The sequence below is a fragment of the Sinohyriopsis cumingii genome, chromosome 5, assembly GCF_028554795.1.
Source record: "Sinohyriopsis cumingii isolate HCF-2022 chromosome 5, ASM2855479v2, whole genome shotgun sequence".
Taxonomy (NCBI): Eukaryota; Metazoa; Mollusca; class Bivalvia; order Unionida; family Unionidae; genus Sinohyriopsis; species Sinohyriopsis cumingii.
In genome coordinates this window covers 138,425,027-138,497,115 of record NC_142965.1, presented here as the reverse complement: position 1 = coordinate 138,497,115, position 72,089 = coordinate 138,425,027, and the positions used below count along the sequence as shown (strand labels likewise).

Below are 72,089 nucleotides of genomic sequence, written 5' to 3'. Positions count from 1 at the left end.
ATTCTTAGAAACTAAAAGATTGCCATAGCAAACAAAAAAACAGCCCTTTTCAGGGCTACCCCATACTCTGGAAAAGAAATAACAATCGATTTGCCAATGTGTTTAGGTAGAGTAGTGTGAATATAAACACTGACTCTTTTTTATAGTGTGAGTGTACGTGTTTGTAAGTGATCACGTACGTTTGTGTGAATAGTAGATTAAGATCATGTTTTTTGCTGTTTGAGGTGTGGAGAGAGTAGATTTGGGGTTTGATTGGATTGCTTTTCGTATGTGAATAGTATATTATTTGTTCAATAAATTTTTTTAGAATAGTGATGGGTAGTATAAAAAAGTGAGTGAGTGTTTCTTTTAGGTCCGCGCGTTTGTTAGGTTATTATCTAGGTAAGATCAATTTTGTTTTAGGGGGATGTTTTCCATCACGTACGCGCTTTTAGTATAAATTGAAACTCGTTCGGCAGTCTAGCTACCCTTGTTGATTGATCAAGAGAATGAACACCAGACTAGCAAAACTGCTTGAACTTCATGTGCACCTGGAATATGCCAGGCGTATAGTGAATGAGCTGGCTGCAGAGGCCCTAGTAGAAGAGGGAAGGATGAAAGAGCAGGAGAGAAGAAACAATGAAGAGGAGGAGAGAAGAAACAAAGAAGAGGAGGAGAGAAGAAACAAAGAAGAGGAGAGAGGAAATTTCAGAATCCCAGAGACAGAAAATTGTGATTCTGAAGCCACTTATCCCGCCTCTGCTCTTCCCCCCAAAAAAGTGAAAAGAGACTGGGGAAGAAGATGTGTGTGTGGTGCCAGGCCTGGAAGGTGCCATCATTAACCAGGTGTCATGGAGTTAAAAAAAAAAACCAAACAAACAGCCCTTTTCAGGGCTACCCAAACCTTTAGAAAAAAAATAACAATCGATTTGCCAATGTGTGTAAGTAGAGTAGTGTGAATATAAACACTGACTCTTTTTTAATAGTGTTTGTGTTTGTGTTTGTAAACGCTGACGTAGGTTTGTGTGGATAGTAGATTTGGGTTTCATTTTAATGCTTTGCGTGTGTAAATAGTAGATTAGGGGTTAGTTTATTGATGCTTCACGTATGTGGATAGTAGATCATATGAAATGAGAAAAAAGTAGGGATGTTTTCCATCACGTCCGCGCTTTCACTATAAGAACCCACAGTATTCGTCGTTCAAACCATTCTACAAAGAATGAAAAAGAAGATGGCTTCGAACCAGCTTAATAAAATGAAAGCATTGCAAGACGTCCTGGAAACTTTGGGTATGATGGAGCAAATGTTAGTGAGGTTAAACCAGGATCACTATTCTTATAGCCCCCATCGAGTGAAGATGGAGATTAACAACTTAAGAAAAGTAAAGGAAATGATAAGTGCTGTGATGAAAGAAATAAAGGAGGAGAAGGAGGATGAAGAGGAAAGGATATGGATAAGAGCATGGAATGAAAAAATTGAAAAAGAAGAAGAAAATGAGAAGAGGAAGAAAGAAGAGGAGGAGAAGAAGAAAGAAGAGAAGAAAAAAGGAAGAAAAGAAAGAAAAGAAGAGAAAGAGTGTAGGACAGAAAATAAGAAGTTGGTGAAGAAATAGAAGAAATTAGAAGCAGAAGAATCCCAAAGGCCCTTTTCAGGGCCACTCATAGGTCTCGAAAAGAGATTGACTTTCCACTGCCTACCCCTTTTTATTTTTTATTTTTTTAATTTTAAAAAAAATCCCATGTTCAATTGCCTTCGTCCCTAGAATGGATATTTTTTCTCCCATTGTTCAATTGCCTTTGTCCCTATAATGGATATTTCCTTTCTCCCATGTTAAATTCCCTTGTCCCCAGAGTGGATGCCTTTTTTTTCCATGTTAAATTTATATAGTCCCCAGAGTGGATATTGCTTCCCATGTTAAATTTACGTAGTCCCCAGAGTGGATATTGCCTTTTTAACATGGAACTCCCCTAGTCCCTAGACCGTCCCACCTTACTACTATTATTATTTCATTGGAAAATGGGTAAGGGCAAATAACATAATCTAAAAATAATACTCCATCATAGTCAGATATCCTCAAGTGACTAAAGTTGACTCAGGATTGACTCGGCTACTATTATATTCACATATGTCATCACCCAACTGGGCAATGACTATTTATTACTCTGAAAATGCTACAAATTAGTTGAAACAAATAAGTTAAGCAATAGTAGTAATATGAGAGAATTGAGACCCAGAATGAGAGTATAACATGGGACAGGCACTTGAGCCTCAAAAGGAGAATTTACCATGGGACAGAGACTGGGGTGTATAGGGAGAAAAGGGGTTGATGGGATCAAAGGGGAATGAGTAAAGGTTTAAGGTTGAGTTGAAATTATACATAGAGAAAAGCACACGAAAGCACACAGAGACACTAGAGCGTCACAAGTAACATGGGAGCGGCACTTAGGGACAAAGCTTACACTTGATGATAGGACAAAAAAAGATCGTGGAAAAGCATTTGGCAATCAGACAGAGCTAAACAACCAAGAGAAGCATAATTCCGTTTTGATAAAGCCGGCATTTTTATACAGACTGTTTGGAATTCCTGAAGTACAAAATCTTCAAGATTTTCTGTTGCTTAGTTATACTTTGAAAGTGCTTGCGGAGCTCTTGTGATGTCCCAGATAAAAGATATTCACGTTTAATATCATAAAGATAACGTTTTACAAGTATATCAAGATTGCGCTAAATGCGACGAAGAATTTAGCCATTCTGAAGAGCGATATCGTGGGTGTTTAGCCTCGAGACAGTGGATGTCTTCTAATCCGAAAAAAGCGAACTGTGACGTCACATTCCCTATAGAGATGCGCTAGCGTCCGTGCGCAATCAATCCATGCGACAGTTTTCAAAGATGACGGAAACTAAGAAGATAATGATTCGGGGTGCACTGGATGTGGAGACGAGAAGCGATGGTATAGCAGTGGCTACAAAAGTCAAGACAGGCTTACTTCCGGAAGAGGTTGATTTTAATTGGGATTTAATCGATTTTCTTTCTTCGCAAGAACTTGTTCCGGTATCAGTACCTTCGCCACCTTCTCCTTCTTTTCCACGCGTCGAGGATTTTAAACAGAGACAGAAAGAAGAATTGGAGAAAGTTTTACAACAGCAGAAGGAAGCAGAACAAGCTTTTCTTATTCAACAACAACAGCGAGAAGAAGAAGAACCAAGAAGGAAACGACGCAGAAGCAGCAGAGAAGAAACAAGGTCTAGGAGAGAACAAGAATAGTGAAAGCCAAGCGGTAACGGTACTTTTAGACATTTTAGCAGAGTTAAGGAGTCTGAAACAATTGCATCTGACTTCTTTAGTACGACCAAAGAGAAACAGACCTTCACGACATAAACAACAAAGCCCTGCTACAATGCCTACGATACCACCCTTAGTGATTTCTACCAAATCATCATCGACTGGAGCCAGTCCAGAAGTAGGGCTTCGCCGTGGCAAAGGTTTAAGGCAGTTAAAGATGAATACGTCCCGTTCCTGAGTTTTTTTTTAAACAAACAAATACCCAACGGTTCTTTTCAGGGCCACCCACTTCTCTCGAAAAGAGATATAATTTCAGTTGCCAAATTCAATTAAAACTCAACAGCCCTTTATAACCCATGATATACGTGTGTGAGTGCGAGAGTGTAGGTTCGTATTCTAAAAATCAAAACCAAGAGACACTTATTTTCTGTCTGGTCTATTCTGGTACAAATTTTACAATCCAATTCACAACATAACACAACACTTTAAAACAGTTTATATACTTGCTCTGTGTCTGTGTTCACTCTCTCTGTTTTTTGTTTAAATTTCTTCACTTTTACATGAGTTTCTCCTCTTCTTTCTCACTTTCTCATCTTCTTCGTTTCTTCTCATTTTTCTCTTTCTGCACGTGTCTGGGTTCTTCCTCTGGGGAGGGTACGTCTTCTTCTTCCTGTCCCGAGCCCCTCTCTTCTTCTTGCTCCAATTGTTTCTTAGGGCATTCTGAAGACCAATGTCCTTTTTCTTGACAATGATAACAGTTAGCTTGACTTTGGTCTCTTCTAGCACCTGGTTTTCTTTTTTGAAGGCTGGACACATAACAGTTATCTTGACTTTGCTCTCTTCTAGCACCTGGTTTTCTTTTTTGAAGGCTGGCCACTCTGAAGACCAATGTCCTTTCCTCTTACAGATATAACAAGTATCTTGACTTTAATCTGGAAAGGAGGGTGAGTAGTCTGTCGGCTTCTTTGAAGAAAATTTTCTTATGACACATCGCAAAGCTCTCATCAGAAGTTCGATATGTGTGGGCTCCTCCTTCGTTCTGCTCGGTTTGAGAGTGAAATTAATATTGGACGGGAAGACGCACACCCTTTATATATACGTTGGTCTGACATGGATATAAAGTGACCCATAGCGTTTTTAAAAAATGTAGTCTTTGACTTTTTGCAGTCAAGATGAAACAATCTCATCATATCGCAGATAAAAGAGAACAAAAGAGCCAAAACATGATTTATTCCCTCGTACAGTAGCTGAATTATTGGCACAAAGTAATGCCAGTGATTTTGACGATGACATAAGTGAACCAAAATCCAGACCCGGAGATTCTGCACGCAACCAAGGTCCACGACAATTAATAACCCCTGAAAACTACTATCACATTCGAGAGACGGAAAAGTGCTTCTCTAGAGCATTTAGAACGACAGCTTACACGTGCACAGTGATATTTAAAGATTTCAAGTCCAATGTACTACTGAAGAAAGCAGAGGGCGTCATCACTGATGTGTGGGATTCTTTGTCAGCCACACTGAAACGACAATGTAAATCCAAAAAGGACGATCGCTTGAGACTTTCCATTCATCACAACAGTTTGAAGTCCCCCGTTTGGTTCGAGTTTAGCAGTCCCGCAGAACTGACACCTTCCAACGTCATCGACGAGATTCAACTCGTGCAACAATCCAGCGACGTAAGAATGGAAAATAGCCTGGAAAACTATTCAACGATCGGACCGAGCCAAACAACGAAGAGAAGCAGAACTCCTGTTACAGCAAGCGGGGCTATTCAAAAACACACCCTGTCGCATTCCTGAAATACAAAAATTGCAAGAAGTCTTCGCTCCACGCTACACGTTGAAAGTGCATTCTCAAGAAGTGCGCGGACCTCTGTTGTTTCGAGGCAAATATTTCAAAGACGGAAATACATTCACATTTATCATCACGATGAACATCTCGATGCCATCACTAATATCACTCCATTCCTAGGATACAGTTATTACTGTGAGAAATGTGACTATGGCTATAACAGCCGAGAGCAACACAAGCATTATGGATCGACATGTGAGGGATGTTTGGCCTGTAAGTCCTGTCTGGACGAAGGACAAGAACGAGTGCATTACCCTTCTTGTCAGCGAACTTGTGTCAGTCCAACCTGTTACCAACAACATCTAAAGACGCAAGGTTCACAGCAGAAAAGTGTTTGTAAACTCCTGAGATTGTGCCTTACATGTGGGCAAGGCATACGTACCAATAGTGCCAAGTTACATGTATGTCGAGGAAAGAAACAATGTCACATTTGTTGTCAAATCGTGGACTTGGAACACCAATGTTACATTAGAAAAATACCATTGCAAACAAGAGAAGAAAAATGACCAGAAGAAAGGGAATTTCATCTTTTTCGATTTCGAATGCATGCAAGAGACCGGCACTCACAATCCTATTTTCTGCGTGGCTCATCGAGCATGTTAGAAGTGCATCCAAGAGCGTATCTTAAGTCATTGCCTTCACTGCAGCAAGATTCATGGAGGACGTGAAAAAATCTTTCGGGGACCTGACACGCTGGCCAATTTCGCCCAATGAATCTTAGACACTATTGACGAGACATGGAGACAAGAGGACATCGAACGTTACGGAGGTCGTCATCGCCATGCCATGGTGATTGCTGACAATTTCTCGGGATACGAACGGAGCCAAAATCTTGTTCATGTAAGTGGGATAAGTGCAGTTTAAAGATACGATGAGTTACTTGGCCATGCCTTTGAGTCGAATGACTAAAATGTTAGGAATGACAGAAATGACCAAATGTTTTTCCCGCACTTTTTCAGTACCAAAGCCAATCAACACGCCGTTCCACCTCATTTGCCTTCGACTCGCGACCAAGACCCGACAACATGCACACCGAACAACGAGAAGCTTTCTATGCTTGGTACCAGACTCACGCCTCGGACTTCATCGATTGTCAGGAAGAAATGTTAAAGTATTGTCGTTCCGACGTGGACATTTTAAGGCGTTCCTGTGGAAATTTCGAGAACACGGAGGGATCGATCCTTTGAAAGAAGCCTACAATATTACCAAAGCGTGTTCCTTAGTTTTACCACCAACGTTTCATGCCCGAAAACACCCTGGTTGTCATTAGCCCTCAAACGACCAACCTTATCAAAACCGCCAATATTCGGTGAAAGCCCTACGTTCGCTATGTTACTTTACGATAAGGAAGAAAAATGGATTCAACATGCCCGCAACGGAGGAGGCGAAAAAAAACATTGGAACGTATTCGGTGGATGGTTGGGACTTAGAAAATCCCAAGATCATGTACGAGTTTAGCGGTTGCTTATTTCACGGATGTCCCCTCTGCTACCCTGAACGTGACACTACAAATCAATTTTTGCAACAGACCATGGAAGACTTGCAGTAGGCCACTTGTCAGTGGCATTTTGAAGTTAGAACAGCAAGGATACCAAGTTGTGGAAATGTGGGAACACGAGTACGATCACCGTTTGAAAACATATCCCGAGTTTAAACGTATCGTGGAAAGTTAAAAGTTGGTGGACCCACTGAACCCGCGGAGGACGGACAAATGCCACCTGTTTGCTGTACCAAGCCGAGGAGAAAGGAGAAGAAATCAAATATTTGGACGTGTGTTCCCTGTATCAGTACGTGTGCAAATATTGTCACTTTCCTGCCTTGCACCCGCAATTGCTAACGGAAAACATCGACCGGGAAACATTCGACAATACGAAGGGTTGATCAAGTGCAAAGTCTTGCCTCCCACGGATTTGTACCATCCCGTGCTACCTCACCATTGCCAAGGAAAACGGATGTTTTCCTTGTGTCGCACTTGTGCCAAAACGTGCAACCAAGACCGACCTTGTCAGCACACCCAGGAAGAACATTCCTTGACGGGAACATGGGTTAGCATGAAATTGTTCAGAGCTTTGGTCATGGAATACCTACTGTTAGAAGTGTACGAAATTTACCAGTTTCCCAAGACAAAAAATTACCACAAGAGTGACGAGACTCAGAAAGGCATTTTCGCAGACTACATGAATGCCTTTTTGAAAAAAACAGAAATAAGAAGTCAGCGGCTATCCTTCCTGACGACCGACTCCCGAAGACCAAAATAAATTCAAAGATAAATACTGGTAGCAGGAAGGCATCACTTTAGATTACATCGTGGAAAATGAAGACAGGCGATCGTTTGCCAAAGTGATGTTAAATTGCTCGTGGGGCAAAATGGCACAACGACATCCTAACCTTCCAGGTACTTCCAAATGATTCACGACAAAACCATATACATGAAATACGTTGACTTCCTTCGTGAGGATTTGATCATAGTCAATTATGAAGAAGATCTGGACCTTGTACAAGCCGACGAATTTGGAAATATCATCATTGCGGCTTACGTGACAGCCAATGCTCGCTTAAAATTGTACGAAGTTTTAGAACTGTTACATGATCGCGTCCTGTACTTTGACACGGACAGTTGCATCTACATCGAACGCCCGGGTCAACATCACCCTGGCTTCGAATGAGACCGTTTAGGAGCCTGGACGGACGAGCACCCCGACGACAAGATTCTAAGTTTCGGTAGCGGCGGTCCTAAACATTACGGCTACGAATACCGTGACCAGCAAGGAGAAGTGCACACGGAGTGTAAAGTGAAAGGATTGACTCTCAATTATCGCACCAGTCGAGTGGTGAACTTAAGCGCATTGAGAAAAGCTTTGGTGTCTGGACAGGATGGAATATTTAAAGTGACCACCTACGAACCGCACACTATTGTACGCTTGCCCACTCACCAAATCGTCAGTAGACCCTTGGAAAAGCTGTATCAAATCGTGTACCATAAGCGAATGCGGCTTCCCAGTTACTTCACTGTGCCGTAGGGTCACATCGATATTGGTCAGCATATTAAAGGACAACGTCCAAGATCTATAGTTCATTGTCACTACCAAAACCAAGCGAGAAAGACGAATCCTTTTAAATAGATATAATTCAAGTTCGGTGATCTTCAAGTGGAGTGCGATGCTGTGCCTTGCGATGAGAGCGATGCAGTAAAGCATCATGGAAACTTTGTTCTCACTACTACTACCACTACACCTACCATGGAAAGTGATGATGTGCGTGTCAAACCTGACGAATGCGAAAGCCATGCCACTCTCGTTATCGTGGACACTTTACTGGTTTTCATTGTCAATGTCAACCTTCACGCTAGGCCATGCATCTACCACACTACGGATGTCATCCAAAACTGAGCAAACTCCTGTCGATTTCACCCTGCCCTCATCGAAACGAACCTGTATAAGACGAATATTCTTTTATTGTGCGTTTGCCTGTATACTGCGACCTTGAAAATCGTTTTCACTCGTTCCAAGGAAAATGGCCTTAATATCTGGGAGGACCTACCCCTGTAGAATTAGCCACAGTCGGATTTTTGTACTTGGGTGAAGGAGATAAAGTCAAGTGCTTCAGTTGTGGTGTGTCACTACACCAGTGGGAACAGCAAGATTCGGCATACCTGGAACATGCTCAATAGTCCCAGAATTGTCACTACTTACTTTTAGTGGGACGATATCAGTAATCCCTGAATGGATACTTTACAAGCGACCATTCGTGTTTTTCATGTGGAGTTGAGAGAACGCCTTTACCGAGAGTTGGTCAAAATACAAGTGAAACGCAAACTCAAAATCATTTCCCTATTTTTAAATTATGCTCTTCTCCAAAGTAAATGAAGACTGATTATGGGAGGACACTACTTCAGTCACAAATATAAACGAGGCTTTTGGCCACAACCCAGTGATTCCAAAGGAGGACATGATCATGGATACTTTACAAGAGAATATTCGTGGCTTGCCTGTGGAGTTGAGAGAACGCATTTACCGAGAGTTGGTCAAAATACAAGTGAAACGCAAACAACAATTGCATCCTTTACATCACCGGTGTTTAAATCTCTGGTATCTGAATGCTACAAGAGGACTGATTCATTTGAAAACGTTCCAATGGTCAGACATTATTAAATTGAACGTAGGTGAGAAGGATCGGTATGTTAATGATTTTTTTTACTACGTATGTGTACCTCACACATACTGCAACGAATTTCATAAGAAGAGATAGAGGATTAGCAAAATATTTTACACAACGTAAACTTAGTTCAACAGTAAACTTCTGAACGAAGTGTAATGTGTATATTACTGACCGAACCATTTAGAGTCGCTACTGAAGTACGATTATCTCTGTGCACAAAATACATGTATTTCCTCCGACAAAAAGAGGTATAAATACAGGCTACCATGCCACTACCTTGATCACTCGTGATTCAACAGATTCCGTTGAAGGAAATCAATGACACTATTCAAACAGTGGAGGATTATCAAAATTTATTACGAGAACTGTGTCCATTCAATTGAGGTCGATGTGTGGTGTGTGTCTTAGTGACTTGCTTTCTGGGATTTCGTTTACCAGCCGATTCCTTGTGGACTCTTTACTAACAGTATTTTTCACCAAATACAGATGAAAGTGGTTCTTTTAAATGTACACAAGAAACTCATTTTGCTCAAAGCTTAGCGTTTTCTTCTGCATACTTCTCGACCTCTACGGGAAAAATGGTTCGTCAACTTTTAGGTACAGAAGAAGTGTATGACGATATGTGTGTAGCTTGTGACTTACACGCTCATTGGACAGATGTACTTGACTGTAAAAATGGGGTTTTGAGGCTTGGACCAACGAAGTAGCCCATTATGCTCAAGAATTGTGATACTCCATTCAAACGTCCAAGGAAAAAAGTCACTTTTAAACTTATGTTGGTGACAGTGCTAAAAGAAGCCGTCACGTAGAACAACCACTCCGTTCAGGACAGGAACCAACACTAGTCACGGCATTACGTATTAGGATTATGCAGAAGGTTACACTTTTTAAGCTTTTGATTTCACTCATGGCCAAGAGAGCGAATAGGGATATTTTCATTTTACCATATCAGGCAAGGTTTGAGTAGAACTTCAATTTGCTAAACCTCTGAGACGATGAACGTATTAATGTATGCCGAATTCGACAATACTATAGTAATCAACAGTTTTAGAGAAGTCTATCTTGACTATTAGAAGCAATGGAAGGCTCTTATCCCTCTTTGAATGGTGGAAAAGCAATGAACATGGTATGGGTGGAGACCGTGGAAGCAGAACCCCAAGACAAAGACGAAAAGGAGATAGTTATGAAGTCAAGATGGCCAGAACAAGAACATTATTTAGTCTCCTGTTTTGCAAACACCTGGCAGAAAAATTACGGATTTGATCAAGAAAGATTGCTATGAATGTCAAAAACGATCATCAATTAAATTCAACAAGATAAATGTCTGATGATGAGTCAAGAAGAAAAATTAGACGAGTATCTGGACGAAGCTTTTGCATCAGTGGTGTAAAGACTAGCGTGAACATTCCTTTCCTCCACTGATGACTCTAGAGATCCATCGCATCGAATCTCTCTTCGCTCAGAGTGCGGAGACGAAACGAGGAAACGTTACTTGTCAGACATTTTCAAAGAGAAAGTCAGGATTGAATTGATCATTTATCATTACCTGTGAAGAAAAACAATAAGACAACAACATAAAAATGGATACCTGGGAACCTTGTTACCTACTGAGCCAGAGTTCTTGCACTGCTTCTTTAATTCCTGTCATGTGTGGTAAAGATGAACTACCTCATCGCAAACCTCAAGATTATCAAGTCATCTCCCAGGAACCCACTGGCTAGCCGTCTACTTTCCTAAAGAAGGTTGTGCGACTATTTTGATTGGTATGGATTAGCCCTTGGAAGACGATATAATTGACTTTATGAGAAAAAAATGCCCATAAGACACGATTCAATACTGTGAAATTACAAGGCACATATTCCATGGTGTGTGGACAATATCGTGTGTATTGTCTTCATCAACGCAGTCTTGGATATTCTTTAGAACATTTAGTGACTTATTTTGATCGTCACTCATCTAGAAACGATAACAAAGCATATCGATGGTTTTGTGACCATTATGGTTATCTTTTGTCTTTGGTTAGGAAACGTAGTGTAAATCAATGGCCCAATGACTTCCAACAGTGGAAGTCAAACTTCAATTCACAACGTTGTCAACCTTGTCCAAAATAGATTATTATTTGTTAAAATAATTGTTGGTTGTTTATTGGAGTGTTAATTAAACATTTGTTAGTTGTTAATTGTTGAATGTTAGTTATTTGAATAAAAATGTTGTGTTTTGTGAAAGGCGTCTGTCGTTTCTTTGCCAATTGTATTATGAACCATGCCCTTTGACTTCCCTCTATCCCTTAAATCAAACTATTCTAGTGTTCCGACTCTAAACAGCGTATGGATGTTTTCTATCGCGAGTAGACTCCAGTCTGACCATAAATGAGTGTTTGCTGGGTCCAATCCCACTCACCTCGGCTATACACCCAGATTGCTAGGAACTAAATAGTACCTCGATCTGACGGCTAAATTAATAAGTGTTCCATGAACACACAAAAGCCTGGGGGATGTGGCTCTCCTTCCTTCCCCAGGGAGTAATTAAATAGCACGATGTGCGTGCATTAAACAGTGATACATGCTCCATTCGAGCGAAAATCACTTTAATCCAACTAAGTAAGTAACTCTGACCATTCATTGTTGACTCTTCCTCCTATGAAGATGTGCTCAGGACTAGTCAAGTTGAACGAAGCTACGTGAACTTACATCGTGTCAGGCAAAGCCTGATACCGAAGCCTGCAGAGATAGAGAATGTCAGAATGTTGAAAGTAACTGAAGTCATGATAGAAGACCTCTTCAGAGAGGAAATCAAGAAGGAGAAAGAAGAATAGACGGAGAAATACAGACTTCAGAAACAGCAGAGAGAGCAGAGAGAGCATCAGCAACAACAGCAACAGTAGGAACCAGACAGAGGTTTTGTCGACTGTCGTGTAGACATCAAAGAGTTCTCCTTCTCTTTCCGAAGATGCAGACCCTATCCTGTGGGAAAGCCTGCCGCCAGACGGGGACATAATCTTAGACAATAAAAGATTGCCATAGCTTCTCGTCCACAAAACACAGCCCGTTTCAGGGGGCTACCCAATACTCTTGAAAAGAGATAATAATTAAATTGCCAATGGTATGTTAGTAGGCTAGAAAAAAGAAGTGTGTCTATAAACACTTTGTTTCTTTAACTTTGTTAGAAGTGCGTCTATTAGCACTTCGTTTTCAGTAGCTTGTCAGCTTGTTCATTAATGTCTGTAAGTAAAAATGTGAGTTAGTGTTTCTTTTTAGTCCGCGTTTTCCACGTTTATTTGGTGTGATGATATGGCCTTGTACGTTTGGTATCAGGTATAATTTGGGTTTGATTTCTCCTTCTCTTGTGTGGATAGTATACTGTGAGTTTGTTTTTGCTCCTCACCACTGTTTTGATAGTATATTGTGATTATTGATAGTATAATTTGGGTTTGATTTTCACCTTCCCATGTGTATGAATATTTGATAATATGTAAAGTGAGTGTAGGGGATGTTTTCCTTCACGTCCGTGCTCAACAAATATAAATTCAAAGCGTTCGTCATTCGCGCCATTCTACGGAATAACAAAAGACGACGATGACAATCGCTTTATTCAACAACTTGAAGGACAGTTGATATTGGATGGTGGATGGTTCCTATGTAGTGGACAGGCTTGAGAAGGAATGGAGGTACTCAGTTGTAAAAGACTTTGTAACAAGACAAGTGGCAAGCCTAATAGTAGCCATGGATCTTGTGAAAGACATGATAGAGGAGGATGTGAAGAGATTAAGAGGCTTCATGCATCCTCAGTATGTGAGAGTGGGAACATTGGAAAAGGCCATTGCTAATGTATTGAAAGTCAGTTATTTTTTTTTTTTTTAAATTATATTGAATTACACAGAGTGGTCTTTGGTAAGGTGGGGGTTGGACCAGCTAAACAAAGCAGAAGAAATAATGAAGAAAATGCTCGAAGAGGCCACTCATATGCCTCGAAAATATCTGCTTTTTTGCCTCAAAAATATTTTTAGTCTGTTATATAGTTGTTTCTATAATGTATATTGTCTGTGTTATCTCTGTCTTTCCCATGTTCAATTTCCCTTGTCGCTAGACAGTCACATACTCTTGTCGCTAGACAGTCACATTCTTTTTTGTTGCTCTATAGTCCCATCCATGTTATATTTCCCAATGTTAAATTCCCCTTGTCGCCAGGGTACAACCCCCCCCCCCCCCGTTAACATTAAAGACCCATTGTCACTAAGGTATCCCCTATTACTACTGATATCTCAAATCTCGCTTTTCAGAGTTTACAATGGAATACTTAACCAACTTCAACCAAATGTAAGAGTAATCATTTATACATAAAAGCCATTTAAGTTTGTACAATTTGTCCGCCCCAATTTCTTATGCAGCCCAAAATACTTAAAAGAAAGAAAAAACATTCAAAAGACTTTGCAAATCTCTTTTTATGGGATCGAAGTACATTGGACAGAAAAACACTCCATAATTATGTTCTTATATCTTTTATAATGTGCCAGTCAGCTATCAATATGGCAGTCATTGCTAAAGAAATCTACTGATAGCCTCCTTTCAAAAGCGCCGATGAGAATTCGATTCAATTGGATTGTATGCATACTAAAAGACAGTCCTTTAAATTTTATACCAACGATTTAGAAGCGCAATAAAACATAACAACTGATACTAAATTAAAAATAAATTTAATTCTCGAAATGTACGTAAGACAATTTTGAACGAATATGACGTAGAGCACACTGGAAAGAAAATAAACACTACACAAATTATGTGAATTCTCTCTCAAATGTGGCCACTGTTGCTAAAATAAATGCAGCTATAAATAACGTCTTCTGAAAACTGTTAAAAAATATTACGAAATTTGATAGAAATAAAAAAAAAGCATAAATGTCTTTAAACATGGTACGAATGCAATCTACATGCCCTAAAATAAAGATGAATATACATACACACAGAAATGCTGAGAATTAAATCAACAGTATTGGAAGATATTGTTAGAAAAAGCATCCTACAAAGTCAGAGTTTTGGCGAACTGAGCTTGCATTTCTAGTGATTAGTCATATGTCTAATAGTGAAGCTTTCTCGGGCGGACTTATTTGATAGCATTAGTCAGTATTTACTGTGAACCGTGTCTTTGTTTGGTACAATATTTTGTTACCTGCGGTGTGTGTGTATGTGCGTGTGTGTGTGTGTATGTGTGTGTGTGTGTGTGTCTTTCAAAACGTGGCGATTACAATGTTTCTCATACTCTACGCCCACTATCAAGAAACACTTGCATATAATTCTCGCTCATTGCTTACTCAGATAAAATGTCACCATCATTATCATCAGTGTCAACAACAATAATAATAATAATAATAATAATAATAATAATAATAATTATAATTCATTATCAGAATGTGGTGACATGTACGAGGAACAGTTGTCATAATAAAAACTGTCATATGTGGAGAATTAATAGGTGTACGTTCCTTTGCTATAACATTCCACTATTTAAAAGTCACCAAAACAAAATGGCATTCCTCGTCCAATTTACTGTAGGATTAGATGATAGTTGACTACGCATGGTAAGCTAAATTAGTTTGTAAGCTAATTACCACTTAAAAGAACAACTGACCTAATATATTATACGTGGCAAATATATTTTACATTTAAATTGTATATACGTTTGAGAGCACTCCCTGAAGACACAGACATGTAATGTGGTTTAGCCAAGTGTTTGCTTGTGGAACGTTGGCAAAAGAGATATAGATATAAACCTCTAACAATATATGGAACTTTGTTTATGGCAACAAGACTTACAGCAAACGATACAAATGTATTATATATACTTAACAGACTTTATTCCTCCTCTTGAAAGTTGTTCGTAAGGGAAATTTTTCTTAAATTGTTTTTACATATTTGATTAAGTTTAGCACCAGGAGAAGTAGCAGTAACAACAAAAATAATAATAATAATAATAATAATAATAACATACACTAGTCTATAACTAGATTTTTGTTTCTTATTTCTTGAGATTATGAAATCGGATGTAACCACGCTACGGATATATATCACACAGTGTAGAAAACAACGAAGATGATACCACTACAATTACAAATACTACCAGGTAGTTGCAGCAGGAGTAGCGGTGGTAGCAGTGATATACATAAAAAATATGTTTAGTGATATACATATAAAAATGCAAGATGCTTGGGTAGGCTGAACTAAAAGCAAAACTACGATATATATGGATGTTAATAATTTCTTATTCTTTTTACAGGATGTGCTTTAATACCAGTATATTGCACAAAACTGAAAATTGTATAGTATCTGTTATTAAGAGCGGAACAATTTACGTGCAGTTGTGCTGGCAACTGAATCTGAATTATGAATACATTCAGAGAAGACTGTTAATTTACTAAAGATATCTTACAGTAATGGCATTTGAGGAAGGCATTACAGCATTGTTTTTGTCTACTTTAGTCTAATTTAATAGCTGAAATTATGTTGCAAAAATGTGCATTTGTGCAGAAACCATTTAGTGTAAGATAACAAAGTTGTCTTGGTACAGATTATTTTATTGCTTTCATGTATAGAACCATACAAATTATCCAAATTATATATTTAGGCTTGACTAAATTTTATCTGCATTCTAGAATGGTGTAAACTTCATCTTCAGAAAAATCAATATTAAATTTATAATATCCACAAGAAAGCTTGGTACATTTTAATATGAGTTCGTACCAATTCTATGCAAACATACCTTTGACTTAGATCCCCCCAAAAAAGGCATAATTACCTATTCAATGTTATTCAAATCATACCTCCAAATATCAGACAAGTTCCTACCGTCAGCAAATACAGAAAGAATCTATTCAACTAATGATTCAGATGTGTATAGATTGTAACCACATAGTGTCTTTTCATCATACATACCAAATTTTAATTGAAGATTTTTACTGGCCTCATCATTCTGAATGGACAATTTTTTTAATTGTTCTCGTCCTAGACGATGCTGCTAAGAACAATGTAACTTTAGTTAGCGTGCGGATATTGTGTTCAAATTAAAGAGTACTTATGACCGTTTAAGTTATTTTGTTTTACGAAATGTGTAAAACCGGATGTTTTTGAAAATATGACAAATTTATGTGAACAATTGCTATGGACGAAACTGTAGAGATGAAAGAGTCTTAGAATTGTTTTGCTACGTATCGTTGTCTTGCAGCTGTGTTGTGTTTACTGTACAACAGCTATAACCAATGACAGTAACACATAAATGTGCATCCTGTGACAAACATATGCTGATACTGGTCTCGCTTTGAAAGGTACACATTAGAAACCTAATTTCTGAATGTTCGTTAATTAAAAGTCAGTTCTAAAGTGCTGATTATGTCAAGTGAACTCCGAATGGATACTCAGTAGCTTCGCGAAGAGAGTAAGAAAAGATTGTACATGATGAGAATAGATTGGAAAAGTTAGAATCGCACTCACAGAGAGATAATCTACTGTTTAATGGAACTGAGGTTGCCAGCAAGAAAAATGGGATGTTTCAGAATGAAAAATTAGTGATTTTTTAAAAGAAACTACTCATATAGTTGACACATTCCACTGAGAGAGAGAGAGAGAGAGAGGGAGAGAGAGAGAGAGAGAGAGAGAGAGAACACAACCCAGGTAGCAATCACGACAGTGGACACGAAACTAGCTCTACCAACCCAATCATTGTAAAGTTCGGCAAGTACAACAACAAGGACCACGTGCTAATAAATACACGGGAAACTCGTTAGCGCAACGATAACCTTTTGGTAAATGAAGATTTCCCCATATAAAGTTGCTCAGTTTGATAATTGTGTAGTTTTGCTATTTAAGGCATCAACCTGCATACTGATAAAGATATTATCATGAATTTTGCGTATATTTCCCCTGAATATTCTTCTATATATCATAACAACGAAGATGGAATTGAATTGTTAAGCGAGAAGTTATCTCAAATCAAACGACAATATCGAAATTTTTATCTCTTCTTATCAGGAGATTTTAATGCTAAAGTTACAAAGTTTGAAGGTTTTTTCAATGTGTAATGTGTATTGATTTAATGTTGATTATGATGTGGATACTTTCTCAGTGCAGAGACATATAAAAGATGATAAAGTATATACCAATTTTGGCGTATCACTAATAGACAAAGGCAGAATATTTAATGTTTATATTAAGAATGGAAGCTTCATCGATGATAAAAATGGTCAGTTCACATGCATATCTCACAATCGTTGTAGCATAGTCATAGGTTACTGCATTTGTATGGGAAAATATGAAAGACGTTTTCTGAAAAATATTCCACGATCTTGAGGAGTGCAGACGCTTGCAGAAAAAAAACAAGTTCATATTTTCCCATACAAATGCAGTAACTTTTTAGTATATATGCTCATTTTGTTTGACTACCTAACACTAAACAACAAAATACATTACAAGAAACAATGTAATTGAATTTATGCTTTATTCCAAAATAAATTCACTACCGTAGATCTATCAATACACAATAACGGTATTCATGCACACATAACTCCACCCAGCCACCTTTAAACTTAGTCGCGCACTCGACATCAGTTTGAAAACGAATTGTCGTTGTGTCTACTTAAAATTGAAATTTAGAGTCATATTGTGAATGAAGGCGCATGGAGTTTGTTTCTATGTTGATCCATCTGTGATTGATATGCGATAGCCTGTGGCGTTGTACGAACGCTCTGTTATGAGTTGGGGTGGGGTTCTCCCAATATTTATTTGAATTACTATGGAATTCCCACCCTGGCTCGTTTTTGTAGGAAGTGAAATTAGTGATAGTGAGAGATACAGCTACGAGCCCACAGTCAGCAATACCGACAATTAAATTGTTAAGAAGACAAAGGTGAAATTCAAAAGAATAACAATTTAATACAATTTAAACTATATTAATTTCTCAATCAATCTTCTTCCTCTCGACTATGTAACAACCTATTTCATCACGTGATTATAGTGTGAGATGGTTTTCCCCTGTCCTTGGTTTCTACTCATCTGTACTCTACTCTGCTAATTCCTTTCCTCCTTCCGGCGTCCTCCGTACTGCGATTCTTCCTTTCCTTTTTCCCTTTTGTCTCCTTTTCTCCTCCCCCTTCTCTTTCTCTTTCTCTAGCAACTAGGCTTGTTCTCTGCCTACTGCCTTGTTCTATCCTGTCTCTCTGAGACTCGTGACTTGGCTACACGGTAATTCTATCCCCAGATGCTTCCCGTGAAAACACAAGGACGTTAGGATGTTTCGTTAGCCATCTCGCTCACACTAAATCAACAATCAATCATCAGATAGAGGCTATCTACATCTTCGGTTACGCATTCGTGCACATCGAAAACCACACACGTTCTTATAGAAAACAACGTTGCAATAAAGAGCGGTATCCTACTTATCATACAGACATCACAAAATTGCGTCACATCAATATATTCTTAATCTCATTATTCTGAACAATATCACAACAATCAGTCGCATTTTTGTACATTACACTCCCACAAGTGTACATAAATATTCACATATCCATATTATTTAAATTTACACACTGCAACCATTTCCAAAGTTACAATTTAATTCAACAATTGCAAAATCTAGAACATCACATAAATAAATACACTAGTTTACCACGAAGTAACCAGATAGCGAATTACAATATTAATTCTGACTACGTGCTAGCAATCTATATAATCATAGCTCATTTCTCAAGTGCGCATGTAAATTAAACAATACAAAGGTAATTCTACGTACTAACAATTCTAGTAAGTAAATATACATACTGCACATAATTACAATTACAATGCCGTAACATTCTGCAACAATCGAGCAAATAACTCACTGACCTTTACGAAGCTTTCTGTCCTTGAATGTACCAAGGTTTCTTTTCCCGCCAATTCACGAGTGGCTTCCTCGGAGTTATTGCTACAACTTCTCAACACGATGCTTCACAATGACTAATTCGTTCCCAGCCCAAATGACTGTTCAATTCTGGTTCGAATTGATGGTCCCACCCTTCCTCAGTTCCGACTGGATATCAATTCTACCACAGTCAGTCCAGATTAACAGACGAGCCTCAGGCCATCTGTCAAAGCGAGGAGATTTACAACAGCATCGAGGGTCCTTTGTTCTAGAACAAAGCTTCCAACGTATACATGTTAGTTTTGACACCTAACGATGTGGGCTCTTGTACAACACGAATCACTACGATAGACGCAGGGTCTACATACACATGGCGCTAACCCATTCCTTTGTTCCTGACTTACGTAACCGCGTGCAGGCAAACGTGACATAGCCCTTGGATTCAATATACTTTCTAAGCTATATTGTTTTAGACGCTAGAGAGCACTCGTCATACTCTTAACCATTCTATTTGCGTAAAGATAACGATATTCTCCTAAATAACTGTTTCAATGATCGGAACGGTATTTTCAATTACTGCGTTTGTTGTTGACCTTGCGAATATGACGTTCATTCATTTGCTTCCTTGAAAGTTTTGACTCAGTGAACTCGTCCACATCGTTAACTTTATAATCTATACTTTAAAAACGATGAAACAACTGAGTTAGTTCATTCACAAAAAATGAATCAACCAAAACCTAAAGTGTCTACTACACGAATGTTCATGGCTTGTTTACGAAGTAGTTCCTAATACACATTACTATCTTTAGAAACACGTTTCGTGGACATTGGGTGCAATATGAGGGTGTTAGGAATTGTAAAATATTGCATGTTTCTGTTAATGTAATATTTACGGAGACAAAAATGATCATATAGTAATTGATTAAATCATATGTTCTTCTGAAATATTTAGTTGCCAACCACAACTAGTGAATGTAAAAAATCATCAAACTCATTTGGGAAAAGCGAACGCTAATATTGATGCATGTACTCTTATTAAATGGGAATATTTCCGTTTTACTGGAGACACTATTAATAAGAATGTTTTCATACAGTTGATTAAAACATGTGCATGATTTTTTAAGATATATTGAAAATGATACTAACCTCTCCTTCAAAAAAAATAACTAATCTATATCTGAACATAGATTCGACTGTCCAGACTATGGGCAAAGCACCTACTGTGATAACCGCCCTGGTGGAATGATAATACGACCTGGCAAACTATATAAAAAAACTACCGTTTACGATGCTTTAGAGTCTTCAATACTGAGGCTGAACCTAAGCTATATAGAAAGTATAAATCAGGGTTTAAACGAACCATTGCGCTTACGAAAAGATAAACTAGAGAGTCCCAAATGAATAAATTAACTCAAGCGATGAAAAACCTTCGAAAATTCTGGGATCTTTCCGAAACAGGAAACTCATCATTCTCAAGATGAAATTGAAAGTTTCTAACCCCGCCCCCACTCATATAAATACGTTAAATCTTCACTCATACGATATTGGTGATATGTTTGGAATTCTTTACGCTGATTATGTTGCTAACTGTGCTGATACAGTAGGGCTCTTAAACCAACACATAAATATCATTGAATGTGTAAATGATAAAACCGGTAATATGGTCCATCTTGATCAAACTAAAAATCATAGTTTTCGGAAAGGGAGGTTATCTGAAGCAAAACAAGGTTTGGTTTTTAAAGAATGACGTATTGAACTTGTGCCTTGTTACACAATAAAGGGGCTTGTTTCACTCCAACATTGGTTTGGACAAAAGCAAAGCAGAAAATAACGGCTCAGGCAAAGAAAGCCACTACAATGCGTTTGAATTATCAAAAGCGATTTGGCTGTTTTAGGGAAGAGGATGTTTTTGAATTAGCTTATTTAGTGATAAATCCAATTGCTTGTTATATGTCAGAAAGTTGGAGATTTTAATTTAATAGGTACCTTTATTGCATTTCATCACCTATAAACATTCTTGCATCAGCACTAAAGATGTGCTTTCAAAAGTCTACCAATCTTCATTTCGTTGGTAAATGCAAAGAAATCAAATCGCAAATAATCACACAAGGTAATGCATTTTATTTGGTCTTAATAACACACATCATAACATTAATATTTACTTTCACAAGTCATGGGAATGCTAAGAAAAATGCTAAAATATGTGCGTCTGCTTGCATGCACATGTATGAGAGAAATGTACAAAATCAAATATCGTGATTCAGAGATAAAGTTTATAAATGCAAAATATTGATCATGTGTTGTGTGCAAATGTATACGTGTATGTATGTATGTTTGATTGACAAGTGTAAAGAGATAAGGAAACTGTGATTTAGATTGGATATTTTTCATTGCAAACTGATGGACATAATGTGTACAGTTATTTTTAAATAGGTATGTCAAACTCGATTCGTGGGTTCGATCTCCGGTCGAGTGATACCAACGACTTACAAAAATGGTACTAACAGCCGCCTCGCTTGGCGCTCTGCATTTAGAGGTTAGTGTTAGGACTGGTCGGCCTGGTGTCAGGATTATGTGACTGGGTGGCACATCATGCTACATCTCTGCGGCATGATGCCCCAGTGCTAGACATCACTATAAACTGTCACACTGCAGACATCGTAGCAATATGACTGAAATACTGTTAAAGCTACGTTAAAAATCCAAATCACATACACAGACAAATTCGATTGAAACCTTAAATGGACCATATAATGGATGCTAAGTTTAGTTTTAAATAACCCTAAACAAATTTAGTAAAATCATCCAATATCTTCTCACTTTGGCTACAAACACGACCTCTAATCTGTAATTTGCAACATTGAATAATTGCATCAGAACTGAAAACAGGACAAGAAAAAACCTAAACTTGTCCTCGTTTGTTAAAGATTTGAAGAACTAAATAGAAAACAAGACGTTGCAATTATTCGTCAGTTACTGACAGTTGGTAACCGACAAGATAAATATATTTAGACACAACATAAAACAGCTGACCACATAATCTAACATTAATATCACCTTTAAATGAATCTGAATGACACGTAAATCTTATTATCATAATAATAACAAATGGTACAATTGTTCTCATTAAATCAAGGCTAAGGACTCTCCTGAGAGAAAATAATGGTTAGATCAGCATTACATGGCAATACCTTATACATTAAATGCACATGGAAGAGTATATCGATCATTCAAGGTTTGTTTCTCTTGTTAAAGTACGATTGTATACAGTGGTTCGTTCAAAAGAAAATAATTGCGTATCTTGAAAATTTTTCATCGTCACCTCTTTATAAATTAACTGTATACTAGATGTTTCGAATATGCAGCCCTTACTATACCTCGAATGCATGGTTGTCATCCTACTACTTGCAATTTATTAAAGTTTATGTCTAGCTTAATCAGCTCTGTCGTCACCAAGAGGACTTCATGAACGAGGGAAGTGAGCACAAAAGATAATGACGATAGTTCGCACATTTCTCGTAAAATCATGATTGGATGCACCTTTCTTAGATTGTGTTCCACATCTTATTTGTTCTTAAGCAACATCTGTCAGCATGTTCGTGAGATGTGTGGATCCCTGTGCCACTCCTTTCTTCATTATCTGACCCCGCTCATGTAGGTACACTGCAGGCCATACTACATAATCTATATAATCACCAGACTTTGTGTAGGTCACAAACTTTGTCTTGTCAAAATGATTAGTGACGGATTTATCATTATTGGCGATAGTTCTCAATTCCGTTTCGCCAAAGTCTAAATGCATAGGTGGATTCTTGATACACATAAACCAGCATATATGGACACATCCATCAATATATAAAGTCAATGTCCTGGACAGATCTGTTTTAAGTTGTTCTCGAAACTTTTTCTTGACTTCCTAAATGATAAGTAAACAATCGATGTTGTAGAAATTAAATGTTATACTCTTAAGCGGAAAAATTATTAGGTTCATTCATGACGAAAACGTTTTAAGTATTAATGTAAAATAATTTTAGAAATGATTTTGAATCTGGAACAAACCTTAGATATTAATAAATATAACGCTAAATTGTGTGGAGCAATGTCACGAAATTCATGAAATGTAGATAGTGTAATATTTTCAATTAAAGAATCTTTACAAATAATTTCTATGAAGTGATATTCTCTCAGACAGAGTGCTTTGATTTCAACATAACATACAAAAACAGTATCTACATACATTATTGTTATCACTTGTTTACATGTTTCCATTTCAATGTCTTATGTTTGATTTGTACGCCTGCAGCATAAAGATTACCTCTTTAATACGAGGGAGATTACTCTGTGTCTTCTTCTGGCGATATGCCCACATTTTCCTTTCAATTTCCTTTAGTTCCAACTCACTGGATTCCTGTGTGATAGAACAAATGTATTATCAGATATTTGGGAGACTACTGCCTAATGAGATCTAAAACATTGATAAAAACTTTATCACACAAATCAAACCTTCAGCAGAAAATATTTCCGATTATATTTCCTGCTAGAGCAAGAAATAACGCATGTCTTTGTTTTTAATTTAACTACTGCAAGAGAAATACTTGATATTTAATCCAAAATTGCAGAACGTAAACATTGAACCTCTGCGACATTACAATTGAAAGAAACAAATGATGCGTTCAAACTTCCTCTACATGTATGTAACATAATTTCAATTCTTAATCACGCTTGTTTGCATTGGAAGGGTACTATTCATTTAGTGTTGTTTGATATTTCCTCGTACTAGGTTCATTTTCCCCAACGATTTTGAACTTCATTTATAAAGTCTTGCATATATTTAGACAACATCGCATGTCTTGTTAACCTTTCTACCTTCATAGTGCATTATTGTAACGTAATTAGTTTTACAGAAGTAAGCATGTTTGAAGAATTTGTCCAATGTTTGCTCTTGTGGCTTTAACTACATCAATTGTTTTGCTCAGTTTATTATAATTTGCTAAGAAAACAATAGAGAATTAAGATCCAGGTTGGGATTTGCCTGCAAAACGTTTATTCTAAAGTATTTGCAATTAAACGTTAGAGACGTAGGCATTTACATGAGATAGATCGCTTGCGACACAGGATTTTACGGCGTTGGACTAATGTACAGTCTGCATGAAATATATAATATAAACAGAGGAATGAATAAAAGATAATGTAACTTAGTTGTAAACATCCCACATATGAATGCACACTCGAAAGTCACACCCTTATCAAATTCCAAGTATGATTCAGAATTTAATACAGACTTTATCAATGCATGTAGAAGATGCTTGGTGATCATATGAATATTTTTTTGCCAGGAAACCATCTTTTTCTGGCAGTTTTGACATTATCGTGATAATGGTAATTTTGATGGGGTCTGTCTTTTGTCGGTAAAACAAAAGTAACATTTAAAGCTGGAAAAGGAAACAACAGTATCAATATGAATTTTACAAGTTTAAATACACTAGTAATATATATATTCAAATCATGCATATGTTAGTAATATATAGATCTATGCTATGAATTTTTATTGTCAAAGGAAATAACTGATTAAATCTGAAGTACTACATAAAAACTATGTGATAGAACAAATTACTGAGTACAGAAAACCTTCATCAAATATAAAGTTTAGTGGTTTAAACTCACTTTTTGTATAGTAAACTAATCAGGTTAGTATACCCATCAACCGTGCCCATGCGGAAAAATAATTGTAAGCTTAATCTGGCCAACTTCTTTTGCAGTATGCACTCTTATTAGGTTGCATCTTAAATTAACCAATATAATTTTAGTCGTCTTATTGCAAACAAATTGAATACAGGAACTACAATGTACAGGGTTGCATAGATAGTTAGAATGGAATATAGCTTAGCAACCGAGCATGTCCCTTTTTTAAGATCTACGGCATGCATTTATATACTCATATTATATATTTACAGTAAATTTAATATCTTTCATTCTCACTAAGTCGATATTTTCTGTTTTAAATATTTTTTTTCTATCGGGTGGCTGATATCTGTGCTGTAATGTATCATCTTTGCACCTCAGAACATTTGCTAGAGCTTGATACAGAACATGTGCTTTTTGCGGACGGATCTGTACCCACTACGTAACGATTGGTAGGTGAGCTGGCATGCTTTGTTGTTGTATATTTATCTAAGCTGCTACATTTTTTTATACTTGTCTGCACGAGCTAGAATTCAGGAACATAAAATATACATATTTTTATATGATGCAATACAAATTAATTCTCGCGTTTCTGACTTGGCTGATAGGGGATAGAAGAACTCCAGCGGATATAACCGGAGTCAATAGCACATGGTGGGGAAAACAATTGCTTGGAAAATTTTACCTTTCTCTGGCATATAATAAATGCTGACACCATAAGCAGTTCAAAGGTCATACTTTCAAATGCATACGCTTGACAAACGCTCTCACTACCCATTGAAAATAAACTAGTTTTGCATTTCTAGTAATTGGAGAAATAATTATGATTATTATATGCTCATTTTTTTTATCCGTTAACTTTACATTGTCAGAATCGTGAAGTATTTTACGATATTTCGTATTGAAATCATATGTGCCCAATAGTGTATTAGAAACTACTCTGGAGACAAATAATGTACACTCTCGTAGTATACACTTTACGTTTTGGTTTATTAAATTTGTTTCTGAATGAACTAAAGCAGATGTTTCGTGGACTGCCACATACCAGCTGCTTTGGCACATTCCGCGTTAATTTTTATGACACAATGTTTCGGATTTAGGCTAGCTAGAGAAGCCAGACAGGGCCCTTACAAATAACATGCAAGTGACAAGGCATAAACTGTCACTTTTAGCTGGTAATAAGAATGGCAAAAAGATATTTACATTTTTACGTCCTGAATTTCCTCAAAATGTACTTTCTTTGTTCTGCAAATCCGAATTACATGTGCAATTTCATGGGTTCACAAGATTGATTACACACTTCGAAAGTGTCCTGTAATTTCGACTACATTCCAAGTGCAATTACATCTTCCTTTCTGCACTCAAAATGAAATAAACATTATATTCTATAGTCTTTATGATAATTGCAAGTGAAAGACTTCATATTTTCCCCACATTATGATTTCTTCAAACATTCAATGACAGAACAGAAACACGCTTGCATATGTCAACACGCTTCTCCCTCGCTGCTTCAATCCGATATATTCCATGTAGAATTGGTACACAAAAATCCAGTCCATAATCGCGAAATTTCGTAAAATCGACAAAAATACCAAAATCTATTCATTCCAGATCAAATTTGAAAGTTGTTCCAATGCGCATTCATTCAAAATGTGACTCCAAATTTCAAGTAGACCAAAACGCCATTTTCTTTCAAAAGTTATGTATAGCGCGCGACTAAGTTCAAATTTATCTGGACGGAGTTATGTGCACATTAATGATGAATCTGCGCTTGTGTATTTATTTTGGAATACGTTATATATTCAGTTACTTTGTTTCTTGTAGTTTATTTTTGTTTATATAATTAAGCCTTAGGTAGAATGAGAAAATGAGCATATAATAAAAGGTTTACTGCATTTGTATGGGAAAATATGAACTCGTTTATCGGATGGATATATTGCACTCTCGTGTTCGTGCAGTATTTCCATCCGAAAAATTCGTTCATACTTTCCCATGCAAATGCAGTAACCTATAATAGTTCAACGGCAAATAATACCTCTTCTGATAATCCAACGCAAGTGACAATGGCTTTGCGTAGTGTTTTCGCCCTCTCGTCCATCGATGAGAGACAGATGCCATAAACTAACTGCAGGGAAAAAATACCATATCACTTATATTGTACATGTATAACTTTCTTTTCTAGAAACTTCGAGCAGAGCTGTGGTGTTACATGAATTAATATGTTCATCTAAATGACAACAGCGAATTACTTGGATTATATTGCATTATCTATCTATCTTGCATTATCTATCCATCTATCTATCTATCTATCTATCTATCTATCTATCTATCTATCTATTTGTCTGCATGTCTGTCCGTCCGTCCGTCTATCTATCTATCTATCTATCTATCTATATATCTATCTTAGTAATCTGATAACTAGTTCACGTCGATTTGCCAGCGTGCAAACATCCGGCCATTTACCAGACGCGAAGGGTTTAGTCATGATCCTGTCAAGACGACGTGATCTAGCAGTTAAGATCAAATTCCGCAGTGTAAGACTCAAGCGAGTGAAACAAAAAACCACTAGTTTTTTGCCCTTGATCTCAAGTCAAGTTTTACTTTCATGAATAATTATTATTGATAGTTAAAAGCAATTTATTTGAGAAACAAATTCCGACAAAGCATTGTTAACTTGCAATTAAGTTTAGAAAGTATCTAGGGTTTGTTTTCGTTTGCGAGTCCGCTAAAAGTGCATATATTTATATCAAACGGACTAAGCAACAAAACATCGTCTGTTAAAAAGCATAATGCAAAATACAACCAACCATCCAACCAAGCAAAGTAAAGAAACACATTTTGTTTTCGTTGTGGATATGTAGTGCATTCGCTAAGCTAGATGAAACAAGTATGGCAAAACACGCTTATATCATTAGCATAATATATCCAATGGTAAACGTTAAAAATAACGAAAACGATATGCTGCAAAGCTCATTTTAAATTATAAGTAACTTACTAGTGACCAATATCAAATTTCCTTCCGAAAACAATCTCCCAATATTTATATTCGGAGTATTGTTTTCTGGCGACCGTGATACAAGGAAAATCGTATTACTTTCAAGATTCTTTTGTGAAGTATTCATCCATTGGTAGGTTTCTCCGTAAAAATAAACGTAATTTCATTCGAAATTCAGACAATAATTTGCATCATAAGAGCGAACTTCGTTCTCTTAAGTTAGTATTTGAAATTGTTTATAGTGATTTTCAGGCAATTCATAACAGTGGTCCTCTAAAATTGAGCAGTAATTAAATAATCCATCAACCATTAACTAGTTTCTTAGCTAAAATAATAATTTGTTCTACGTGAAAATGTTAGAAGCATGAAAATAAAATGTATGCGATGCCAAGTTCGATTTACTGCATTCCTACCTTTAGAGCCTGTAGAAGCAGTTTCACAGCCTGGTCCACCATCTTGCCTTGTGTGTTTGTTAGATGGAGATAGGCTTCTGTCCATTCGTTGTCGTACAACTCAGATAATTGTTCCACTAATTTTTCGGGCCTGTTAGCATCACTCAGATCAGTGATATTTGGATTGTTTTCTGTCAACTTCAAAGCTCCTATTTCACTTAACCTATATATAAATTTAGTAATATTTTATGTTATGTACGTTGTTACGTCTCTGTGGTCTACACTAAATAACCGAAAAGAGCAAAATTATACACGGTTTGTAAAATTCAATAAATAATCGATGTTCTTAAAATAAAAAGTGAAAAACTAAGAATGACTTTCAATACGGTGAATGAAACCTTAACTAGTCATAAAGATCTATCAAATGAACAAAAGTATCCAGTATCACAGTAATTACAGAACCGTTACTTAATCCGAAATGTCATGAACACCGTCTTTTTCCAATGAATAATTGGCATAAATAAATCCTTTGATGACAACTAAAGCTGAAAGTACTAAGGCTGATATTTAAGATATGAATTACTAATTCTCAGCGAAACATCCCTTATATAGTATACAGAACAAAAGCAAACTAAGAAGATATTTCATAACAAGAATGAGGTCGAATACTTTTTCGATATCATTCTACCTTTGTTAACATGGTCAGGTACTTTAGGCACCAACCAATTAAAAATTAGGTCAGCTGACCTTCTTAATTAGCAACCCATAACCTGAACTCAAAGTTCTTCAATTACGTCAACAATATGTCTTCTACACCTGCCATATTCAAAAGGCCAAAAACAACATATTTATTCAAATTAAAACGCACAACTCACAACCTTGAAACTATGTAATTTATTTACAAATGACCCTTACAATTTATAATTATAAAATTAAAACACATTGTAAATATACATAACAACGTATGTATGTATGTATCTATGTATCTATGCAAGTTTTATATATATATATATATATATATATATATATATATATATATATATATATATATATATATATATATATATATATATTGTTTTACTTGTTTCTCTATGTTTAGTTTGTTTTGTTTCTCATTTAGTGGTCTCCCATTCCACACATATTATGTTTTGTTTTTATTTGGTATTGCTGCTATAACAAATCACATATGAATTTTAAATGCCTAAACATGTCTGAAATGGGCTTATATTACAAGGGCGACATTAACTTCACATTCTAGTCTTCTTCGTTTACGTTGATAATATTATACTTCAGTTCACCCTAGAAAGATCAAGCTGTTTCGCCGGTAAGTTATTGCTTGGTACAACTCTAAAGGGTTGGGAACCCTGATTGCTCACGTTCTACTATTGTCTGTTCTTAATTTTCAAAGAGAACGTTGTTTGTAAATAATATACTAATATGAACTTTAAAGAGGAAAACAACAATTAATTTTGTTTACCATATACTTCGTGTATCATATGCTGTCGGATATATCAGTGATACGTATGTCTACCACCTCGTTTCGGTTATTAACAATGTGCTGCTCGAGTACAGTCTTTGGTGTTGAAAGGTTTTTTCTTTTTTCTTCTTTAGCACATGGTGTATAATGAATAGTAGTAACTGATCAGTTTGATGTATGCACGTTGGTTTTAGAGGTCCAAATAAAGTTTGAAATTCCACAGACCACATAGTTTTAAATAAGGTTTATGATGAAGCATGGAATCATGGAAGTGGTCAGATATACTGTTTCCCTTTAGAACTATGATATATTATCACAGACATGAGTATTCTGTGCAAGTTTCTAACCTCCAATCCTTCATCACTCCTGTTATTCGTTTTGGCAAAATTTTATCGCAGATTACAACTAATAGTATGAGGGTTCGTGTGAAATCCGAGTCATAACTAATTGCATAATGTTGTTCTTGTCTTTAAAAGGTTGCTATTTTGTAGCATATATTTTAGTAGTTGTTGATTTCTTTGGTATACTGAAACAGCTTCATTAGTATGCATATTCTTATGAAACCGAATGTGTGCAGCCAACACATATATCAGTTTATTCATTTAACATAATATAAATTTAGGCTGCGTTATAATAATTTTGTTCGTTACTTAGTGATAGTGGAATGCAAGTGCTCAATGATCACTTTTCACATGCATATAGTTTCATATAGAGTTTTTCTCTCTTATGTTCTGTTTGACTTATAGGTTATTGCATTTGTAAGGGCAAAGATGAACGGGGTTTCTTTTTTGGGGGGGTGGGGGGGGAAGGATAGATACTGCAAGACCTTTGGGGGGGGGTATTCATCCTGCAATACGAGTTCATATTTTCCCATATAAAGGAAGTAACCGTTTTATTACATGCTCATTTTCTTATTTTACATAAGGCTTAATTATAAAATATACCCCATAAGAAACAAGTAATTGAATTTATGCTGTATTAAAAGATAAATGCACATTGGTAGATTCATCAATACACAATAACAATATTAACAACATAGCACCGCCCAACGACATTTGACCTTCGCCGTGAGATCGACAATAGTTTCAAAAAGAATTGTCGTTTTGGTCTACTTACAATGGAAATATAGAGTCATATTGCGAATAAATGTGCATTGCATCAACGTTTTGATCTGGCCCAGACTGGATGGATTTTTTGTTGTTCTTGATCCAATTCAGTTCCACTTTTCTGATTATGATAGACTGAATTATGTCAGTAAGGATACTAGATTTCAGCTTGAAATTCCAGTACAATTTCGATATGTATCAGGTTATGCAGTACGTGTCCCTCAGATTTGCAGAACTAAGAAAGTGCATTCTGAGGAAAGTCAAGATGCATAAATGTAAGTATAACGATTACCATTCTTATAACCAGCTAAAGAAGACATGTTTATGCCCGATCACTTGCATTTCTCTGTTGAGGAACCCCAGATATGACCTGTACAGTTCGGTGTGTGGCTTAGATCGCTAACTTATCATTGTATCAAACTATTTACACGAGGAAAGTTGTGTGACAGTGCATTTAGCCAGCGGAAATAATACTGTTTCGTCTTGGCTTTTTTGTTTTGTTCTGAGGATCTCAGTTTACTGCCAATACCTTTTAATTGCATTTTTTCTGGAATCTAGTATGTTGACAGACTAGTAAAATGGTACGTTTCTGATAGAAACATCATATCTCTTGGCCTCAATATGCTGATGTGCTATATCTTATATACCCTAGAGAGCACTAGTAATAGTCTTAAACATTCTATTTGCGAAACGATACGAATAGTTTTCCTAAATAACTGTTTCAATGGTCAGAATGATATGCTCAGTTACTGTGTATCTTACGCTTGTTGTTGACATTGCTAATATCACGTTCATTCGTGTGCTTGTTTTAAAGTTTCTTTTCTGATTCTGTGATCTCGTCCATATCGTCAACATTTTCATCTGAACTTTCAAATGGACGAAACAGCATGTTTAGTCCTTTCACGAACAAATCTAATCAACCAAAAGTTAAAGTGTCTACTACATAAGTGTATATGGTTTGTTTACAAATTACCTCCTAATACACTATACTATTTTTAGGCACACCTGTCGTGCACGTGCGTACAATAACAAGGTGTTAAGTATCGGAAAGTAATGCACTATTCTGACAATGTAAAGTTAACGGAGACAAACATTGGCAAATAATAAATGAATATTTTGTATCATGTATACTAAGCATACACAACTCAACAACACAGAATGTAGACAACTATTGCAAGCTATGTTCCCTTTTAACCAAAATGAACCAAATAGAACAGCTTGTCTACATGGGTATTGTCAAGTTATCTCCCATTAATTTAAAGTGAAGGCTCTATTAATTCATGAAATTTCATGGACCGTATTTGAAGCAATGACCTTATTAGTTACTTTTATAACGTTTTGAAGAATATTAATGGAAGGTTCTTTTTCTAATAATTCAACATACTAATATAGATTATTTGAGTATAGTGCATTGAATTTAACGTCAAAATAGTGGCTGGCTCGAGTAATGTGGGCATGTGAGAAAGCTGCCAGCAGCTTCCCTTGGGTAGGTGGTTCTTAATGCGGGTTTTCCCGGGTTCTTCCTCCACGTTCTATACTGTCCGCCATGTATATCCTGCGCTAAAAATATAGCGTTAAACCCAAAACAACACTGATATCAACGACAATATAGTAATACTTTAAATCCGCTGGTTCTTGTAAGGGAGATAGCACATAGTGGATGATTGCGTCTTGAAAAACCCACATATATAATGACATACAAATATGATTTGGTTTATTTGAAATAATGTTAAGGCAAATGTAATGCTTTCAGCTCTAGACCATTTGATTTCAGGCATATCTTGACAGACGAATTTCAGGCCTTGTGTTCAACTGAAGAAATGCAATGCACAAAATGGATGCAGTGGTCATTACTAGTATGTATCACCAATTATCTAAACAGTGAATAAAAAAGATCCAATAAAGCAAAGAATACATATCCGTCGCTATGAAAATTGAAGAGGTTTCTACTGATTGTTAGCTCTTCGGCGATGCACACGCACTGAATAACCAGTCATTCTACTAAAATCCATTTAATATCAATGACACGTATTTGTATGATCTTACGTGATAGAAACGGGTAAAGTTACTGTTCCAATCAGGCAACGTATGTTGCAGATATCAATGATATGAGGAAAACTCTCAGCAAGCAGGATTTAATAAGTTTCGATTGCTATATTTCAAAACAAATCATGGAGCCTCCAGAGGAAACTGGCGGTCGTAATTAACATAACAGAATTATCTCTTTATACATACATACTTATATACATCCATCCATCCATCGATCCATCCATCCATAATATACTAGTGTTTCTCATACGAATTATTTTTCCTGTTACCTGTCTAATAACTTGTTCTTTTCTTCCGTCAATATTTTGATGCGAGCCTCCAACTTCTCTATTTGTTTCGTTCTTTTGTTCTTAGGTGTGGCTTCTTTATGGGTTTTTATGTTACTTTCTTCATCACCAGCCTTTTCCACTCTAACTGGATATGGTCCGCAACTTAGGAGGAATCAGTATAATAAAGTCATTGTCATATGTAAGTATTAAATTTTGTAAAGTTTTAAACTAGTTGATGTCGGAGTGATGTGATCTGATGTGGATTGTAATAAAACCGTGTGCAGGAAAATACAATGTAATATAAATAAACAAACATGTATATAGGTAGTGTTGTTGCTTGATACAACTTTTCCCAGGGGGTTATGTTTCCAAGTATCTTTACAAACAAATGAAATATTTCCAGGAAGCTGTTCATTTTGTGAAAACAATTTTCAGTTACAAAGGTATGTGCATATGCAATTTGGTAATCTTTCTTTCAATCCGTTTAATGTGATTGGCTTGTTTTATATAATGAATATTTTTGGATTTTCTAGAAAGCCAGCTTTATATCTCAATTGTTTGGATAGAATATAGATTGTTTCAGGTTATAAATTTTATTGCTGAACAGAAAAGATATATTCAGATATATGTGGCACACATTCAATAATGAGAAATGGTCAAATGTTTATAATCCACTGCGATTAGTATTGTCCGAGACAAATTCATTAACGAACGTAGTTATTGTAATAATTTTGTACAGTCGTTCTTATGAATAATTTTGACGTATTTCCTAAGCACTCAATATGCACTTATGCATAATGTGTATCACTGCATTCGCACTTAGACGTGTCTCGTTAGTTACGCAGTATATCTATTCCAGTTTTAGCTATTATGGGGTAATCGTGCCTTGTGGATATTGTATAACACATATTCTGCGGTCGACAGCTACTTAAGTTATCGGGACTATAGTTAGTGTTAGAAAATCCAAAGGGTGTACTGGATATGGCGGTCTTGTGGGGTCCAACTGCTAATTTGGAGGAGCGGACCACACACTGCGATTCCATAACCACATGAAGAAAAGTGTAAATCAAATCGATCTCGTGTTCTTTGCCTGGATGCCACGGAATAAACATCATTGTGTATGTTTAGGGAATATTGATATCAAAGGAATGCAAATCATATGGGGAATAACAGTCATTTCAAGTGCATTGGCATCGCATATGTCAGGGATTGATTAAGATAAATGCAACAAAATTAAACCTCAAAGACATCAGAGTCAGAGCGAAACAAACGCCAATCATAACCCAAGACCATCCTGGCAAATCTAGTTTCTAAATGGTGCAAAACTTGTCAACATATCAATGAGGCAAGCACATTCTCTATCGCAGCAACTAGTGCAAATTTGAACATTTCTGGTCCAAACAGAACGCTCAAAACAGATAACGGTAAATTATCTCATCACATTCAAGATCTGCGTCATTCACTATTTTAGAGAAACCTGACTGGATGACAAACAAGCTGGACAGAAGTCCAGTAGAAAAACACTTACCTTTCCATGACCACAGTTTAAGTGATGTAACACTGACTCAAGTTGCTCGCAGCCCCAACTGGAGCACCGCAACCAAGTACTGTACTAATTTTAATGTGATAGTTTCAAACAGTAATCTCTGTCTTCGTTGCAACCAAGAAAGGTATCATAGTCACGTGAACTCAGCAAAACGTATTCTTAAATGATAACCTCTTTTCAAACTGAGCTATAGTAGAGAGTATAAATGCAGATAAATACCCGCTATAGTCTTTGGTTTCATTCAGTGGGCTACTCCAGTCTGATCTCGTCGTGTCGTCGCCTCTGTTTTTTCCAACCGTTTGAAAATTTGTTCTGTGCAAGAAAAGGTTTTCTATTTAACTAAAGTAAGAATTGAAAACCAGATGGTTTATGTCTATCTCATCCAAATGTATCGGTTCTGTTAAATCTATGTTGTTCCAGTTGCTGAAGTAACTACAATTATAATGGAAATAATTCGAAGCAACTCGTTTAGAGTCTCTCTAACCAAGTAGGATGCATTTCCCTAAAGTAATTTCTAACCTGTATGCATTGCAAGTCCTTTATTTAAATTTAATATTGTTAAAACAAAATGTCAATTTGCTTGTACCAAGTTCTAAGATCATATTATGTTCAATGATTGTCTTTTGTATGCTCTGTACCTCAAGATTTTTCTGTTTTATTTGCAGTTTTGAAGTTTGAATCGGTTTAAACTGCCGGATCAGCGTAGAGGGTCATGATCATTGTTCAGAAACATAGCATTTGATTTTTCCTCAAGAAATGAAATGGCAATACGTATGAAGTGTTCTTTATGAAATCCACATTTTTGTCTTTCAAAATTGCTATATATCTTTGAGTATTTCCTTGGAGTTGTCACACATGATAGATAATTTACTATACCTGTATATACAATATACGTACGTTGAAAATACCACGAAGAGTCTGTGGACTAGTCATTTTCAGAACCGTTGATGTTATTTGTTGAATTAAATGTAAATAGGTTTGTGCATTTTCGCAAATTTGAAAAATCTCAAAGGTTAACGGTAACCGCATATTCATTTATTTATTTCTTATACTGATGAGTGGAGGTTTAACATTCAAGTCCAAGTTCAAACTCACCTGACATCAAGCTGCATAGTAGATGCTTTTGCAGGGGTAATGAGATTCCTAGAGTAGGTGGGGATGCTGTAGACATACGAAACAAAACAAGGTATGTGTTAATGTTTTTCTTGTTGTTGTTGTTATTGTTGTAGGGTTTAACGCTATTTTTCAGCACAATATAGGCTATACATGGCGGTCAGTATTACTGGTGGAGGAAGAACCCTGGGAAACCCGGTTAGAACCGCCGACCCACGAGAAACTACTGGCAAGCTTTCTCAGGTACCCACGTTAGCCGAGGCTGAGTCTCGAACCCGCGCAGACATAGGTGAGTTAGCAGTGATCCTGAACGGTGAGTGCTTTAGACCACTCGGCCACTTGGGGCCCCAGGTATGTATTAAACACACACACACACACACACACACACACATATATATATATATATATATATATATATATATATATATATATATATATATATATATATATATATATAGAGAGAGAGAGAGAGAGAGAGAGAGAGAGAGAGAGAGATACACACAAGCAATATCAATGTGCTTAATTCAAAATTTGTAATGAATACCTAGAATTATAATTACGTGTCAAGATCTATTATTGCATAAGCGCTTTCTTTGAAAAGCATAGTAAGTGTATTCAAACATATAATGATCGTGTTTAAACATTTACTCCGGTTATTGTTTAGTAATTTGTTTATGTCTTCTAGCCAGATACATACTTCAACAAAATTGAGTCATTATTGGTAAAACAAGTAAGCGTGCAGTAGTATGTGCTGCACTATTATGCATTCTTAAATGATAATCTTTTTGCAAACTGAGTTATAGTACAGAGGATAAATGCAGTTAAATACCCGCTATAGTCCTTGGTTTCATTTAGTGCACTTATCGAGTGTGCTCTCGGCGTGCCGTCGCCTCTGTTATTTCCAACGGCTTGTAAATCCGTCCTGTGCAAGAGAAGGTTTGCTATTTAATTAAAGTAATAATTTAAAACCGAGATGATCTGACGGTTGATGTCTATCTCAAACAAACGTATCGGTTATGTTAAATCTACGTTGTTCCAGTTTCTAAAATAACTACAACTATAACGTTAATAATATGAGGCAACTAGTTCACAGTGTTTTTCAAACGAGTAAGTTGCATTTTCCTAAAGCAATTTGTAACTGTTATGCACTGCTAGTCCTTTTTTTAAATTTAATATTTGTTAAAACAAATGTCAATTTGCTTGAACCAAGTTCTAAGATCATATTTCGTTCACTGACTTATTTGAATGTTCTCTCGCTCAAGATATGTATGTTTTATTTGCTAGTTTTGAGGTTAACATTTACTTAAACGGTCGGGTCAGCTTAGAGTGTTATGGTCATTGTCCAGAAACATAGCATTTTATTTGTCCACAAGAAATGAGATGGCAATATACGTATGAAGTGTTCTTTATGAAATCCACATGTTTGTCTTTCAAAATTGCTATATATCTTTGAGTATTTCCTTGGAGTTGTCACACATGATAGATAATTTACTATACCTGTATATACAATATACGTACGTTGAAAATACCACGAAGAGTCTGTGGACTAGTCATTTTCAGAACCGTTGATGTTATTTGTTGAATTAAATGTAAATAGGTTTGTGCATTTTCGCAAATTTGAAAAATCTCAAAGGTTAACGGTAACCGCATATTCATTTATTTATTTCTTATACTGATGAGTGGAGGTTTAACATTCAAGTCCAAGTTCAAACTCACCTGACATCAAGCTGCATAGTAGTTGTTTTTGCAGGGGTAATGAGATTCCTAGAGTAGGTGTGGTTGCTGCAGACATACGAAAGAAAACAAGGTATTTGTTAAACATAGATACACATAAGTTCAATACCCACCAACCCACATGCGTATATATATATATATATATATATATATATATATATATATATATATATATATATATATATATATATATATATATATATATTGTTGCTTTAAGAGTCATCCACAAACAAGAACACGAGAAGAGAACCTAATCACATACATTAACCATGATGTGACTGACACAAGGATACGGTTAGCACATTATAATACTATACACTCAATATACATTCCTAAAGGGGCACGTCAAAGAGAGAACAGTTCGCGTACACCATGCACAGTTTATACGTTCTTACATTTGGCTACTAGAATGCGCTGCTCAAATTCCTTTAAGTGCTGTATAATCCATAACACCGTATTTTATTCAAATAATTGATTGGTTATGCATATAAGCCAATAATGATATGTAACCCCATTTCAATTGTGAAAACAGTAGCATTGATAAGGATCTTACCTTGGTCTTTCCTGAGCTTTGTGTTCTGCAATACTGTGTATACTGAAAAAAACGCATATGTTAGTTACACTGAATAAATGTCGCTCCGGTGGCCTAGTGGTTAGAGCGTCCTCCTCAGATGCGGGAGGTCGTGGGTTCGATCCCCGGTAGAGTCATACCAAAGACTTATTAAAATGGTACTAACAGCTTCCTCGCTAGGCGCTCAGCGTTAAGAGGTTAGTGTTAGGATTGGTCGGCCTGGTGTCAGGATAATGTGACAGGGTGGGACATCATGCTACATGTCTGCGGCATGATGCCCCAGTGCTAGACATCACTGTAAACTCCCACACTGCAGACATCGTTGTGATATGACTGAAAAATTGTGAAAGCTACGTTCAAAATCCAAATCACGCACATACACACACTGAATACAAGTAATTAACAATAAGTAAGTTATAAAATATGATCAGTATCACCTCCGAGAAAATTACATTCGGTAATTTTATGCTGTAAATGTATAATTCCCAGAACGATATAATAATAATAATAATAATAATAATAATATTAATAATAATAATGTGGACTTAGTAAAGCACCTAATCTTTAGAAGATCTAAACGCTTTTCAATGTTAGGTAACATACAAAAAATAAACAACGACAAGTGTACAAAAACAAACTCCATTTTTTTACAAAAGAAAAAGATTCTGACAATAATTAAGGAAGTAAACATAATTAAATCTGTTCTTGTATTCGAAATATGTGGGTGAGACAAATATGTATATTTGACAGAGGACGGTCAACGAAATGCAGCACAGTGAACAAAGTTTTCTTTTTATTCTGGATGGAATGGGTAGCTTCTAAAGCTTACAGAGTAAAGGGATGTGTGCTCAGTTCTTCTTATTCTAAAGAGCTGTGTTTTGAGGGTTTTTAGTATATATTGAGTCGAACCAGAGAGAAGTGAATTACAATAGCCCTGTCTTGAAAGTACTAAGGTACACACAAGCAGTTTGTCATGGAATTTTATGTGTTAATCGTTTATTGATTATTTGGATTAAATACATGAACTCGGGTCTCGTTTGTGTGTACAGCGTTACCCGAGGGTGGTTTATGTATATCGGATAATAATTCGAAATGGTGTGTTCGGTTCATCCTATGTTGCACGAGCAAATTGCTTTGGATGGGAAACACGATATACGTTGAGCGCACAGGCAGTGTATGGCTACATGGCCTGCGTATAAATGATCTCAGCGTAGAGTAAACCTTTACATTACGAAGAGTCTTATCAGTGAGCAGTCCATTTTATGACGCGCGATCTACAGCTGTAGAGGTGTGTGAGTTAAATATTATTTTCCTATTTGTATTATAGGCTATAATTGTTTTACTATCACATTTATCTTGTATTTTAGGTAATTCCGACTTGTGTCTTACAATGCAATGTTATAGTATGTTTCCTAATTTACCTTATGTAACTTAACAGAACAATTATATTCTCAATAATGTATTTATAAAGGAAGAGAAGGTGTTATGTTAAGTACTATCAGATTCTTCTCAGACGCAGGTTCACCTCTGAACTTGATTATCAACTTGAACATTAATCCCGATAATATATTTTGTATAAAATCAACTCGAGGTTAACGTACATGATGTCATTACGTGCTGTTATACATGACCGTGTCATTTGTAGTACACGGATTCGGATAACATTTTTTCAGTTGAGTGATTGGTTCATTGATGGAAAGTGACTGGTGAATTCTGAGTGTAGTGCTGGAGGAGTGAAGGAGGGATGGAGTGATATTTATACTGTATCTCCGTATATGTAACGTATTGTGGGTGTTTAGCTGTGGCGCTAATTTGGGTTGTTATACCCAGTGTGCTGCTGTCGGGGTGACGTTGGCCCGGAAGATGATAAAGGTCATCACGTGATGAAGAACCGAGGATTCTGGACCAACTGGTCTGGAGAGAACACAAGATTCTACCGATCTTTAGGCAGAACAGGAGGGGCAGACCGTTCGGGGTGGCTCCTCAACCACTTGACGGAGCGTTGGGGCTGAGAAGACCTTTCGAATTTGTGTTCGTCTCCGCAGGATATGTCCTAGTGTTTCATATAATTTCACTATTTGAGTGAAAACTCATCATATTTCATTATTAGAGCGAACAATATCATTTTCATGTGGCAATTGTCAATGTGTACGTAAATCATTGTTTCTATTGTTTGTGTGGAATCACTTTCAATCATTAATCATTGCATATTTTTACTATTTAATCAGTCTTTTTCACTGAATTCATTCATAAATAAACATTGTATTTTTGTGACAAAAATACAATCAAAAGCGTTCTTTGTTATCTGACCCCAATCCGGTTATCTTGTTACATAGTTTAGTAGAACAACCGAATGAAAACTGAATGGAGTTGATGTGTCTCTGTTCCAGATCCAGATACTGAGTCTTGCATATGTTCATGACATGTTGGTGTAATGAGAGTGTACTGTCGAGTGACATGTAGGATTTTGTTATAACTGTGGATTTAATGTTGGTATTGCTGATACGTATTGTCTGAGGTAAAGGATGCGAATGAAAAATTCTCTGCATGGTGATCAGGATGGCTTCATTTTGCAGCTTGCTACAGTCATACATGACTTCACATTGAAGATGCATCTCTCTACGCCCTGGATGGAACCCTCAACTTCAGTTGGACAGCTAGATTTGTATATTTGAATGTCTATAGCGCACGATTGGTGGGACACCAGATGTCGACATATGACACTTGAGAGCGACTGAGGTGGTAGGGTACAGTTTCGTAAATTGTCCCCAGGCAAATTTTTTAACTTAAGGCTATGGTGTGACTTTTTCATCTATTATTGTTTACTATCTAAAGATAAGGATATATTTGTGAACTAGGTGTTTCGGGCTTGTAGTGTTCTTGAAACTGATGTCAGGCATGTACACCTTCCATAGTTACTCTGCAGTATCTTGATAGTGAAATGCCAAACGTCGGCAAGGAAGAAGAGCTAGCCTCCCAAGGAATAAACACATGGGTTTGGGGTAAGTAGAATATCTCAAACGGCCTGGATGACAACTATTTTCAATTGCATCAGAATGTTTAGTACACTGTTTTGTACAATTGTCATCAAGGAAAAGGGCTTGTGTTTGCACTGAGTATCATATGGTGTCAAAAATGACATTCGGACATGAACATTCCAGGTAGAAATTAGGGGTTGGGGGTGCATAAACGTCTTCTGCTATGAACTGCCGTTGACTTCTTTGGTCAAGTGGATACTATTTTTATGCTTGGTTTAATATAGGTGTCCAAAAATATGGACTTTTTGGAACCATAAGAAGGCTGTATCGTGAATATCAATACATGCTGGGCACGGTTAAGTAATATCTTGTGAGTAGTAAGGTGGGGTACATTAGCGTCAATGGGAATTAGCATTACAGAGACCCCTGGGTCAGATTACGTCAAGGGAAATTTAACATGGAGAAAAATCGTGGGTCAGATTAGCGTCAAGGGAAATTAACATGGAGAAAAATCGTGGGACGGTTTAGCATCAAAGGAATTTAAACAGGGTGGGACTTTATAGCGTCAAGGGAAATTGAATATGGGATTTTTTTTTTTTTAAATTTTTTTAAAAAAGGGGTAGGCAATGGAAAGGCTACCTCTTTTCGAGAAATATGGCTGGCCCTGAAAAGGGCCTTTGGGTTTATGTTAATATTAATATTAACATAGATGGCATCTGTCACATCTTCTTCTTCTTCTTCTTAAACTCCTTCTAACTGCCGGTCCATACACAAGTACCCTCTTGAGACATCCTTGTCTTTCTATGTAAACTCTCCTCATCCATTGACTAGTATCTGTCCTATCAACAACAGTCCACTTGGACCTGACATACATGAGCATGTCCGTCCTAAACATCATGGAAGACACAAGGGTGGATGACTCAACTGTGGTCCACATCTTGAAGCGACGAGAATAGGTGAATCAATGCAGTGAACTGCGCTTATTTATAGGTACAGGAAGGATTGAAACGGATTGAATTCATTCACCAATCCGAACACGCGTTACAAAATTCAGTCAGCTCGCATCCAATCCGAAGAGAGCAGTCTGTGACGTCACGTGGTCTATATAGATTCGTTAGCGCTTGTGTGCAGTCAATCTATGCGACAGTGATTCAACATGACGGAAACTCAGAAAACGATCCATTGGGGTGCACCAGCAGGGGAGACTGCCCAAGGGAACCCGGACTTACTTTCAGAAGAGGTACATTGGGATTTTGTGGATTTTCTTACCTCGCAAGAATTTGTTCCGGAACCTTCGTTACCTTCTTCATTACCGCAAGTGGAGAATTTTAGACAGAGACAGAAAGAAGAATTGGAGAAATTTATGCAACGACAAAAGGAAGCGGAACAAGCTTTTCTCCTACAGCAACAGCAACAGCAACAAGAAGAGGTAAGAAAAAAACAACAGCAACAACAGCAAGAAGAAGTAGCAGCAAAGAAACAAGAGGGTGAAAATCAAACGGCTACGGTACTGTTGGACATTTTAGCGGAGTTAAGAAGTCTGAAACAAATGTATCAGACTTCTTTATCACGACCGAAGAGAATACGACCTTCCCGAGCTAAACACGCCAACCCTGTGACTAAGCCTGTCGTACCACCCTTAGTGATTTCAACCCAATCATCAGAAGTAGGCCTTGGCCGTGGCAAAGGCTTAAGGCAGTTAAAGTTGATTGGTTAAACTCACCCCTACACCAAAATAAAAAGGCCCTTTTCAGGGCCACCCACATTTCTCGAAAAGAAATACAATTTCAATTTGCCAATAACTCAAAAATAAACCCCACCCATTTTACCCTTATAGTACGTGTCTGTGTATGAGTGCGTGAGTGTAGCTTCTTATTTTAAAATCAAAACTCAAAGACACTTACCTTATATCATTCATGTATTCTTTTATCCATTTTTTACAATCCAATTCACAACACAACACTTTAATTAAAAGTTCATTGTCTTCTTCTTTCTCCTTGTTTAGTCTCTCTGTTTTTTGAATTTCTTCACCGTTTTTTCCTCATTTTCTTCCCTTCTTCTTTTCTTCTCCTGTTTCTTTGCTTCTTTTAAATAGAATTGTCTTCTTTCTTCCTCTGAAAAATCCCTCTCTTCTTTCGAAGAATCCCTCTCTTCTTCTGAAGAATCCCTCTCTTCTTCTGAAGAATCCCTCTTTTCTTCTGACTCCTCTTGTTTCCTTTTTGGGCAATCTGGAGACCAATGTCCTTTTTCTTTACAATAATAACAGGTATCTTGACTTTTGTCTTTTTTAGCCCCTGTTTTTTTTCTTTTTTGACGGTCTGGACACTCTGAAGACCAATGCCCTTTCTTCTGACAGATATAGCAAGTATCCTGACTCTTATCTCGAATGGAAGGAGAGTAGTCCGTCGGCTGGTCTGAAGAGAATTTTCTAATGACCCCTCGCAAAGCTCTGACGAAACGTTCCATCTGGGTAGTCTCTTCCATCGTTCTCCTCGGTTTGAGAGTGAAAAGAATAGTGAAAGGACAAGACACACCCTTTTTATATACGCTGGTTTGCCAAGACTATAAATTAGTCTATGGTGTTTAAACTTGAGTCATTTGACGTTTTGCACTCAAGATGAAACGATCCCATTCATTCGAGAAGAAAGAAGAAGAAGAAGAAAGTAAGAGGCAGAAACGTGATCTATCGCCTTGTACCAGGGCTGAAATCTTGACACAAATTCATGCCAGTGATTTTGAAGAGGACATGAGTGAACCAGAATCCGAACCCTCTAAACCAAGTTCACCACCCTTAGTCAACCCTGAAAAGTACTATTCCATTCGAGAGACGGAAAAGCGCTCCTCTAAAAAATTTAGAACCACGGCTTACACCTACACGGTGAAGTTTAAAGATTTCAAGGCCGACGTACCCTTGGAGAAAGCAGAAGGGTTTATCACCGAGATGTGGGATTCTTTGCTCACCGCACTCAAGCGACAATGTCAAGCCAAAGAAGACGATCGCTTGACACTATCCATAGATCACGACGGTTTGAAATGCCCTGTTTGGATCGAGTTTAGCAGACCCGCAGAACTGACCCCTTCCAAAGTCATGGACAAGATACAACAGGTGCAACAATCTAATGACCAGTTTGACATCACCGATGGTAAAGCCACACTGAAAATGGCCCACGTCTCTCCTCCTCAAGGAACTGGATGCAAAAAGATGTTATTGGTGGACGACCTTCGCAACACCAAAAGGAGTCTCGTCCGAATTAACAACCCTCAAGACCAGATGTGTTTAGCCCGAGCCATCGTGGTGGGACGAACCTATGCCAACAAGAACGACACGGTAGAATGGAAAAGAACCTGGAAAACTATTCAACAATCCGACCGAGCCAAACAACGAAATGAAGCAGAACTCCTGTTGCAACAAGCCGGACTGTCCAAAGACACACCCTGTGGCATTCCTGAGATGCAAAAATTGCAAGATGCCCTAGCTCCACGCTACACCTTGAAAGTGCACCCTCAAGAAATGCGTGGAACTCTGTTGTTTCGAGGCCAAGATTTTAAGGACGGAAAATACATTCATGTCTATCATCACGATGACCATTTCGATACCATTACCAGTATCACTGGATTCCTGGGATACAGTTATTATTGTGAGAAATGTGACTATGGTTATAACAATCGAGAGCAACACAAGCATTGTGGAATGAAATGCCCAGGATGTTTGGCCTCTCCACCCTGTCTGAGCAAAGGACCAGTGCCTTGTTCGACTTGTTTGCGCACGTTTGTCAGTCCTACCTGTTACCAACAACATTTGAAAACACAAGGTTCACAGAAGAAATGTGCTTGTCAACTCCTGAGATTGTGCCCTACCTGTGGACAAGGCATACTTACCAATAATGCCAAGGCACACGTATGTCGAGGAAAGAAAAAATGTCACATTTGTCACCACATCGTGGACTTGGAACACCAATGCTACGTGCAAAAATACCAACCCCCACCAGAGAAAGAGGACGGTCACAAGAAGAAAGGCAATTTCATCTTTTTCGATTTCGAATGCATGCAAGAGACTGGCATTCACATTCCTAATTTCTGCGTGGCTCATCGAGCGTGCGAGAAGTGCATTCAAGAACCTATCTTCAGTCATTGCCCTCACTGCAGCAAGATTCCTGGAGGACGTGAAAAAATCTTTCGGGGACCGAACACGTTAGCCGATTTTGCCCGATGGGTCTTAGACCCCATCGACAAGACGTGGAGCCAAGAGGACATCGAACGTTACGGAGATTGTCATCGTCATGCCACGGTGATGGCTCACAATTTCTCCGGATACGATGGACAGTTTCTTCTCAGATACTATACGGAACAAGGCACCGAACGTCCTAAAGTGACTTTGAACGGAGCCAAAATCATTTTCATGCAAGTGGGACAAGTACAGTTTAAAGATTCGATGAGTTACTTGGCCATGCCTTTGAGTCGAATGCCTAAAACGTTTGGAATGACAGAAATGGCTAAAGGGTACTTTCCACACTTTTTCAGTACGGAAGCCAATCAACATGCCGTTCTACCCCATTTGCCTGAGGCTCACTATTACGACCCCGACAACATGCGTACCGAACAACGAGAAGCTTTCTACGCTTGGTACCAGGCTCATGCCTCTGACCCCTTCGACTTTCAGGAAGAAATGTTAAAGTATTGTCGTTCCGACGTGGACATTTTACGGCGTTGCTGTGGAAAATTTCGAGAACTGTTCATGGAACACGGAGGGGTCGATCCTTTGAAAGAAGCTTGCACCATTGCCAAAGCGTGTTCTTTAGTGTACCGCCAACGATTCATGCCTGAAAACACCGTGGCTGTCATCAGTCCTCAAACGACCCACTATGTCAAGCGTCAATACTCGGTCAAAGCCCTACGTTGGTTACATTACTTGTGCGACAAGGAAGACAAATGGATTCAGCATGCCCGCAACGGAGGAGGCGAAAAGACCATCGGAACGTATTCGGTCGATGGCTGGGACTTAGAAAACCCCAAGATCGTGTACGAGTTTAACGGTTGCTTATTTCACGGATGTCCCGTCTGTTACACTGACCGTGACACTAAAAATCAGTTTTTGCAACGAACCATGGAAGACTTGTACCAGGACACTTGTCAGCGACGCCTAAAGTTAGAACAGCAAGGATACCAAGTGGTGGAAATGTGGGAACACGAGTACGATCACCGTTTGAAAACCGATCCCGAGTTTAAACGCCTCGTGGAAAGTTACCAGTTCATGGACCCGCTGAACCCGAGGGATAGTTTGTACGGAGGAAGGACCAATGCCACCTGTTTGCTGTACCAAGCCGACGAAGAGAAAGGAGAAGAAATCAAATACTTGGACGTGTGTTCGCTGTATCCCTACGTGTGCAAATATTGTCGCTTTCCTGTAGGGCACCCGCAATTGTTGACGGAACACATCGACCTGAAAAACATTCGACAATACGAAGGCTTGATCAAGTGTAAAGTTTTGCCTCCAACGAACCTATACCATCCCGTCTTACCTCACCATTGTCAAGGCAAACTGATGTTTCCTTTGTGCCGTACTTGTGCCGAAACGTGCAACCAGGACCAACCTTGCCATCACAGCCAAGAAGAACGTGCCTTGACGGGAACCTGGGTCAGCGTGGAATTGTTCAAAGCTCTGGACATGGGATACCAACTGTTAGAAGTGTACGAAATTTGCCACTTTCCCAAGACACAACAGTACCACAATGGTGACTCTACTCAGAAAGGCATTTTCGCCGACTACGTGGATGCCTTTTTGAAACTGAAACAAGAAGCCAGCGGCTATCCTTCCTGGTGTCACACTCCCGAAGACCAAATACAATTCAAAGAGAAATACTACGAACAAGAAGGCATCTCTTTAGACCACATCGAGAAAAACGAAGGCCGGCGATCGTTTGCCAAAGTGATGTTAAATTGCTTGTGGGGTAAAATGGCACAACGACCGTGTTTACCCAAGACGGAATATTTGACCGAACCTTCCCGCTACTTCCAGATGATTCACGACAAAACCAAATACATGAAACACGTGGACTCGTTCGAGAGGATTTGATCTTGGTCAATTACGAAGAAGATCTGGACTTTGTACAAGACGACCCTTTTGGAAATGTCATCATTGCGGCTTACGTGACAGCCCATGCTCGCTTAAAATTGTACGAAGCTTTAGAACTGTTAGGGGAACGCGTCCTGTACTTTGACACGGACAGTTGCATTTACATCCATCACCCGATTCAACATCACCCTGACATCGAAGGAGACCGTTTAGGAGCCTGGACAGACGAACATCCCGACGACAAGATTCTAAGTTTCGTCAGTGGCGGCCCCAAAAATTACGGCTACGAATACCGGGACAAACAAGGAGAAGTGCACACGACGTGCAAAGTGAAAGGACTGACTCTGAATCATCGTACCAGTCGAGTGGTCAACTTTGGGGTATTGAAAGAAGCCTTGCAATCGGGAGAGGATGGAAACTTTAAAGTGACCACCTATCAACCGAACAAGATTGTACGTTTACCCACTCACCACATCGTCAGTCGACCCTTGGAAAAAGTCTATCAAATCGTGTACCAGAAGCGAGTGAGACTTCCCAATCACTTTACGTTGCCGTACGGTCACGTCGGTATTGGTCTGTATATGAAAAGGAACCCTAGGCAAGATCGATAGTTCATTGTTCATTGAAGTAACTTACCATGTCGTTGACGAAGAAGAAACCAGATTGGTTAGGAGTCAAATGTTGGACATCACCGAGACCAGGGTTTTGAGGCTTGGACACAAGAGGTGGCCCAGTATGCACGAGAGTTATTCAAGGAAAAAAGTTACTTTTCAACCTGTGTTAGTGACGGTGCCAGAAGAACCCGTCACCCAGGACAGGACTGTCGTGGACAGGCCTGAAAGACCCTTTCGGGAGGACACTTGTGTGACCTTACCCCTACTACAGAACTGGTTAGAACTTTACCCAAAACATGTGGTTGTTGTACAGACACTTGTTTTTATTCCACGTTCATGGTTATCATGTGCCTTTTATTCTTGTACTTAAGCCTTTGGCTTTTATGTATTTTTGTCTTTCGTATTCATGTTTGAAAAAAATATTCAATAAACGTGTTCTGAAAAAGTATATAAACTCTTGTCTTGTTTGTTTTTCGTGTCACAAGTGACATTCCTCACACTATGGCTACCTCTGCTGTCTCTGCTCCCTCTTCCTCTACTGTCAAAGTCATCGACGAGCACTTAGATCATGCCAGTTGGGAGGCTTTGTATCTTCGCCATCCCTTTAACATGCTCATTGCTGGACCTAGCGGTTCTGGCAAAACCGAATTCGTCAAACGTTTGATGGAACATAAACATCATTTGATCGATCGAACCCCTCAACGAATCGTGTGGTGTTACAAAGAGTGGCAATCGGCGTACAGCCTCTTGCGAGAAAGTCAAGGCGATTCCATCGTGTTTGTGGAAGGCATTCCTAAAGAAGACGACGGCATCGTCTCTGACTCCCGTCAAACCCATTTGGTCATTTTTGACGACATGTTAGGAGAAGACGAAGAAGAAATTAAACTGTGGTTCACGCGCAAAGGGCATCACCGTAATGCCATTGTCGTTTACATCACCCAAAATTTGTTTCAACAAAGTAAAGCCCATCGCACCATCAGGCTCAATGCGCATTACGTGGTCTTGTTTAAAAGCCCTCGAGATAAGTCGCAAGTGCAAGTCTTAGCCAAACAGTTAGGAACGCCTTGGCTGACTCAGGCGTACGACGATGCCACTCAAACTCCACACGCCTATTTACTCGTCGATTTGAAACCTACGACTCCCGAGGATTTGCGATTTCCTACCCACTTGTTTCACCACTGGTGCCAAGACGGAGGGCCTGTCCTGTACACGTCTCCGTCCTCGACTTCATTTCACTCCACATAAAAAAAATTCTATAAAAACCTCAGACCCTTTTTCGTCTGTCTCACTCTCAGTGCGAACATGACGTCCCTTCAGTCGCATCTTCCCGTCAAATTGATTCGTGCCTTGTATGGCATCAGTCGAGAAAAAGATCCACAAACACGAGCTCGTGTCTTAGAAGCTAGTCTCAAAGAAGTCTTACGATGGTTCACGGTGACGGCACGTCAATTACTCCAAGGAATCATTCAGATTCCTCATCAAACCAAACGCTTTTTCGATCGAAACAAAGTCGCTTTGGTCCAACTGGCCGATCCCCGCATCGACACTCAAACCAAAAAACAAATCATTTTGAAACCTGGAGGGAGCGGTACTGTAGGAGGGGTCATCATTCGCTCACTCTTAAGATGGGATCCTAATGCCCCCAAAGTTATACCCAAGACAAAAGTCCAACGAAGCCCCAAGAAGAAAAAGACCAGGTCCCCAAGGAGAACTTCTCCAGTGGCAGGACCCTCCTCTGACCAGACACCACCACCCCGGAAAAAGAAAAGAAGCCCCCAGAAAAAGAAACAGAGAAAAAGTCCCCAGAAAAAGAAAAGTCCACAGAAGAAAACTAGTCGCAAGAGAGGCACTTCGGCCAGGACGCAACCTTACACTCGCAAACCACGATCTGCCACGGCAGTGACTGCGTCTCCGGCATCCTCACGTTTGTCCACTTCTCCGTTGATGACACCAGGAACTGAAGAGTACTTGGAGACGTTGATCACACCAAGAACTTCTCCGTTGATGACCCCAAAAAGAACTTCCCCAGTGGCAGGACCTTCCAATTTAGTGGCAGTGGCTGCTGCTCACAAAGTACCTTCTCCCAAAATCAAAGTTCAAGAAAGATTGGGCATGTTACAAGGTTTACTGGATTTGTCCAAGCAAGAACTGGCTCGATTTAGTCCGTTACGTACCCCTGCACGACGTGTCATGCCTGTCCTCAAACTAATACGACGTCAAGACAATCAGTGGCGACGCGTTCCAGTATAAAAAAGGCCTGTGACCAAGTCGGGTATCAGTGTTTTTTGGTGCTCCTGAAGACTCAAAGATGTCACCCTCCAGAAAACCCCAAGGAAAGAAAAGGAAAGGACTGCCACCACGTTTAGCCAAACATGGGGACATGTTATCTGTCCTGTCCAAAGCTTCTCCACCCCTACGAAAAAAACTCATTCAAACGGCCTCCAAAGAGGTCATCGATACCGTGTGCGAATGTTGTTTGAACGTTTTGAAAGGCACGATCCCTTTGTCCAAACACCAGAAACAATGCTTAGGCAAACATCATCACGTTCTTCGCCAAATGGTTCAAAAGAAAATTCCCATTCGTCAAAAAAAGAAGATGTTAGTGCAACGTGGAGGTATTTTACCTCTCTTGTTAGGCCCCATACTGAAAGGAGTCTTGGGAACCATGTTGGGAGGACTGGTGGGAGCAAGATAAAAAGGCCTCGGAAGTTCCAAGATCTCAGAATCGACCCCTGACAACCCCATGGAAGGACGAAAACTAGCTTTAGTGCCTTACAAACGATGGATGGAATACCATCGGTGGCAAGAACAACACACCCCGCATTTACCTCCCAATCCCAATCTGAGCGAGATGTCCCAGTTACAACACGAATTGCAGTCCTTGATGAATCGCCAAGATTTGTCCGAAACAGAAAAATCGCAAAAGTACGGTCAACTCTTGCAACGATTGCAACTCTTTCACCAGAAAGCTTTAGACGAAACAGCTTTACCCACTCTGAAAGATTTTAAGACCTTGATGAAAAGTCCAGCACCATCACCAGTACCAGTACCAGTACCAGTACCACCAGTACCCGTGACCAAGACAGAAAAAGGAGAAGAAGAGGAAGGGTTTCAAACTCCACCAGAAAAAGTATGCAAGTTAACAACACCACCTACCTCCAGAATTGGATGGATTAAAAAGATGATGGCCACCCCTTCTTCATCACAAGAGATAAAGAAAGTGAAGACAGAAGTGAAGACAGAAGTGAAACAAGAACCGATATCCCCCGCTCAGACATCCTCCTCCTCTTCAACACCTATTGCCGGTCGCACACGCAAAGCATTGCAATCCAAGAAAATACCCCAAGAGAAAAAGAGTAGCCTCCTCCAAGAGTGGGTGCCTTATTAACACACCAACCAACACAAAAAAATGGAAAAAGTCTTAGCCAGCATTTACTACGATCCCTCCCATCCTGCAGGTTACGCAGGAGTTCAAAAATTGTATCGTGCTGCCAAAACGCAACTGAAAAGTCTCCGTTTACCTCAACTGCAACGATGGTTACAAGAACAAGCTACCTACACTTTACACAAACCCATTCGACGCAAGTTTGCCAGAAGTCGCACCCGAGTGGAAGGCATCGATCATCAATGGCAAGCCGATTTAGCCGATGTCTCTCATTTGGCCAGCTACAATCGTGGCTACAAATATTTGTTTTGTGTCATCGACGTCTTTTCCAAATTTGCTTGGGTCGTACCCTTGACTTCCAAATCGAGCAGCGAGTTAGTGCGAGCCCTGCAACGGATGTTGAAACAAAGCGGTCGTCACCCTCTTCGATGGCAAACGGACAAAGGTACCGAATTTCTGAACCAAGCTTTCCAAAAAGAATTAAAGAAACGTGACATTCATTTTTTTACCACCGAGAATCCCGAAACCAAAGCCAGCATCGTGGAACGTTTTCAACGCACTTTGAAAGAACGCATGTGGAAATATTTTACGCATCACCACACTCTGAAGTACATCGACATCTGACCGCACCTGGTGCAAGCGTACAACCAATCTTACCATCGAAGCATCGGACGTGCCCCGCAAGACGTGACTCCCGACAACGAAGTGCTGGTGTTTGAGCGTCTGTTTGGTACGTCCCCGACGAGGGCTGTCCCCAAGAAAAGTGGAGAGTTGGCCGTAGGAGATTGGGTGCGCATTGGCAAAACCAAACGCACTTTTGACAAAGGTTACTTACCTAACTGGACGACCGAATTGTTTCGCGTCACTGGACGAGTGCATGGCCGTCATCCTGCCGTCTATAAATTGGAAGACATGAACGGAGAAGTGCTCAAAGGAACGTTTTATTTGCCCGAGTTACAACGTGTCACCAAAAAAGAAGACGACGTGTACGACATCGAAAGCATTCTCGAACGCAGAACCCGTAAAGTGGGCAAACGGCGTGTCAAAGAAGTCAAAGTACGTTGGAAAGGATATCCGCCCAGTTTTGATTCTTGGATCGACGCTTCGCAAGTCATCGACTATAAAACGAAGTGACCATCATGCCCTTTCACACAGACGCAGCTACGTCGACCACTCCTCCTTCACCCAGTTCTTCTGTACAAGATTTACAAAAACAACCCTTGTGGGTGTGGTGTGGAGAACGTGTGCCTAAAACACAAATCGTCTTTTTCTGCCAAATCTTCGTGGTGTATTGTGTCATCGGGGCAGCCATCGCCAATTTGAGTTTGCAACAAGGAGACAAACAATTGTGGACCATTTTATTGAGCAGTTGCATCGGTTACCTGCTTCCTAATCCCTCCCTGAAATTCACCTCGAACGGGAACCACGGGAACCTTGTGTCCAGTGCCAGTGCCAGTCACCACTCCAACCACAACCAGAACCCCATTTTGGGCGGAGACACGCCTCTGACGTCCACTAACCCCTCGGACAGCCAAAGAACTCTGGAATTATGAGTCACCAAAACCAATTTTACTTAACCTTACCCAGTGACAGTTCCATGGAGGTGTTTCCCAAGAACACGTTGTGCTGTTACACGGCCAAATTACCTCAAGCCATCCCCTTAGATCACGAAGCCCATTGGGAAGTGGCTTTAGTAGAAATGATTCACCCGACCCAAGTCCTCAATGTCCTTCCCAATCAAAATTTTTTTGATGTGGAAGTTCATGACGAACAATTGCAACAGTGGATGGATAGCAATGTCAAATATGACAAGAAAACCCGTACACAAAAGTACACAACCTATCACTTGTTCATTTCCCAAGGCTATTATTTTAGTGGTCAACATTTGGTCAGCACCATAGCCTCCAGGTTTAATGCCGTGTTTCTGAAAGCTTTGGAGCATGTTATCAAAAGTGTCACCATGGAGTACCACAAAACAGCTCGTCGCTTCTTGATGAAATTTGAACGGAGTAAAATCCTGTCCATTTTATTTTGTCCTGAATTGTATGACATGTTGGGCGGAGACATGAACCTGAGAATGAGTATGATGAAGAAAAGCGAATTACCCATCGTTTACGACAACGAGTCTTTTAGCAAGTTATTTCGTGCCCCGGTAGAACTGAACCAAGGACTGAATTTGATGTTTGTGTACTCCGATGTGGTGGAGTATAACGTGGTGGGACACACCTCCGTACCGTTACTGCGTGTCATTCCTTTCAAAGTGGATTCTGCCACGAACACTGACGAGGAAGGTGGAAACACTTACCACGTCCACCGCGAATTTGTACATCCTCACTATTTGCCTGTCAGTAAGTCGTATTTGGACACGGTCAACATTACTATAAAAGGAGATTTGGGACAAAATATTCCATTCACCAAAGGAAAAGTCACGGTGAAACTCCATTTTCGAAAACGGTTTTCTCACGATTCGTAAGTCATGTATCCAGTGTACCGAGGGGTTGCTCGACAGCGAGGACACGGTTTAGGAGATATGTTAAAATCGGCCTTTCGTTCGGTGGCACCGGTGTTGAAACCGATGGTGACACGCGGATTGCACGCCTTAAAAGATGCGGCACTGACGCAAGGCAAAGAATTTCTCCAAAATGTCATCATCGACAAACAAAACCCTAAAGAAGCCTTCATGAGGGCAGGCAAAAATGTCTTGCTGCAAACGGGCAAAGACATTTTAGGCCAACGAGAAACACCTATAAATGCCCTGAACGCTACCGAGTCAGGCATTCAGCAAGGACAAGGCAGAAAGAGACGACGAAGAAAACACCCTTTCACCAGACTTCAAGCTAGAAAGGCCAAGAAAAGAAGAACCGTTCGAGACTTAGACGTTTTCGATTATTGAGAAAAGAGACAAAAAATGATGCACCGAGAATCTTGCGCTTGTTCCAAGACGGAACTGGATCTGTTTGCCATGCCCCCCACCATGATGACGATGCAAGAATCGCAGTGGGTGGAATTTCACCCCGTCTCCTCACTGACCGATTCCGCTCCCATCGAGTTTGAAATCAAAGGACAGCCCGAAGATTACATCGATCTGAATAGCAGTTACTTGTACCTGAAAGTCAAAATTCTAGATAAGACTGGAGGTGCTATAGACGATGAAGCAGTAGCTCCCGTCAACAATTTCATGCATTCCTTGTTCAGTGGAGTGGACTTGTACTTGAATAACAAACTGGTCAGTAGCAGCATGGATACTTACCCTTATCGTGCCTACCTGGAAAATCTCTTGACGTACGGAATAGATGACAAGAACACTCATCTCAATGCCTGTGTGGTATGGGAAGCTGACGAACCTACCAAGTTTGAAATATTGGAAACTGATGAAAAGAAAGACAACAATGATGGATTTGTAGAACGAAGAAAGAGAATCACGGGAGCCGACACAAGTTTAGAACTGATGGATCGTTTGCATTTGGACATGTGGTTGCAAGAAAAGTATTTGCTGAACGGGGTGGATGTCCGCCTGAGACTGAATCGTAGCAGTGCCGCTTTCCATTTGATGGCTGATAGTGACGGTTACAAAACCAAAATCCTAGAAGCCAGACTCTACGTACGCCGTGTGGAAGTGTTACCTAAAGTGGGAAACGACATCAGTCAGACGTTGAGCAGAACGACCGCCAAGTATCCCATACGACGCGTGGAAGTGAAAACCTTCACCATTCCCAAGGGACAGCGATCCATGATCGAAGATCATCTGTTCCAAGGACAGTTACCCAAACGTTTGATCGTTGGTATCGTCGAGAATACAGCCTTCAACGGAGCTGCCGAAAAAAATCCTTTCCACTTTCAACACTTTGGCGTGTCCAAAATCGAAGTCAGTCGCGATGGCAAGACCTTGTGTACCCGACCTTTCGAACCTGACTTTAAAAAGAAGAATTACTTGAGATCGTACTTGTCCTTGTACGAAGCCACCGGACAGTTAGGAACCAATACCAGTCACGGTATTACGCACGAGGATTATGCAGGAGGCTACGCTTTGTGGGCTTTCGATTTCACTCCAGACCAAGGCAGCGACGAGGGACATTTCCACCCTATAAAATCCGGCCAGATTCGTGTGGAAATTCAGTTTAAAGACCGAGACCCTGATGAAACGGTGAACGTCATCCTGTATGCAGAATTCGATAATACGATAGAAATCAACAGTTTGAGAGAAGTCATCCTAGATTACTAGAAACCATGGAAGACTGTTATCCCTCTTTACCTAGTGGAGAAACTTTTAGTGTTGGATTATTGTTAAAAAATGTTAGAGTTGTTGTTATTTAGTATTAAGTGATTTTTGAATAAAAAATGTTGTGTTTTGAAAAAATTGTTTGATGTTATACTGTTGGATTATTGTTAAAAATGTTAGAGTTGTTGTTTAGTGTTAAGTGATTTTTGAATAAAAAATGTTGTGTTTTGAAAAAAATGCCTTTGTCTTTTGTTTAGCTATAAGAATGTTGGATTGATGCTCTTTCATTTCTTACTATCCCTCTCATGACACTCACTAAACGTTGCGACTCAAAAACCGTGTGGGGGATGTTTTCCTTCACGTCCGCGCTTTGACTTTAAGAACCGAGGTTGTTTCCAGTCTAACCATCCATTGTAGACTCATCCTCCTACGAAGATGTGCTCCAAACTAGCTAAGCTCAACGAAGCCTACGTGAATTTGCATAGGGTCAGACACAGTCTGATACCGAAGCCAGAAGAAATAGAGAATGTGAGAATGTTAAAAATCACTGAAGACCTGATAGAAGAGCTCTTCAGAGAAGAAATGAACAGGGAAAAAGAAGAATGGACAGAGAAGTACAGACTTCAGAGACAGCAGCAACAGCAGCAACAACAACAACAGCAGCAGCAACCTGAAGCTGACAGAGGCTTTGTCGATTGTCGTATCGACACCAAAGAGTTCTTCTTCTCTTTTCGAAGAAGCAGACCTATCGCCAGAAAGTCTATCCTCAGAGGACATCGCATTCTTAGAAACTAAAAGGAATGCAATAGCAAACAAAAAAACAGCCCTTTTCAGGGCTACCCAAATACTCTAGAAAAGAAATAACGATCGATTTGCCAATGTGTGTAGGTAGAGTAGTGTGAAAATAAACACTAACTCTTTTTAAAAAATGTGAGGGTATGTGTTTGTGAGTTTGTGTGTTTGTAAGTGATCAAGTAGGTTGGTGTGGATAGTAGATTAAAATGATGTCTTTATTTGGTGTTTGAGGTGTATATTTAGGGGTTAGATTGGATTGCTTTGAGTATGTGGATAGTCAATTGAAGTGATTTATAAAAAAATTTTAAAATAGTGATGGGTAGAATAAAAAAGTGAGTGAGTGTTTCTTTTAGGTCCGCGCGTTGTTGTTATTTTTTTTTGGTCATGATCTAGGTAAGATCAATTTTATGTTTTTAGGGGGATGTTTTCCTTCACGTACGCGCTTTCACTATAAATTGAAACTCGTTCGGCAGTCCAACTACCCTTGTTGATTGATCAACACCAAAAATGAACACGAGACTGGAGAAACTGTTGGAACTTCATGTGCATCTGGAATATGCCAGGCGCATATTAAATGAACTGGCCGCGGAAGCCATTGTGGAGGAGGGAAGGATAAGAAAGGAGGAGGAAAGAAGAAACAAAGAAGAAGAGAAGAGAAGATATAAAGAAGAAGAGGAAAGAAGATACAAAGAGGAGGAGAGAAGATACAAAGAAGAGGAGGAGGAGGAAAAGGAGAGAAGAAGAAGAAATTTCAGAATCCCAGAGAGCGAAAATTGGGATTCTGAAGCGACATATCCTGCCTCTGCTCTCTCCCCCCAAAAGGTAAAAAGTAACTGGGGGATAAGATGTGTATGCGGCGCCAGGCCTGGAAGGTGCCACCATTAACCAGGTGTCCATGAAGTTCCAAACAAAAAAACAGCCCTTTTCAGGGCTACCCAATACTCTAGAAAAGAAATAACCATCAATTTGCCAATGTGTAGGTAGAGTAGTGTGAATATAAACACTAACTCTTTTTTAAGATAGTGTGAGGGTATGTGTTTGTGTGTTGGTGCTTGTAAGAGCTAAGGTATGTGAATAGTAGATTATGGGTTTCTTTATTGTTTCTTAGCGTAGGTGAAGAGTATAGTTAGGGTTTTGTAAGCCCTCACGTACGATTGTGTGGATAGTAGATTATGGATTTTGTTTATTGTTTCTTAGCGTATGTGGAGAGTATAGTTTGGGTTTGTAAGCGCTCACGTACGATTGTGTGGATAGTAGATTATGGATTTTGTTAATTGTTTCTTAGCGTATGTGGAGAGTATAGTTAGGGTTTTGTAAGCGCTCACGTAAGATTGTGTGGATAGTAGATTATGGATTTTGTTAATTGTTTCTTAGCGTATGTGGAGAGTATAGTTAGGGTTTTGTAAGCGTTCACGTAAGATTGTGTGGATAGTAGATTATGGATTTTGTTTATTGTTTCTTAGCGTATGTGGAGAGTATAGTTTGGGTTTTGTAAGCGCTCACGTACGATTGTGTGGATAGTAGATTATGGATTTTGTTTATTGTTTCTTAGCGTATGTGGAGAGTATAGTTTGGGTTTTATTATATGAAATGAAAAAGTAGGGGGATGTTTTCCTTCACGTCCCCGCTTTTCGTATAAGAACCCACAGTATTCGTCGTTCAAACCATTCTGCAAAGAATAAAAAAAGAAGATGGCTTCTAACCAAATGGACAAAATGGAAAAATTGCAAAACGTCCTCGACAATTTAGGAATGATAGAGCAAATGTTGGTTAACCTAAACGAGGATCACTATTCTTATAGTCCCCATCGAGTGAAGATAGAGATAAACAATTTACGAAAAATGAAGGTAATCATCAGTGATCTGTTGAAAGAAATAAAGGAGGAGAAGGAGGATGAAGAGGAAAGGATAAGGATGAGAGCATGGAATGAAAAAATTGAAAAAGAAGAAGAAAATGAAAAGAGGAAGAAAGAAGAGGAGGAAGAGAAGAAGAAAGAAGAGCAGGAGAAACAAAAGAAAGAAAAGAAGAGAAAGAGTGTTGGAGATAAAATAAGAACTTGGTGGAGAAAAAGAAGAAACTAGAAGCAGAAGAAGAAGAAGAAGAAGAAGAAAACCCAAAGGCCCTTTTCAGGGCCAGCCATATTTCTCGAAAAGAGATAGCCTTTCCATTGCCTACCCCTTTTTTAAAAAAATTTAAAAAAAAAAATCCCATGTTCAATTTCCCTTGACGCTATAAAGTCCCACCCTGTTTAAATTCCTTTGACGCTAAACCGTCCCACGATTTTTCTCCATGTTAATTTCCATTGACGCTAATCTGACCCACGATTTTTCTCCATGTTCAATTTCCCTTGACGCTAATCTGACCCAGGGGTATCTGTAATGCTAATTCCCATTGACGCTAATGTACCCCACCTTACTACTCTTGTGTCAATTGTTGTAGAAAGTCAAGGAGGGTGATGACTGTAATCTTTCAACTATCTAAAGCAGAGAAGGTTATTAACTGCTCAGAAGGGCATTTCCAGTGCTATGGCTTAAAAACTATCTGAATTCAGATGAGATTCAAGCTGGGGTAGAACATAAACATGGTACTTGTTCTTTAAATCGTCATGGTCAAGGATAGATTTCCTCAACAGAGGCTTTACAATGGCAGATTTGAAAAACTGACTGGAATTCCCCGGATGTTTTTAAGATCGAAATGCGCACAAAATAAGAAAAACGGATGCTAAAATTCTTGCCATACGCAAGCACAATGTTGAAATAAAACGAGATAGCCAAGTTTAAACACCACCAAAATTTAATAACATGGTCATACGAAGTTCTTCATCTCACTGCCATAACCAGCTCTCATACTCTAGTACCCTATACCTATATCAGTCGGCGACTCTTGGCTAGCGAAGACGGGGCAATGTATTCTGGTGTAGAGTGAATAAGGCAAATGAAATAAAACAAAGCTATATACATCAGAATGACTTGTTGATGAAATCCGCAGATGTGATAACATAAAGGAAGAAATTAGAATTATAAGGATAAAATGACCATTGTTGGGTATTTATCGATGTGTAACTTTACGCTAATCACTCACAAAGTAATTATTAGTCCGATCACTAAATCATATAATAAAATAATTGATATATTGTATACATACAAATCAGTTCAAATATATAATTGTATGTATGAATATGTGTCTCTATATTGTGATTTCAGTGACGGTTTCTTTTTAAATCCCTTTATGTAAATATGAGAGGGCGAGAGATGCATATCATTTATTACGGTCATGCAAACGTCATCCATTTCTTTAAATTACTTCTGGTGCCTATAAAAGCAAACAGTAAATGCGAAACTAGTCAAAAATATATAATAATGCAAAGCTAACCAAGCTCTTTATTAGGTTAATAAGCAGCTAACAATCACTAAACACAGAATCTAAGAAATGTTCTGAACTCCTACATGTTACTAATGGAATTTACAAGAAGAGATATAAAATAAAAAGCTGTGTAGCAACAATAAACGATGGGGTTATTGTGTCCATTACATAGAGAATCCAAACGTTTTAATCTAATTCCAGGTTATGAACAAGGAACAGAGAAATACAGCGTGACGAAAAGTCAATGCCATCTACAAGACTGTCTAAATATCCCGGTAGAGCTATGCATGGGGGTTCTAAGAAAACATGTCCAGAGAATAGTGTAGCGAGATAATGGACAAGAATTATAACAAAAGTGTTAATAAAGATAATAAAATAACTAAAATACATATAATTACTTGGGTAAATATTACCGAAAGAATTGCATACAGGTATAAAACTGATGATTGTATATACATTTTATAAGACTGCATAGGGAAGGTAATATTTCTTCATTTAGGTTTAACTCCCTATGAGTTTTGAATTTTAGCACCATTCCTTATGTGAGCGTTATATGTCGGTGCGCCCCTGGTTTGATTCAGTAGGTGGAATCTGGATGACTCGACTGAATGACCGGTCGAGTTTTAGTAGCTGGCGACTTAATGTTAATTTTGCTGCGAATGTGGTTTTTATGATTATTCAGTCGTTTTATGAAATCAACGGTTTCGCCTTATTCAGTGACACATATCTTGCATGTCAGAAGATGGAATACGTTCCTTGGTCGATATAATAACAGAGAGAGAGAGAGAGAGAGAGAGAGAGAGAGAGAAATTGCGATGGGTTCCACCCCAACTCGACTAGACGCCAATGTAGGTATTATTATCAACAACATGTAAGGAAAAGCGTGAAAACGTTAAAGACTTGGTCTATTTTCTTAAAATCTTACGCAGATTTAATTAATAGACACATTCGAATTTTTCAGGTGTTTTGCACATCGAATGTGTTTATATTGAAGAGACGGGGTTGGGGGCTATGCAAACTGAAGAAAAAATCATAGTTAACCATATGTTAAAAAAGTATTATTGTGACTGAACTAAATGTGAGGACAGGTGAAACATTACCTTTTACAAGATTGGATCCCAGGCATTTGCTTGTCACCTTTGACCTATAGTAATGAAAAATATTATGTTTTAAGCGTTACTCACTCTTTATAAATCTAACACTATTGTCACGTTTCTAACGTTTTAATCTTTTGCTGACATGAGTATAACTTTTAAATCTTGTTCTGACAATGAGGTTATATTTAGCTTTTAGTTCTTGATTATGTTTAATTAAAGGTAGAGGCGTCGGCAGTATTTAAAACTAGTCTCCATCTAAGGATATGACTTTCCTATTTTTGACATGTAAATCAAAACATGTTTTGCATATGTCATGATGAACATAACTGACACCACATGTTTAACAAACGTGAAGTCATAACAATAATCAATACACCCAACATACCTTCAAACTATTTTGCAACATGTTGAACATCTGTGAAAAAACAAAACATGTTTAACAACCGTGGCTATTTTTCCAGTCGCTTTACGTAAAAAAGCATACATTGTACCTCGTGCACCATTTTTATAGCATTTCAAATCATTAAACCACTTGCATTTCTCGTATCAATCATGACAAACACATCAAATTGGTAAGGTATGCTTGTTATAGAAATAAAAGCTATGTTATCAGGTGAGCATTTTACATTACATTTGACGGGTTTTGGAAAGATTGTACTCCAGCATCGGCTGTCGAAGAATTCCAAGGTTTGCTTTTTATTGATTGCGTTGGATTTCCGCCTTTCAATATTCCTTGCTTTACCATTTTTACCTGAAAAAAAAATATCATTGGGCTTTTACTTCAGTAACATATATCACATCGAACATTAGTTAAGTCCTTTTCTTTCAACACACACACACACACACACACACACGCACATCCTCCGTCTGTCTAACATGCATGCAAAAGGCTTGTCTGTACATATTTGTGTAATGAATGAGTAGACGTGTGGTTGGATATATGCGGGTATTGGTGTTTTTTGTGTAAGTGCGTTCATACGCGCATCCCGCTTTGGGTTTAATTGGTGTGGTTTCCCTCGTTCATACCATCTTTAACATTTGGATATCTACAGGCACACCTTCAAGCAGACGTACATACATGAATAGTACTGCCATGCCATCATACAGTATACATTCACAAATCGATACCCTCCCTCGCATATGCACAATTGACACATAACGACACCTGTGAAGTCACATATTTCTTCAGTTCGACATTTCCGATTGATACATTTTATTTACTACTGATAAGGTGACATAAATTCAATTTAATACTTCCAATGTTCTTTACATTTTTTGTACGGTGCATTAATATGTGCATTTTAATATCCTTCTGCGTTTTGAAGAAATAACAATGACTATAAACATGAACGTCAGGAAGTGTATGTGTTGTACCAGCATACGCGATTGACTAATGTGGCACTACAACTCCTACGGGATTCGCGATAGAGACTTTAAACACTGAGATATAGTGGAAGGTGGTCTGCCTACGCGCGCAAAAGTTAAGAATGTCAATACGGGTCCCGGAGTCGGGCTTGGGAGGGATTGTTTCCCATCGATTTAAAGTAACTCTGAAATTCTGAGATTGAGAATAGGTGCATTTATGTGATTTTTAACCCAACAGTTCAACAAGTGTAAGATGGATATAGGATGGAGACACTTTTAACCTCCGAGTTAAAACTTAGAAATAATTGAGGTCTCCATCATTGAAATATAGATAAACTTCATAAACATGACGCGAGCAACATCAGATATGCAGGTAAAATGAACTCTCTTGGTATATTATTACTCTACTGGGCCTAATTCTTGTTGACGCTGATCATGGGTGTGAGTGAGACTAAACACGGGAGCGTAGGGCATGTATTTACTATTCAAATTTGTTTATGCTGATTTTCCCCCTCAAAATTAGCTATACATGTATTACAGATACTTGATAGTTTAGTCGCTGCATTAGTTTGGAGAAGTATTTATATATGGATGTGTGTCTACTTGTTAAAATTTTCTTGTAAACAGCATGCATCGTATGAAAGAACTGGAATCAAACATCAGTACCAACTATAATTTTATGCATGAAAATCGTACAGAGTTTATTAAGCAAAAAAATCTTACATTTGCAAAATATTAAAGACGGTATTGTCAAGCTCATAACACACACTTTCTTGTTAAAAAATGGGGGCTGTGATTTAGAATTTTCCAAACGATTATTAGGTGATAAAAACTCAGATAAATTAACATAGAAAGCAAAACAGCGCAAAACATGTCGTTAAATATGTCGTGCTTCCAAACACAAAGGATAAAGCTATGAACTAAGAGTTGATAAGAATTCAATCGTGACGACGAGTAATAGATCGGAAACGTTTGCAAAATATATTCACTGTCGGTAACGCATTCTCTAATAGTCAAATGTTTCATAATTTCTTGTTTTCGTTTATTATTTTATTTACAGGTATAAAAGAACCTTTGTTTTATTGTTCATCATTATCTACGAGACATATTGAATAAATATAACATCTTGAAGAGAGGAAACAATACCACGCATATCTACCAATTATGTTTTCCTAAATGCAGATTTTACTTATCAATGTTCCACTTTGGAACCAGTATAAAGAACCATTATACCTACCCATGTGTCAGTAAACGAACGAAATGACAGACTGGCAGAAAATGATCAAAATACGCTGCATGCAAGAAATGTCTTCTGTTAAATAGTCCCAACAAAGGACAACTATCGATTTGAACATTCATAATAACCTTTTTAACTGTATGAAAACATACTTTACATAGAAAAAATTCCCATTTATAAGATTAAGTAAATTCTTCCGTTGCTTTATATGCTACCCACCCATGTTACGAGAGAGAGAGAGGGGGAGAGAGAGAGAGAGAGAGAGAGAGAGGGAGAGAGGAGTAGGGAGAGAGAGTGAGAGGGAGAGAGAGAGGGACATGGTTTGTCAAAAAAGTTCGAAGCTTCTCGTCAGCGGGATGATTATATTCTTTTATTCCTCCATTTTCTGAAGATTTTAAGACAAAAAAGAAATGCATTTAAATACATAGAATCACAAAAATAGTGGATTCGTTACTTATTTTTTGAAATTATTTCCAATAGCAAACGAATAAATAAATTAAAATCATTACTAAAATATATATATATATATATATATATATATATATATATATATATATATATACGATAGAACATTTGAAAATGTATCCTGACAACAAAAATAGTTAGTTTCCTAATCGCTTTGCAATCCAGTACAAGTATTTCTTTCCTTATATTCTGAGTGAGTTCTCTATTGAATCGAATATATAATATCCTTTATCTTAATGAAATACTTTGTAGATAGTCTGAGAGAGAGAGAGAGAGAGAGAGAGAGAGAGAGAGAGAGGAGGAGGAGGAAGGAAGGAAAAAAAAGGGTTAGAGAGACATGGCTTGTCAAAGAAGTTTGAAGCTTCTCGTCAGCAGGAGGGAGACAGAGAGAGAGAGGGAGAGGAGAGGGGGAGAGATATGGCTTGTCAAAGAAGTTTGAAGCTACTCGTCATCGCGAGAGGGAGAGAGACATGGCTTGTCGAAGAAGTTTGAGGCTTCTCGTGAGAGAGAGAGAGAGAGAGAGAGAGAGAGACTTACATGGCTTGTCAAAGACGTTTGAAGCTCCTCGTTAGTGGGAGAGTGTTTACTTCTGTTTGATTGATTAAATCGCCCTTTGCTCTTGCTTCTCCATGAAATACACCCAATCCCGTTGCCGTGTTGACAGTTTCCCATTCCTTCTAAATACTGCAAAAATAATCTCTGTAAAACTCTATATTTATCGATTCATCCATCCATCCACACGGTGATCCTTCCATCCACTCATACTTATTTCCTCCTTTTCATTCAGCAATCCAAATATTGATATATCTGACGTCTTAGATATTTTTTTTTTTTTAAAAATATGCATAACAGTATCTCGTCATACCTTTTACTTACAAATTATTGACCAGCGGTGTTCGCATAAAGACATATAAGCAGGATTAGTGTTCTTCCTGATAGATCAACATTAAGCTCATCCACCTGTGGAACGTCTGCTTGGGACACAGAGCCCTATATCGAGGAGGATAGTTTAACTTGAATACAAACAGTGGTCTTAATACAAAGTTAAGATATCTGTGTGTGTGTGTGTGTGTGTGTGTGTGTGTGTGTGAGAGAGAGAGAGAGAGAGAGAGAGAGAGGAAATATACAGATTCAACAAGCAAATTTTACCTGTTGTACCAAATGCCTGTCCAAATAGCAAGAGCATATTCCGGTTCACCCTATTAAAAGATAGCAAATCTGGAAGTGGGTTGGGGTAGGTTCAATTACTGGTTTCACATGTTTTGCATTATAAAGTTAACTTTAGAACATTCGGAGGCAATTATATTTGAGCTGTCAAAATGTAATTTACTTGAGATCGCCGTAAAACGTAATTATTGATGTCATAATTAATATAGATGATATCACATGACTACAACCGTGGACGGCAAAATATCTGGAAAGAATCAATGGGAGTGATGCATTAAGTGCAGTTTTTCGAAACGTGGCAAACTTTGTACTTGTCTTTACACGTGCTATTCAGTAAGAGTGCCTTATAATTAAAACAGTTCATTAGAAAACCTGAAAATGTCAATGGCTTTGATAAATATAATTAACAACAACTGTGACCAACTTCGAGTCTATGTAATTCTGCCACCTCGTGTCGAATGCAAACAACAAATCACGTTACCATTTTGCACACTAGTAATTTCATTTGGGTCGAGGGTTGTTGATATTCTTTAAGGTGGTTGTTATTGTAGCTATCGACAACCCAAGTAAACATGGTGGCCTGTTGTTTGAGTGCATTTGCCTGTTTGTATATGTGTCTGTGTGTTAGAGAGAGCGAGAGAGAGAGAGAGAGAGAGGTGAGGTGAGGTGAGGTGGATATACCTTCAGTACTATCCATTTATAACATGGACTCTAAGAAATGAGAATGGAAGCCATTTTGTTTGTCTATGAAGCTATGTAGTTCAATATATCACATTAATGTACACAACAGCATTGTTCACAATTAACTTCCTGGTTTGTTGCTATGCATAGAGTTGCCGTTCATACCATATCGAGCCCAGTCTAAGTGGATTCGTCTTTAAAAATTGATTGTGGCAAAACTAGGTATTAAAGTGAGAACAGAATTTACAATTCGAAGATTAGCGTTATAAGGTGTCAAAAATGACTTAGACTAACTTTTTTTTAGTACATTTGGAGTAACGTTTAAAGTATACACATCATAAGCATTTGAAAACCAAATATATCGTAGAACATTTATTTTTTGCGGAAATAAATTTAGCGATGTTTTCCGAAAATGAAGGTTTGAAACCTTTAGTTGCATATATAAGGATCTGATGATAATTAAAATCATACATTTTTATGACATTTATTTTTGCGGTCTCATTCTCCGACCAAAAATTTCTAAAAGTTATCGACCTCTAATATTATCATCCAAACATCACAACATTTTCAATAATTAATATTTAATTAGTGGTAGAATTATTCAGTAAGATATACATCACATGCGCTATTCAATAGATCGTTGCCTACCAAGATGAGAAGGACCACAATTTGTTCCAAAAAGATGAGTCGAGAGCAGACTAAACATTTTTCTTATAGTTACAACCTGGGGAACATCCAAGCATATCGTTTGGGGAGGAAGGGATAGGGGTGCTTATACAAGTAAGGAATCTGAATCATTAAACCACTTGTGGTTGTTGTTGTTCTTGTTGCTGTTGTAGGGTTTAACGGCATTTTTCAGCACAAGATAGGCTATACATGGTGGCCAGTATAAATGGTAGAGGAAGAATGTGGGAAAACCCCGGAAAGAAACACCGACCGACGACAAGCTACTAGCAAACTTTCTCACGTACCCACATTGGCCGAGCCCGAGAGTCGAACCCACGCGGACAGAGGTGATATGGCAGTGATACGCAACGGTGAGCGCTTTAGACTACACGGCCACTCGGGGCCCCACCACTTGTGTTAGTCCAGGTGTAGAGGCCACTGGAAATTGATACATTTTAACTGCTTGCAGAGCATGATTTTAACTACCCAACTGCAAAGACAACGAGCTGTGGGAAAATTTCTGAATGTTTTAAACTCATGGGGGAGGGGGGTAATGCATCTTCTCCTTTCGCACTCCCCTTCCCCGCCCCCAACGGCCGAAATCCGCTCTTGGCAACTGTTGAAATACGCCACTGTAGTGACATTATAGCACGGTATAGGCACATCAGGCACGTCATTCATCAGGAAGACATCATAAATGGAACACACTAACATAAATAAAGACGGAACTTGATTTAAGCACATAATCTATTAATCTGGCCGTTACTATTATTAACACAGGTGTTTGAGTTAAGTCTAGGCCTAACTTACTTGATTTGTCATTTTAAGTCAGACTTATATTTCCTATTAAATATAATACAGAATGCATTAGCTATGTTATGCAAGTGCAATATGATAGATGCATATTGTATTAGTTTTGATTTCCACATCAATCATTCGTTATTGTATGATACTACACTACTGGATATTTCTATTAAACTTTAATTGAAAAGATGTGATTTTTGTACCCTTTGTATAGTTAACATTAACATTGGTTATAACGTTCCACAGAGTTATTGGTAGTTATTCTTATTAAGTTAATTTCATCTTTTGAGTTGCATGATAAGCCAATTCGCATGCTGATTCTAGATCAATGATACATTTCCACACATTAATCATTTGCGACGTATGAAAATAACGATAAATAGTACTAATAGCCACCGTTTTCTAAATGAATTTTGATATGACACACAATTTCATCGCAATCCTTTCGGCTGTCTGTTCCCCCTTCCCCTCTCATGCATAACTGACGAACTACGCAGAAATCTGAAGTGAGAGACAAAATGAACTTGGGCTGGATGAAAACCTTAAAATTAAACTTGAACCAAGTAACCTACAAGAATACAAAGCTGCAAACCTGTGGACAATATATAATAAATGTTTCGATTGCGTGGTACACATACTTTCATGTATTCAATGTTTTGTTGTTGTTGTTTCTTAAATCTATTATAATATTATAAATTATAATTAATTAAATATTAAAAGCGCTCTCTCTCTCTCTCTCTCTCTCTCTTGACCATCGTAGCAAGATACGTGCAAAAATCTATGAAAAGACGAAAATAGAGGATTTTAGCTTATGTCATCCCACGATGTACCTGGACTTATGAATGATGGTAAAAGTTAAGTTATACCGACCAAAGGATGAGAGAGAGAGAGAGAGAGAGAGAGAGACAGAGACAGGGAGAGTTAAAACATTTTAAATACCTCTTGTTAGTTTGTCATTTCGCTTAGTTTGTATTCCACATTAATTGCCATGCGTCGGTACGCTAATGACGGTGTTTGTTATGCTTCACTTTCTTCATTAAACCATCTTTCATGTTTAAATCATAAGATCACATTATTCAATGTAAAGAAAATTAGAAACTCCAAAAAGATAACAATCAATATACAGAGGTAATTGTGAATAGCCGCAAAAGGCATATAACCCTATTTTGTAGCGGACACACTTAGCAGGAATGTGAGTTCATTCACTCGATCAATACACAGTTGTTTGTAAGAAATCTTAACCCATTTCAAAGGGACAATACCTGTATTTATATGTGATATAAATACAATATATGTATAATATGTACGCTGTACCAATGATATACCACTCGTTGTATACATTTTTCCTGAAAAGGAAATTCTGTAAGTTTTAATGAAAAATGTATGCATCTCGCGATCTATCATTGAGACAGCGTGCATACTATACATACATACATACATATATATAATTTGTATTGTGCTGTTGTCAATGGTTGAGGATGGAGTTTGGAAGGAAATTAGTCTTGCCGAGCTAATGTCATTTTCTTTTACACAAGATATTGCATAGCGACTTTTAGTGTATAATTGTATATTATATTTTAAGGTAATTATTACTTGCTGGTAAACATGCTCACTTGGATTTGAGTTCCGGACATTGGTTTTCCCGTCGGAAACTCCTTTATTTCAGATGTTTGCTATGTTCTTTATTGAAACTAAGACCATCCATTGTTCACAACTTTAAATATTCTCGAACTGAGCTCTTGAATCACCCATACCGCCCCATTTATTGTGTCCTATGTTTTTATATTAAGGTAGATTGCATTATAATTGTTCATTCCTATTTTAACAACTGTAGTGGAATCAATCTTTTAGTTGTTTTCAGATAATATTTAGGAGGATTTATTTATTCAAACTATTTATTGGAATTGCAAAAGAATCATTAATTCTTTCGGACTAAATTACTGTTTTTTTCGGATTATTATGAATTTATTTAGAGAAAATTTGGGTTATATAATTTTGATACATCAGTACTGTTAGTACACCCACACTATTCAATGTTATGGGTACATAAGCAGATTAAAAACTGATATTCGTTCGAAACACCAATGGAATTCATTCGAAATACTCTATTCTTTTGGAATTTTGATATACCTTTTAGGCTATTTGGGATTTAATTCATAATACTGTACTTTAAAATAAAAATCAGTTTCGTTTACAGGGAAATACATTACTGTTGAATTTTATCAAACTTGTTGGTGTTCGCTTTTTTATGTCACCCGGGTTAAGAAAAAACATAGATTAGTAACAAGATTGTATATTGGCTTCTAAAAAATGAGCTGAGAATTGGAATTCCTAGTAATTATCCGTCTATCGCAATATAACTTCTCATTTGCAAACAACATATTAGCGCTGTACATCTCTAAACAGCCGATTGAAAATTTTCTATTTAAATTATATCGTTCCTTGCACGTGTTCATGAAAACACCGATCCTCTCGTATAATGTTCTGCAATGTATTTTCCTCTTTAATTTTTTCATCGTTCAAAGCATTTAGTATAAGGGACAGTCTGTCAAAGTAAAAATTAACCCCAAAAGTAGTTCTAAATTTGTTCCCTGATTCCACACAGACGCAATACCGACGCTGTAATTTTAAGGAAGAGCTACATTTTTCAGGTAGACATCATGATCATTAACAGACATATTTCATGGTACTATAACTTCCAACACAGGTACAATATCATTGCTGCCTCTGTTGTAAATTGTTGAAATTTGGCCGTATTGTTTTCATCTGTGTCATAAACTTACTGTCCTGAAATGATAGATCACTTAAGAGTAGTTAAGTGGGGCACTATACGTACAATGGAAATTAGCATTACGGAGACCCCTGGGTGAATATACGTACAATGGAAATTTAACATGGCGAAAAATCGTGGTTTAATATACGTACAAGGGGAATTAACATGGGAAAAAACTGTGGGCCGATATACGTACAAGGGGAATTTAACATGGGGAATAGATCGTGGGACTGTCTAGGGACAATGGGAAATTTAACATTACGGAAACCCCTGGGGGATATAGCCTCAAGGGAATTTAACATATGGAAATTGAACATGGTGGGTCTGTATAGCGTCAAGGGGAATTGAACATGGTGGGATTGTCTAGGGACAATGATGGTAGAGGGTCAAACACAACAGAGACAGAAACATACATACACTAGTACAAGCATGAGATTTATATATAAAGCATTACCAAGACCTGAAATCTTTCTGGGGTGTTCAAAAATTTGCATAATTGTAATGATGCTATAAATAGCTATAATCAAGGAAATGCTCAACGACAAAATGGATGGGACTAAAAGTAACGTTAAAATGACGAAATTGTCCCAGAATTTAAAGGAAAATAAACATATCCCCGAAAATTAAGTTACAATGGTTTAGACTAAAATGGATAAAATTAGTAACTACTTACAATATCAACTTCTGTGACGATCGTGGATAAATACCTATGTATCTATAATCAGCTGAAATTCCTATGAAATCCCACTATCTATTTATAGCTCCAACTTGTGGGTTTTTCCTTTCGAAAATCCCACTATCTTCTAATAGCCTCAGCTTGAGTGACGTTCCTGTTTATGAATTCTAGTATATATGTATAGCTACAAAATGTGGAAATCCCCAAGTCAATATTTATAGTCTCAAAATATGCAGCGTCAGTGACGTCACTGTACTGAACACTAGGGGATAAATGGCAACAGTGTTGCAAGTGGCTGACCTGAATACGCGCTACTGTAGGTAGGTAGGTAGAGTGTATCTGATAGGGATAAAGTGAGTTTTATAGGGACAAACAGAGACCAATACACACACACACACACACACACACACACAACATACGCGCGCAGACTCACACACACACACACACACACACACACACACAGGGAAGAGGAAAACACAAACCCCAAAATATACTATCCACACTCGGGAGGAAGAAAAAAAAAACAACCAAATATACGATCTACACAACGTACGCGAACAAACACACACACACACACACACAACATACGCGCGCAGACTCACACACACACACACACACACACACACACACACAGGGAAGAGGAAAAAACAAACCGAAAATATACTATCCACACTTGGGAGGAAGAAAAAAAACAACCAAATATACGATCTACACAACATACGCGAACAAACACACACACACACACACACACACAACATACACGCGCAGACTCACACACACACACACACACACACACACACAGAGGGAAGAGGAAAAAACAAACCCCAAATATATTATCCACACTCGGGAGGAAGAAAAAAAAAACAAATATACGATCTACACAACGTACGCGAACACACACACACACATACACACACACACACACACACAACATACGCGCGCAGACTCACACACACACACACACACACACACACAGAGGGAAGAGGAAAAAACAAACCCCAAATATACTATCCACACTCGGGAGGAAGAAAAAAAAAACAACCAAACATACGATCTACACAACGTACGCGAACACACACACACACACACACACACACACACACACAGAGGGAAGAGGAAAAAACAAACCCCAAATATACTATCAACACAGAAGGGAGATAATACAAACCCCAAATAAACTATCCACACAAACGTACGCGAACGCATACAAACCCGAAATATACTATCAACACAGAAGGGAGATAATACAAACCCCAAATAAACTATCCACACAAACGTACGCGAACGCATACAAACCCGAAATATACTATCAACACAGAAGGAGATAATACAAACCCCAAATAAACTATCCACACAAACGTACGCGAACGCATACAAACCCAAAATATACTATCCACACAACGTCGCTAACGCATACAAACTCCAAATATGCTATCCACACTCGGGAGGAAGAAGAAAAAACAACCAAATATACGATCTACACAACGTACGCGAACACACACACACACACACACACACACACAGAGGGAAGAGGAAAAAACAAACCCAAATATACTATCAACACAGAAGGGAGATAATACAAACCCCAAATAAACTATCCACACAAACGTACGCGAACGCATACAAACCCCAAATA

General features: G+C 38.2%; 1 protein-coding gene across 2 annotated transcripts; it reads right to left on the bottom strand.

Annotated features, from left to right (window-relative positions):
- Nucleotides 1-21,267: 21,267 nt before the first annotated feature.
- On the bottom strand, nt 21,268-65,653 carry LOC149800350 (uncharacterized). 2 transcript variants are annotated; one of them, XM_089957220.1, is made up of 15 exons: nt 65,535-65,653; nt 64,836-64,885; nt 64,224-64,370; nt 61,251-61,370; nt 60,623-60,666; nt 38,078-38,119; nt 37,507-37,572; nt 36,620-36,712; nt 35,773-35,838; nt 34,897-34,989; nt 33,132-33,293; nt 28,252-28,453; nt 26,879-26,968; nt 23,477-23,569; nt 21,268-23,077 (listed from the first exon to the last, which is right to left on the bottom strand). In XM_089957220.1, exons 3-15 carry the CDS (start codon nt 64,356-64,358, stop codon nt 22,736-22,738), a joined length of 1,548 nt encoding a protein of 515 aa, XP_089813346.1. In that variant the 5' UTR covers nt 64,359-64,370; nt 64,836-64,885; nt 65,535-65,653; the 3' UTR covers nt 21,268-22,735. The 2 variants fall into 2 exon arrangements, with proteins under 2 accessions (XP_089813346.1, XP_089813347.1); XM_089957221.1 differs by lacking the exon at nt 35,773-35,838.
- Between the last annotated feature and the right edge of the window lie 6,436 nt (nt 65,654-72,089).

Excerpts from the sequence above, each read along its gene's own strand:
- LOC149800350 (XM_089957220.1), bottom strand. The coding sequence starts at position 64,358 with ATGGGAAACTGTCAACACGGCAACGGGATTGGGTGTATTTCATGGAGA. Across the intron at positions 38,120-60,622 it reads GGGATCCAATCTTGTAAAAG|TATACACAGTATTGCAGAAC; the intron begins GTAATGTTTCAC and ends CGTTTTTTTCAG. Across the intron at positions 28,454-33,131 it reads AAGAACAAGTTATTAGACAG|GTTAAGTGAAATAGGAGCTT; the intron begins GTAACAGGAAAA and ends ATTTATATATAG.